We start from the raw sequence: 72,089 nt of genomic DNA, 5'->3' as shown, positions 1-72,089 counted from the left end.
GTAAAGGCACGGATATTTGTCACCACAGCCTGCATGAAGGACACACACTGTGCAAACTTTTATTAATGTGTCCCATTACTTTGGTGTATGTGACTTCTTCCCCCACATCTATTATGTAAAACAGCCTGGCATTTGGCACATTGCTTAACAAGGGTTGCAGTCAACTATGCAAATACTTAATTATTACGGCATGCACCTTCACACGATAGCTTCCTTTATGAATTTTCTCCTGTGTTAAAATTATTTAAACTTAACCCTCTCTCCAAACCACTATGAAGAAAATTGATCTGGTAATATCCAGGAGATACAGCCTATACTGCTAAGAACACAGGGGCCATCCTGCTTAACTGAGGGACCCATCATGGGTTTTCCCAAGTAAGCAAGGAAAAGAGCAGCTGTAAATTATTTATTGAGTACGTTTATCAGTCTAGACAATAAAGCTATTCTCAATCATAAGTGATTTTTTTTTTTTTTTTTTTTTTTTTTTTTTTTAAAGATTTTATTTTTTCCTTTTTCTCCCCAAAGCCCCCCGGTACATAGTTGTGTATTCTTCTAGTTGTGGCATGTGGGACGCCGCCTCAGCGTGGTCCGATGAGCAGTGCCATGTCCGCGCCCAGGATTCGAACCAACGAAACACTGGGCCGCCTGCTGCGGAGTGCGCGAACTTAACCACTCGGCCACGGGGCCAGCCCCAATCATAAGTGATTTTTTAAAACATCTTATAATTTTTGAGAGTGATATTGTTACTTCTTTGAAAGCAGATGAATAATTGATGACAAATGCTCTTTAGCATTGTGGAATTGTAGCGAGAGTGCAGACACATTTTAAATATATATATTTGTGTTAGGAAGAGCATATTGATTATTATATAGAGCCATGGCTAATATGTTATTTTCTTTAAAAAATCTTTAAATTAATATGAAACAATTAAACATAAAAATTTTAAAACTATTACATTAGTTTAATTAGAAAATATTTTAATGTTCATTAATTTACTTAATTTATGTTCACCTGACCATGTCTTAACATATTATTTATAGTGATTCATGAATATTACAAGGTTTGCTTTTTTATTTAAAAAAATGAAATGGAAGAAAGAGGAAAATAAGAATAGAAAAAGTGAGATAAATCTAGGGGTGAGATTAAGGCATAGAATTTCCTGCTAGCAAGTGAATCATAACTTTGAGCTTTTTGGAGGCTAACTCAAAGTGGGAACCCAGTCATTTACATAATTCTAAATGTCCATAAAATAAAAACAAACCATTTGGTCAAGTTAACTTGACTTGGTCACTATTCTTGATTCTAATACTTGAGAGGAAAAAGTCTCCATGTTTCTTTATAGCAACATTGACTTTGGTTAGTGAACAATATGCTCATCACCATACTTAAAGCAAATAAAGTCAACAAAGAGTTGCTTAGTGATGTTTCTGGTGATGTCTCCCAATGTGGCCCTATTACATAACCTCTAAATGAAATTCAGTAAGTGTTTTTCTATGATGCTTTCAAATTATGCAGTCTCTATACACTCTCTCTTAAACATTTAATATTAAGTTTGAAATTATTATTTTCTTTCTGAAATTTACCAGTCGACATCTGTGGTCGATATCTGAACGTTGAAGTCAGACAATAAGCGCCTTTGTTGACTATTCTACAGTTCCGGGGAGATGGGACTCTGAAACCTCCAGATGAAATTTTGTGTCTACTTTAGAAAATAGGTAGTGCATATGTTAATATGGTAGCCAAGTCCCCTGGAATACATTGTATTTACAAGTCCTCATATGTCACTATATAAAGTTTTCACTCTTAGTGGATTTCAGATATCATCAATCACATGTGACTAGGGAGAACATAATGCACAATTCTTTCTACCAAAACCACCTGCTGGAAGTATATTAGGATGCCTAAGTCGTTCCACCAGTAATCTTGCAAGCAGTCTTTTAATTCATATAAATCTATAGCACGTTTTCCCCAATTTGCTTATAATATAAAGTAACTTGATGAGCTTGTTATCAATAAATGTGCCAAAGCTCCGCATGTCCATTCCCAGGACCTTCTGAATTGCTATCTCCAGCAGCCTAATCCCCATACATTTAACCAACCTGGTGACACTTACATGGACCAAAGTCTGAGAATTACTTCTCTAGAATAGATTTTCCATTGAAAATTTCCCATGAAGTTTTAAGCATCAGTCTTATACATGAATTTTTTTAGTGCTTTTTTTTTCCAGAAGACTGCAATGTTTGTTATTTGGGGGGTAACTGTTAAAAGTTATGGGGCTCTTCCCCACATACTTAAGCCAAGTATGTTAATTGGAGCCATGGTTATCTGAATCTTTTTTTTTTTTTTTACAGAATTCTTATGCATACTGATATTAAAGTGCCATTACCATGCAGATAGCACTAACCAAGAGAGTTAAAAGAAGTAAAATGCTGGTATTATGTGAATAAAGCCACAATTACACTTGTCTCTAAGATTTCTTGTGAACTAATTGTGCATTCTGAACTCTGATCATCTGTTAATAAATACACTTTTTTGAAAATAGAAAGGAAAACTATTTTCCCAGTTGCACAGTAATAGTATTGATGAGTAGGTAAAATTATGTATGGACCTATTGATCAAGAATAGCTCTTATCAAACTTTTATATGTTCCCTCCAGTTTGGAAAAAACTATCCTAACAAAGGAGGGTATCAGAGATAGCTAAGAAAAGTTCTCAAATTGTGGTGTCAGACATATGTCCTTTCAATCCTGTTTCTACCACTAACCATTATGCTTTATGATCTTGGACAATTTATTTAACTTCTCTGAAACTCAATGTCCCCACCAATGAAACAATCTTAATAAAGTTGTAATGGGAGGATTAAATGATACCTCATCCACCTTCAATAAATGTTACTTCCTTTCATCCCTACTTCCAGTCTAAAGATGCTCTTAAAAAATGTATTCCACAGAATCCATTTCATCATCTGACTTCCTGTCTCTTCATTCTTCAATAGCTATTTAGGATAGACGACAAACTACCATGTGCTCTTTCATACAGTGTGAAAAGACTGCAGTGTCGTGAAGAGAAGGAGTTCTTTGGAGTTTGATGTGAGTTCAAAGCTTGACTCGTATTTGATCTGCTTGACTTGGGGCCAATCTCAACTTCAGTTTCTAACTTGTAAAATTCTTGGGAATTTTATGGGGAATATATCAGACATAGATAATATATGAGATGGTAAATGCCTGGCACATAGTAGGAACACAATGTTAGCATTCTGCATCTTTGGTGGAGAGACTGTGAATATGCCCATCACCACCTTTAGATAGAAAGTCAACACCTGCCATTAGAGAATTCTGTTGGAACTGTTATTGAAATTATCAGATTTAAAAGTTCATTTTACATAATACTAAAGGAAAATCTTTTTATAAGGCATTGTTGTCCATTGGGTAAAACATCTCTATGAACTTGTGAGCATTATTAGATCTTTTAGGGATAAAAGGAATACTCAAAGTAATTAGCAATTATTATTTCACAACAAATCATAGTTGTCTGCTCACTAAGGTATTGCACTGGGATTCGGGAGACCTGAATTCTATTCCCACTTCTGCTATTCTCTAGTTTTATGACATTGGAAAGTCACTTCACCTTTCTGTGTCAGAGAAAACTTATAATTAACTCTCATTGATGTATAAGCCTTCTTCTGCAGCACCTGGATAACTAGAACTATATTTCCTATCAGAATGTAAAATCTTAAATATTTCCTATTAAGTATTTACTGTGGAGCAGATTTGGGAATTTTTTAGAGACTGTAATTTTATTGATTAAAAATGAACCTATACATATTTTTCAGCAATTTCATATTTGATTTTATATCCAAGCGTGACAATTAAAATAAGATCTCTCTATATAAAAGTGGATATATGGAAACTTTATCTTAGAAATCAACAAGGAGTTGACTAACTCACTCTAGGAGGAAAATGGGCAGAGCAATGGAGTAGCCAATACAAAAAGAACAATAACATAAAAAATATTCAAACTCATTATAAGCAAGAAAACCACATTAAAGCAACAGTGCCTTTCAGTATTTTGCCAACCAGATTTTTAAATAGTTTAAATGATAACCCCTACAATTTTGATGAGACAAATTAGGTAATAAATATCAGAAGTCTTATAAATATTCATACTCTTATACTAAGTATTTCCATTTTTAGAAATTTAAATTTAGACTCAGAGATACATAAAATATTTCTGTGTGAGAATTTCACAGCACCATTATGTACAAAGCTGAAAAAGGTTAAACAAATAAATATCCAACAAAAGAGTAATGGTTAAATAAAACATGGTTTATCTTAGCAATAAAATTATTATGCTGTCATTAGAACTCAGGTTTTCAAAGAATAGTTTTGGAATTGATAAAAATAATGACTGTTAAGGGTTGGATTGTGCCACCCCCTGCCCCCCACCCCCGCAAACATATGTTGGAGCCCTAATCCTCAGTATCTCTGAACGTGACCTTATTTGGAGATAAGTTCTTTGCAGAAATATTCAAGTTATAATGAGTTCATTAAGCCAAAACTTAATCCGCTATCACTGGTGTCCTTATAAAAATGGGAGATTTGGACACAGACATGCACACGGTGAGAACGCCATGTGCATGTGAAGGTAGAGATGGGGGTTATGCATGTAAAAGCTAAGCAAGGCTAATGACTGCCACAAAACCACCAAAAGCCAGCTTTTCTCTGCCCCCGCCCAAAAGGAGAGAACAGACTGTAAGGAAACTAAGACGTAGCAATTGTCATAGGTTGTTTCAACTATTGGGTGACCTGCCTGCAATTAGCATGTGCGTGTACACGTGTCTCTCTCCACTCTATGTATCTCATTGCCTTTTTGTTGGGGGGCCCTCCTGCCTAGCTTGACATTCTGGATGTGGCCCCCTCCTGCAGCTATGCCTGGTCTCTGCCTGTGCTCTCCTTCGTGATGTAGAGCCCCAGACAGATCTTACTCTATCTGCTCATATTCCTTCTCTTCTCAGTCTCTTCATTCATTTGAGAATGTAATTGCTGACCTTGATTTTGTCCTGAGCATTCATCTGCAAACTTCTATCAGTTTTCCTCAAACTCTTTGTGGTGAAGGACTTGTTTTGCCCCCTAATCCATTTCAGACCAATACTTTTGTAATATATATTAAAATAAAATATTGGAAACATAAAATTAGAAAATAAGAGATAAGCTGAATTCATTTTCCGTTGAAGACCAAAACATCTATAACATACATTAAAATAAATTACTAAATAAACGAATTTAAAAGTTAAAGACAAAAATGCAAGTCCTTTTCTTTATTGTTAGCTTTAAGAGACATAGAATTAGTCTGAAAATTGCTATAAATATTTCTAAACGCTTACTTTCGATTTCCATGCTTACTTTTTCCAATGTAACCGAGGGTTGTGGGCCAGCACCTGTCCACGGATCACCTGAGCACTTGCTTCAAACTTCTACTACTCTATACAACCAGTTCTTCTTCTTACTTCAAAATTTTATCCAAAGTTGTAAAGTCAAGTTTTAAAACCAAACAATAACCAGGATTGATTAACCACTTTGCACATCCATTCCTCGTGTGCTTTTTTCTTATTTCACCTATTAAGAGCACAGCTATTATTTGAATGGTTAACTCAATGCTAATATCTAGCTGTTGTAAAATGGATAATAATTTAGAATTTGGGATTCTTACTCTTTAAAGTTAGGTGGACAACTTCTCAACTGTTGTGTCAATTAACAGGACCGAACAGCTATTGATGGTGATTATAAAAGTCGTGGTTATATGCATTACTAGGCTTTTGCTATCCAAGGCTGGCTTCACATCTAAGTTTCCAGTATTTGTCATCTGTTTGAATCTGAGCAGCCTACTCAGCATCACTGAGTCTTGGTTTCTTCATTTATAAAAAGAGGAAAATAACACTTACATCAGAGAATCAAGGATAGGACATGTGTATGTGCTGTAGGGCTCAGAGGCTTTCGAAATAATAAGTCCTAAATTAAAGGATGTCTGTGCAGTACCCACAGTCTCTGCCTGATCTAGAAATCTCTGTTTCATTTGAGATGATAAACAGCTTCTTAAGGCCCATTTTGCGCAGCTTCAGGAAGCCTGTATACTTGCATCACCAACTTCTCCTTCTTGTGTCATGTACCTTAGCAATTTTTCCCCAGTCAGAATCCCTGTCTGTTTTCCTAAGTACCATTTCACTCTCTTCCCAATATTGCTAAGTAGTCCTCTTTCCCTTGACTTAGATTTCGAACTTTAAAATTTACCCTTTGCACAAAATTTATGTTATTAGACTATTAAACATTTTTTGCAATTATTTAGGTTTTCTGACATCCAGGAATAAGATCTCTATAATTCCTGGATTAAATCTCCTGTAAGTAACGAACTTTCTGACAAAAAATGTAGCTTTAAAATGAATACTCATCTTCACAAATTATAGCATTCTATAGTGGGTTTTTTTCATATTGTCTTTAATGTTAAGGAGTTTATTTTTCTCGCTTTCTGTTTTACATTTAATTTCTGTGTTAAATTCTTCTCCTGCTCAGTTGGGAATGAGCATTGTACAGTAGAAAGCCCTGTGGGAAAGCCCCAATTTCTTAAAATGGGAGTAAAGCATCTATCATATAAGAGAACTTTAAAGTTAAAATTAAATCACAGAATAAAGAAACTAATAACTTGTTGGCACATAGAAAGCAAATAATGAAATTTTCAACATCCTACATCTTATATTCATATGAGCTCTTTGAGTATCTGATCTTTTCTACTTAATTCTAAATTCTCTCATGATAAAATTTCCTAATTATTGAGGCACATTGAAAATCGTACACATTATAAGATTTCAGGCTCTGGTTATAAAATATTTAAATTTATAATTACCAGCCATGTTTAATTTTATTCTGAAGATTCCTTCTGTAAATCAATAATTGACATTGATTTATTTTTTTAATAACTATAACATCTGCTTTCCAGGATTATGTGATTTACTGAAAAGGCAGTGATTGGTAAAATGTGAAAATTTGAGGTAATATTTTTATCAATAAATTTCTTTATGCAAACCTTTTTCGCCAATTTGAGTGCCCTCACACAATCCCATGTCTGCCTCACTGATGTATCGTACCAACCACATCACCTCAAGTTCATATGTCCAACTAAAAGCCAACTCCAGCTGTTGGTTGGGGCCCTGATTTCATTTCTGTGACTAAGTGATGATAAAGACTTTAAGAGGTACTGAAATTGGTCACAATCTCATGAGCTAAAAAGCTACTGTCCTTCAAATCAAACCTTACAGATAATACATGTTATACAGATGGACCTTGAAAAAGATGTCCATAATTAGTTAAGTGAAAAAATAGATTTAAACGGTATTTGCAACATATGATCTCATTCCTTCAAAGTAAATATACATTGAAATATTTGCCTAGAAAAAGATCTCCTTAAACTGATAGAGACTTAAAGACTGTCATGTATTTGTCAGATGAACATACTTCCTGAGCAAACCTGACTGAGATAGGCGCATTTATCAATAAAAAGGCACAGGAGTAGAGAGTATAATAGATTTAATACAATTGAGCCTTACACGGAGATACTCATGTTTCACTAATAACGTATACAGTACACTGAAAATACAAAGTGCTAGGTAAATGATAAGAATTTTTATCAGGTGTTGGTCTCTGACAGAAGCAGAATAACATGTTTGATGGATGCAAGACTTGATATAAACTGATCAAGCCTTAATTCCTACTAACTTCTCACCCCCATGTGAGAAGATAGAGAATTAAAACCAGAACCAGAGCACTTCATCGGAGCAGGTCTCCAGTCTTGCCTTCTGCCACCTCACATTCTCCGTGGTCATCACCTTTAGAACACCGGCACAAGTGTGCGCTACTTGGGTTTCTAATTCCATTAATATAGTGTTTTGTTCTGTTTTTTCCAAAGATGATTTCATAGCAACACTAGAATATGCATGATGTTTTCAGTAGAGTGATACCAGAAAACACTTGGACTGAAAGAGCAAAATAAAACCTTTATTCTGACTTTCTCCCCAGTTGCTGGGCTTGATCACACATAAGAATTTGTGCTTTTAAAATAAGGAACTCTGCCATTATTGATACTGACATGAAAATCTTCTCTGTCTTCATTTGGAAAATATTTATTTAATTAATTATATTTAATTATAGAAACCATAGCATATTTCCTCTTATTTGTACTTATTTGTATCATTTTTGGATGTAGGCTGGGAAAAGTCTTAGATCTGTCTTACAACAAAATGTGGACTTACTCAGATTTCCCTATTACACTCCTACAACTTGGAAGCAGTACTGCTCAGCACAGAGGTGACCAAAGGGCCATGCACACTCTCAGTTTATATTCAGATCAGCCATTATTACCACTAGAAATCATTTTAAAATGAGCATGATCCTGAACTGTGCACCCTAAGTCATTCTCCTAAAAACAGAGAGCACATCTTCAAACTGTACAACCCTTCTCTAGAGATTTTCCGGAAATACAGAAAGGGGCAGAAATACTAGCAATTGCTTGATCACCTATGTAGCGTCAGTATTTTTCTTCCCTACGGAGTCCAAAGTTGGTGAAAGAATTATTATTTCAAATAAACCTGTATGATAGGTATTTTATTCCTGTTTGAAGAAATGAGCTTTCGACTGTACCATGCTCATTCCCAACTGAGTACTAAGTACCACTAAGAAAAGAAATGTCAAAAGGGTGAGAAGGTAGATTTCTTTTTTTTTTTAAAGATTGGCCCTGAGCTAACATCTGGTGCCAATCTTTGTTTTTTTTTCCTTTTTCTCCCCAAAGCCCCCTAGTTGTATATTCTAGTTGTAGGTCCTTCTAGTTCTGCCATGCGGGATGCTGCCTCAGCATGGCTTTATGAGTGGTGCGTTCGTCCCCGCCCAGGATCTGAACCAGCGAAACCCTGGCCCGATGAAGCAGAGCTCGAGAACTTGACCACTCGGCCACAAGACGGCCAGTAGATCTGTTGATAAATAAATATTTACTATAAGTAACTAAATGAATACACCAATCTCATATATCAAAATTATATGTGAAAGCTCATCATTCTTTTTTAATTGACTAAGTGCATCTTAGGGCATCTGCTATTAAACTGAGATCCGGGAATTCTGAAAGAATTTAATGAGGTTCATGAATTCCTCGAAATTCAAGGCAGGATTTTGTGTATATGTATGTTCATTTTTTTATCATGAAATTCCTCCCCGTTTACAAGGTTCTTCTATTTGGCAAACATACTCCAAAACTGCTTCTTAACACAAAACAAAACTCCCCCATGTCATATATCCCCTTCCTCTGCTCCCCCTACTTTTCCAGCTTTTCTTCATAATCAAACTCGTGGAACACATTTTATATACACACAGTCTCTGCTTCTTCAACTTTCATTTTCTCATTCTCCTGAGAATATCTCTCTTTCTTCTCCATGACACTGCAAAACTATGCTCTGGGGGGGAAGGCAACGATAGCATTTGTTCTGTTATATCCATTGTCAATTCTGAGGGTTTTTTCCTGAGAATTTTCAGTCATTCAAAATAGAGAACGCATTCTGAGATCCTTTCTCTCCTTGTCTTCCATAATATTAGTTTTCTGCAGCATCTGTCAACTTCTCTGCCTATTTCTTTGCATTCTCCTTTGCTTCACACTTCACTTCCTACTTACTAAACGTGAGAGTTCCTCAGCCTGGGTCAGAACCCTTTCTCTCTCTAGTCTCTTCATAGGGGATTTCATCCGTTACCAAACTTTTACAAACCAGCTTTGTGCTAATAACTCCCAAGTCTATACAGAGCTCAAATGTCTCTTCTGGGTTCCAGACTTACATATCTAACTACTTTCAGTCCACTTGGTAAACAGTAGAGTGAAAGCACCTTCTTTTCATCCCTCTAACATTCTAAGATCTTTTTCCCTGTACATAGATACATAGAACATTCTTAACCTCACTCTTTGTTTGGTTTTCTTTTCCTTGTTATTCAGACATGAACTTAAATATCATGTTCTCAGAGATCTCTTTTTTTTCCTTTCCTGAGGGAGATTTGGGCAGAGCTAACACCTGTTGTCAATCTTCCTCTTTTTGTATGTGAGACACTGCCGTAGCGTGGCCACTGACAGATGAGTGGTGTAGGTCACACCTGGGAATCAAACCTGGGCTGCTGAACTTAACCACTAGGCCGCCAGGGCTGACCTAGAGAACTCTTCTTTTATTTCAACTGAAATTAGATCACAGCCTGTTACTTTTTCCATGGTGATCTGTTCTTTTCCTTGATTATTCTTTACCTTCATATGTTTTAATGTGCCCAACATCTGTCTTCTCACTCACCAACCTTACTTCATGGTGGGGATCATATCTGCTTTATTTCTTATTCCTTCATAACACAGGACCTTGCACACAGGAAGTACTCAGTATAAGTTAATTATAGAAATCCTTGATGCAAACCTACAATGTACCAGCTGCTGTTTTAGATACTGAAAATCTGCAGTGAAAAAAAATAAAGAAGTCCTTGTTCTCAAGGGACTTGGATTCTATTAGGAATGATGACAATAAACCAACGAAAATATAATGTTTTGAGTGAAGATAAGAACTATGAAGAAAGACAAAGTAGGGTAAGAGGAATAAAAACTAAACAGCATCAGATAAGATGGCTGTTGTTTTTTTATAAGGTAGTATGAACACGTCTCTGGCTGTGTGATTCTTCTGTTAACAATTAATGTAAATCTGGGCAAGTCAAACCATCTAACTTTGGGGACTTTTCCATATCTAGGACTAAATGATCAATTTGGGTCATGCCGGTTCTTAAGAATTTTATATTTCTGATGAGAAAAAACAATGTGGTAGCTAACAACTGCAGCATTGGAAAAAATCTGTAGACTCTGGAGGCTTGAATCCTTGGTTTGACTGAAACAAGAATCCAAATCCAGAGAGTTTTAAGGGCATCTGGAAAAGTTTTTAGAAAGACACTCAGTTGCTTCTATATTCAAGCATAGTGGTTCATTGCACAACTCACTTGGGCGTGGAAGTAGAGAGTTTCTGTTCTGATGTATTGTAAAAGAAAGAAGTGGAATAAGTGTGTGTGTGTTTGTAGGAAGTTCATATGTATATAAACCAGGACACTTCTCTAGCTTTGGATTCTAACAAAGGAGTAGTTATTGGCTTTCAACATCACAGCTAGTCAGAAGCCTAGAAACCTACAGGAAATGAGAAGGCTGCCAGAGAAGCTTACCAATGAATTCATTGTTTTTCCCTGGACTATTAGTACTCTTCTTTTCAGAGTTGGCTTTTTCACTGGGCCCATGTATCAAGTCATTAGTTCTTCAAACTCAGACTTGGTGAGTCAGCCAGAGGAAAAGAAAGAACTCGCAAAAGGGAAATCTTGAGGACTTGGAAAACATTTTTTAAGAGTTGCCTGCTTTTTTTTTTTTTTTGGATTGTCTTCAGCTTGGAGTTGTTCTGGAGTCAGGCTTTCGTAGCTTAATTTTGGAGTTTTATTTTTAATTTCTTGAAACAAAAATAATATTTTTATTATTTAATTATTTGAATAAGATATAATATTCTATAATTTAATGTATTATTAAATATATTTTCCAAAATAAAGGTACCCTTTTGATATGTCTATAAAATTAGACAAATTCATGACAGGTCATAAGTTTAATTCTGTTATTTATTAAGAATTTGTAGATGATTCTTATAACGGTATTTTTAAATATATTTACCCGTATATTACATATTGTTTTCTCTATGGGGAGATTCATATGTGAGTAACTGTCTAGTCTTATTAGTACTTTTTCTGAATAATTTATTTTTAGAAATTAAAGGCTTCTGAAACTGATATGTTTCTCTGTTGCTTATTGTTTGTGTGTCCAATCTCTGCCCAAGAGTTTAGAACATAATAATGTTCATCTTATTTTGTGCTTCTCTTTTTCATTTACTTAATTTGAAAATATTTTAATTTTACCTTGCTTTATATACAAATCATTAAGAAGTTTTGGAATAAATTGGGTTAGAAATGAGTGTCAATGTGTAATTGTGTAATTTAAATTTATTTAAGATGTGTCAACAAAATAATGAAATTAAATGAAACACACAATAGTGGGAAATACACAAATAAAAATTCTTTCTGTAATCAGTGAGCTTTGAAATGAATTTTGACACATTTAAGGAACCCACAATGGTAAGAATATGAAAGATGCTTAAAAAAAAAGAAAAGCAATTACAGGAGTAAAGACAAGCGCGAGCAAGTTGTGATCATGAGACAGCTAGCAGTCTGATGGGGCTCAAAGAAGATAGTGTTCAAAACCAGCAGAGAACATCCAAAGCAGAGTAAATAACATGGCACACAAACCAAGAATGACAACTGGGAATTGAAATGCAGAAAGAGTGAATATGAAAATAAAACACGTCCCAAGGGCAAAAGCAAGTTCAGAGTTAACGAGCCAATGAGGAAATAGGATTCTGCCTTTATGTGTGCCAGTGTAAGTCCTAAAGGAGTCAGCTGAGAAAGAAGATTACAGATCCAGGGTTGGAATTGGAGTCTGGAGAAGGGACAGGACTTGAATGCAGAGGCAGTGGCATGTCAGAGTGAACATCTAATAACTGAAATTGGGCATTAAAATTTGAGTGATAAGTGGAATTCCAAACAGCACAACAGCAAAAATGAATGAAACCTCAACATGTGATAGAGACATGCATAAACTCAAGACAGTGTAAATGAAATGGCTTTCTAGACGAAGGACTTGACACACATGATCTGTGCAGGGCCTCTGGGCAGAGTATTCCCGGTGTCATATGCAGGCCCTTATATGGGGCCTAGGAGTTCACTTAGATGGAAAGCTATGACCCCTGGGAGCTCTAGTAAGCAGAGGCCATGCAGAGTCCAAAGGTGGTATCAGATCAGGACGAAGTCAACTTTAGCATTCAGAAACAAGGCCACAATGTAGGAATGGCTTCACATTTTATTAGCAAGCAAAGACAATGGTGACAGTATTTTCTCCCCACTCTCATCTGTTGCAGTCTCCTGTAACTGAGTATATGACTCTGTACAAAACATGCAGTCTCTTCTCTCTCCATCTCTCTTGAATATGTAAGATTAATCTTCCTAAAGTGCTTTTTTAAAATTATTTTTCCCATTTTCAAGAATATACAACAATATTCTATTTTCTACGGGAAAAAAAGTCTTTGAATGTTTTCACCTTTATTCAGAGACTCCCCACTGGCTCTCAAAAGCTCTCCTGTACTTTGCTCCCCAGGAGAGAGATGGCTCTGATGCCTATACTTCCAACACTCTCTGCCCCTTCAAAGTCCTGTGAATTCATTATCTCTGTCACTATTTTTTTTTTTTGAGGAAGGTTAGCCCTGAGCTAACATTTGCTGCCAATCCTCCTCTTTTTTCTGAGGAAGCCTGGCCCTGAGCTAACATCCGTGCCCATCTTCCTCTACTTTAAATGTGGGACACCTACCATGGCATGGCTTGCCAAGCGGTGCGGTGTCTGCACCCGGGATCCAAACTGGTGAACTCCGGTCTGCCGAAGCAGAACGTTCACACTTAACTGCTGCGCCACCAAGCTGGCCCTCTGTCGCTACTTTTCATTTCTAATTATATAAATCTAACTTCTTTTATCTGTGGATGTATTTCCCGGACGTGATTTTAACTATTCAAGGACAAGTTCTCAGTTCAGTACACATTTAGTAGAAGTTCAGTAAATACCTGGTCAACTGGACTTTGAGTTGATGAGAAGGACTTGATTAATTAGCATATGTTTTATTTTCTACTCTACATTTCACATAATTTTTCTTTCACTAGAAATACAACTATTGAATTTTCCTCCCAGCAATTTTTCTAAAATTTTAAAACCTTTCTGTTCTTTTTCTCTCAATTTAGTTTCTTGTCAACCTCTTCAACTCCTACTTGGACAAAATTTTTCACCCTATTTTAAAAAATTAGGGAGTGGGTGAGGTTTTAATCTGAAGTCAGTTTAGAACACTTCAAAATAACAAGGGAGATAGTTATACCATGGACGAGTCCTTCTTAGGGAGCAGAAATGAGCAAACTTTGGTCCCAAGACACACCCAGAGTCTCTTTCCCATTTTGCCCTTCCATCACATGACTGTAGAGTGAAACTTGTGTCTGTGAAATAAAACGTTGCTTCAGTGAATGGTTCCCCGGCTTCTGTTGCACAAGTCTGTCAGCATGCAGGTGTTCCCAGGAAAAGTAAAACCAAGGGACTAAGGAGGAGTGTGTCAAGATCATTTGACAATTCTATCAGTGTTAAAATTATAGTCTCTGCTGATTTTAGCACCAACCTGACCCATCTCTCTCCTCTAAGACTCATGCACTGGCAAACTGTAAATGTCAAACTCTCCAGATGATAAAAGGAGAAGAAAAATACAAGCCAACAGTAGCTAGATGCTGCAGCGTACAAAATGTGCCTGTTCTTTTCATTTTATTTCTAAACCAGAGAGAAATCTCAATAATACACTATTGGGTTTTTTAATCCTCTTGTCTATAACATAAATGACAATACTATGAAAGCTATAACAAGGCTTGGACTCCAATGAACTTACTACACTGAAAAAAGTTGCAGTTTTTTAATATCATTGCACACAATCAAAGGGCCCAGTAGATGTTCAGTGATACGAGACTCCATAGATCATTCTAGCAATGACTACCAAAATACGTAGCCACTTTTATTACCTTAGGTTCCTTCCTAAAATGTCTATACAACATATAGCCTTTCACATAAAGTCAATGCAGTAGAAAACAAAATCAGCAACCACCAGACAGGAGCTCACTTTCCGAAGAAATACAGACACACACACACACACACACACAATATACATTCTTAGTTTTACTTTAAAAGAGATAAAGGCTAATGTGATCTGTTAATCTCCACCACCCCTTGAGATAAATACAAATTCTGGCCACTCATTATATATACAATACTGAGATCATGATAACCTGAAATTTTAGCTATTAAATAATCAGTTTCTTCCCCAAAGGTCAGATGTTCCCCTGTCCTCACAGCCAATCTCTGTCTAGCTCATTCAAATCACTATGCAAACATCAACCCCTACTGTGTTTTATTTTCAATTTTATCACACTCACCATTTCAGGATTTTTATTCTTACTTTTGTTAAAGATTGCTTCAGGGAGATGAGAAGTTTCTATCACACACATTTGCCATTTCCTCTTCGGACACTCCACTCTCCTTGCTCTGCTTCTTCTGTGCAGCCGAGCGTAGCTCCTCCTCTCTTTGGCCCTTCTTCTGAGCTGTGGTTGTCTCCACCAGGTCCTGCTTCTATTCCACTGAAAAGAGCACAGCACTCTTTCTTAAAAAGCCATGAACGTCAGACCAACAACCAGGACAGAGAAGCTCATCTCTACTCCAGAGTGGCCCTAGGAGTGGATATAACTCTCGGGTCATAAATCCAAGTGTGCAAACAAAACATCCCTTTTTTGGGTGCCTTATAAACTGCATTAATTTTACTTTAGTGTCCTATTCTCCCAAGGTGGATTAAACATAAATCTCCATCATTGCAGAGGTGTTTCTTTGCTCTACATTATGCCACATGTCAATGTCTACACTACATTAATGAGGTAGTTCTATATGTCACTGAAATGTCCCTCATCCCTGTCCCAATGCCTGTTTGGGTCTGGTGATGCTCTCTTACAGGTGAGTAAAAGAAATCATGAGAAGGGCACTGTAACCCTGTCTGCCTAGATACACCAGAAAGCAATTCCTTTCTTGTAGTGTCCCACATCCTTGGGGGCTCCCACAGAAAGCCGACTACAGGCCCTGTTACTCAGGGAAACACAGATCTCTCTATACTTTTCCTCCAGTGCAGGAGAACAGATCTCAGTCTGGGAAAGAGGTTAAGTCACCCGCTGACCCTTCTGTTCCTTCATAGACTCAGTCTCTACCCAGGAATCCTCTCCCCCATTTGGGAAAACTTAATTTCCCCCGAGAATTTAAATTTTAGAAAATCAAAGACAGTAAAAGTTGCAGATTATCTTTGTTTTCAGCCCTGACACATAACAGAGGGAGTTAAGTGAAAAATGGCACCTACCTAGGTAGGAAAGAAAGCAAGGAGGAGGAATTAAAATACAAATTAATATCTCAAAATGGGATCTATCCAGGAGAATATTTTTAAAGAAACTTGGTCTCTCTGCAAAATCAAAGAAATTTTAGTACCCTGTACTAAAAGAATATAATTTTCTCTATATCATTATAAGTTCACTAAGATTATCCTCTACCATCTTCCAGCAGCACTATTTAGTCATGACCGCGACATGGCATTTTTTATTTCAGCCATATAGATATAGCCCCTAAACAATGAGCTCCTTGAGAGCAAAACTAATATCATTTAATCTTTAAATTTTAAGTATTAGTTTTGGGTCTGTTATATAATAGACATTTGATAGAAATTTGTCGAATGGATGGATGATGCATGAGTTAAATTTAGAGGCTTAATACACAGATTCAGACAGACATACACATACACACACAATTACTAGAAGTAGGTAAAGTACTTGTCACATAGAAGATTCATTTTTTCCTTCTCTATTCACTACCTTGAACTAAGCATGAAATGTGCCTAACTATTACCAGGTGAATGGTGGCAACTGTTCGAAGTTTAATAGGCCTGGTGGTTAGGCTTATTCAGATACATTTGGTCACAACGTTTGTCCAAAATCTCCTATTTAGTGCAGTGTCATTCTTGGCCTTTGAAAGGTTAAACAGCCAAAGTCATATTAAACATCAAACTTTCACAAGAGTATGATCATGTGATCACATTGATTACTATCTTATGTAACCAATAATCACTAATATGGGCAATCCATGTTTCAGAATTATCATTATCTGATGGTCCACTTCAATTATGGGTGCAACTTAGAGTGAAAAATCTTCTTATGTGCTTTAAATGTTGGGATTATCAGCCAATTGAAGTAAAACTGAAATCAAAATTTAGGAGATGAAAACATAGTCACACAAAAAACTGCACACAAATGATCATAGAAGTGTTACTTGTAACAACCCAAATTGGGAAATGGCCCAGAAGTCCTTCAGCATATGGCTGGTTAAACAAGGTGTGGGGCAGCCTCGCCAGGAAACACCAATCAGCAATAGAAAACAACAGCCTATTGGCACATGCAACAACTTGGATGGATCTTCAGAGCACCTCGTTAAGTGAAAAAAGCCAATCCAGAATGGTGCGATATTGGATGATTTCGTTTGTACAGCATTGGGAAATGACAAAATTTTAGAAATGGAGAACAGATTGGTGGCTGCCAGGAGTTAGGGTTGGTAGGATTTGAGGACAGCAGAGACGTTGTAAAATCGCAACGCTGGGATCTTTGTGGGGGTGGAGCTCTTCAGTATCTTGACTGTAGTGTTAGACACCTGAAGCTACACATGTGATAGAATTGTATAGAACTATATAGCCACACACACACACACACACACAAATGTGTATAAATACAATTGAGTGACTCTGAATAAGATTGGTGGATTGTATCAGTGTCAATATCCTGGTTGTGATATTACAGGATAATTTTATAAAATGTTACCATTGGGAGAAATGAGTTAACGGGTATGTGGGCTCTCTCTATATTATTTCCCATCACTGCATGTGAATCTGTAATTATCTCAATAAAAGTTAAATAGAAATATAATTCTTAAAAGTCAGTCGTTATTGCAAGAGTAAAATGCAGTAAAAACTGATTGCAAAAGCTGTGAATTTTATATACAAAATCATTAGTAACAACTTTAAAATAGTTAAAGAAATATATTGACAATTAATACAACTAAGAGAGTATGTATGCAAAATAATTTAAGGATAATGCCTTTGTGATTCAACAGTTATTTGTACAAAACATTAATAATGAAACAGGAAAAACCAAAGATTAGATAACACAAATCTTTAATAACTGTTTGGTTTACTATTATACCAAAATAATAAGCAAAGCAATCTGTAAGAACTGATTAGATTTAGTTATTTAGTTAAAGTTAGGCCATGAGTTAAGTGAAGGAAGAAGAAAAAATAATTCCAAAATTGTGTATGATGACATCCATGATTAACTTTTTTCAAAACAGACATAATAGGGGGCCGGCCCTGTGGGGCAGCTGTTAAGTGCACACATTCCGCTTCTTTGGCAGCCTGGGGTTCAGATCCTGGGTGCGGACATGGCACCGCTTGGCAAACCATGGTGTGGTAGGTGTCCTACATATAAAGTAGAGGAAGATGGGCGCAGATGTGAGCTTAGGGCCAGTCTTCCTCAGCAAAAAGAGCAGAGTTGGCAGCAGATGTTAGCTCAGGGCTAATAGTCCTCAAAAGAAAAATTAAAAAAAATAAACAGACATAATAAAGAATATGGAAAAAAGAAGACAATAGGGCATACCTCAAATATCATGCTTTGCAATTGACACCAGTGGAAGTGAACCTGTATCTAACAAAAAATAGACATTAAAGTGATTACAAAATAAAGGTATCACTTGAAAGTGCTGAAAAATTCATGTTCCCATTCTAACATCAAATGTAAAATTTGACTACTGAAAGTTTAAAAATAAACCTGTAATGAAAATTTAATGTTTTTTAACTAAAATTACAGATTTATTTTTACAACCCAAAGTTTTTTAGCTGCAGATGTTTGGGAATTTGGAAGGCAAACATTTTAGTTACCTTATGAAGACAATTAGATTTTGCTTACTAATCTTGATTAATTCAGAGATGACTAAAAACCTGCAACAACGATTTTACTAGTGCCTATCATAGGCAAGCTGTGTTATACAGTAATGCTTCTTAATCTATACTGTGCATGCAAATCACATGCAGATTTTGTTAAAATGCAGCTTTTGACTCTGCATGTCTGGAGCAGGCCAGGAATTCTGTATTTCTAACAAGCTTCCTGCAGATGCTAGATGTGCTTTTCTGGGCACACATTTTTGAGCAGCAACATTACAAGAGATAAAACTTCTAAGCAGACATTTTTCCCTTGAGAATTTTGGAGCTGTACTGGGGAGACAAAACATAAAAGCATGAAATAATGTTCTTTTAGGGGTGAAGGTCCCAGTAATTTTACCTATATAGAAAAATATTGGGAGGAGGGAGCAAAGTGAATTGAGTTTCTGGGTCCTACTGCCCCAGATTTCCTTTATGCATGCTGCTTTTTTGTATTGCTTTACTAGGACTTATGCCAATTAAAACCAAAGGAAATAAGCTTAATTTATATGATTATAGATTAATAAATTTTGTGATTTCAAGAAAAGAAGAGGGAACCAGAAACATCAAGAAACTGAATTCTAATTATGCCAACCATTGAGAAGCTTAGGAAAATGTGGGGACAGTTTCCAAGAAAGAAAATTCTGAGAGACAAACTAATTCAGGGGAGCAAGATATTCTTTAAGAGATGGGTGCAAGGAAAGGCTACACCAATAAATAAGAGAAACAGTAAGTATAAGAAGAAACCAACTTGGCTAAATTGAAAGTTGATGGTATTAAAAGACTGAAACTTAGCTAGGTTATTAAGTCAGGCTTCTAGAAATGAATACAAGAAAAGCCTACTACCCTGATGGAAAGGATGAAAAAGAACAAAAATAAGTTTAAATGCAACATGCAAAAATAAAGAGCAAGGGGGGCCAATCCAGTGGCATAATGGTTAAGTTCACATGCTCCTCTTCAGCAGCTGGGGGTTCCCAGGTTCGGTTCCCAGGCACAGACCTAGCACCGCTTGTCAAGCCAGGGTATGGCAGCATCCCAGATAAAGTAGAGGAAAATTGGCATAGATGTTAGCTCAGGGCTGATCTTCTTCACACATGCAAAAATAAATACAATAAATAAAGAGCAAGAGAACAATTAGAGGACAGAAGTCTTATAACAGAACTCAAGAAAAGGAAAAGACAGCAAAAGCCAATTATAGAAAAGAAAAGTGAGTAAGATTGGTCCTGAGCTAACATCCATGCCAATCTTCCTATATTTTATATGTGGGTGGCCACCACAGCATGGCCACTGATGAGTGGCGTAGGTCTGTGCCTGGGAACCAAACCCAGGCCACCAAAGCAGAGCATGCTGAACTTAACCATCAGACCATGGAGCCGGCCCCAGAAGTTATCTTATTATAAGTGAAATCTAAGGTCAAAAAATTTAGAAGATCCAATCTTAGATCTCATTAACATACTTATTGAAAAGTGAAACCTTTGTGTGAAAACATTGTAAATGTGTTAATTTTCTAATAAATTATTTGAGTTTTTAAAGTATCAAATTATTTTAAAATTATACAAAATAATTTGTGGGTTAAAAGGATTCCAGGCCAAAATCTTAAAAAACAAAATGGTTACACTGAAGAATAATTTTGAATTGCATTAAATGAAAACTGTCAGAGTTTGAAACTTCTATCCAAAGTTATATACATAGGGTGGACATAAGTATGGTGATGGATAAAAACTAGACTGCTGGGGGGCCAGCTGGGCAATGTAGTGGTTAAGTTCACACACTCTGCTTTGGCGGCCCAGGGTTTGCAGGTTCAGATTCCGGTTGCGGGCCTGGCACCGCTCATCAAGCCATGCTGTAGTGGCGTCCCACATAAAGGAGAGGAAGACTGACACACATGTTAGTTAGCTCAGGGCCAATCTTCCTCACATAGACACACAGGAAATTAGAGTATTAGTGGTGAACATGATGTAGTCTATGTAGAAACTGAAATATAATAATGTACACCTACATTTACGCAAGGTTGTAAACCAATATGACTCCAATAAAATAACTAGTGAAGAAACGTTATACTTGGGAAGGAGTTTCTAAATCTAGAATGTAGAAAAATAAAAACATATTGCTTGCAAGAAATGTTTGTACGACGTACTCAAGAGATTAGAGAACACATGTGTTAAATAAACCAGTTCCTCACAATCCTGGTAAATAACCCTCACCTGCCAAAGCAGATAGTGCAACTGAATGATGACTGATAGATTACATACTTGCATACATACAGAAAACATAGAAAATTGGAAAATTAATATAAAGACTTAAGAAATTGTTCCCCTAAAAGCCATAATTATAGAGAAACAATGAATCTGACTTATTTGTACAGGTCATGAGGTAGCAAATCCAGAGAGAGTAATTTCAGAAAAAGTAATGTGTATGAACTTAACCATATGACCACAAAATGGCCACATATTTGACAAATTTGCAGAATTCCCTAATGGTGGGAACATATAGAGATGGATAGGTGGTAGATAGACAGACAGCTAGATAACCAGTAGATAGATGAGAGAGAGAGAGAGAGAGAGAGAGAGCTGATAGATAGAGGGAAAGATTATACCATACCAATATATAAGCCCATTTGTATCTCATGACTGTGTCTGAGACACTGTTGAGGCCCCATCCACACTTCCTGGACACTCAATGGTCTAGCACTTGTCAGCGATGTTCAACTGCAAGCATCTGTGACTCTCCCTGTGAGGGCTTTCTCTAGATCCACATATACCGGGTAGGATGGTAGTGCCAGACAGATAACCCTCTTGGGGGCAGCCCTCTGCCATGATAGATGGAGAGGGGAGGAGAGATATCCTAGTCCTGGTCCCTTACATGGGAAAACTTTGAGACAGATGTACACAGTCTTCCAGAGTCCCCCAGCAGGGCTGAGCTTGGGTTTCCAGCAGTGGTAGCCAGACTCTCTTCCCTGTCTCACTTGATGGGTTTTCTTCCCACTGAATATTGGGACCGCCTCCCAGAGTGATGCCTTTGTACTTAAACTCTGTCTCTTGTCTCCTAGAGGAGCACAACTTATGAGTGTCAGTCTATATACAAACCTTCTTCAACAATGGGAGTTACCTCTTTTTTTAATTGTTGACAATTTGGTGAGGAAAACATTACATATCATGGGTATTTTATTGGCCTTTTAAAAATGAGTAGAGATGTTCATGTTTTCTTGCTATTTGTTCATTTCAAATGTGTCTTTTTGGATTGCACCAGCCCATTTTTTTCTTTTTTGATTTGAAAGATCACAGTATATAAAGGAAACAAATCCTTTCATTTTCATATGTTTCAAAGTGTGCTTGAGATATATGCTTGTACATATCGTGCATCTGACGTTCCAGGTTTCGTAGTCAAATCAAACATTTAATTTCTGATTTCTGGGTTTGTCACCTACCAGGAACGATCTTTGTGATCCATGATTTGTATGGGAAAGGGGAAGTAGTAATGCTTTAGTACATGACTCAACTCCAAATGGCACTTACATAATCATAATAATATTAATCGAAATACTGGATTTCAATCTAACCAAAATTACCATAAAATTCTTAGGGAGATTGTGGGATGGAAAGAGTGCAAACATGTGGGACAGGAGTAGAAAAAAGAGCTAAGTCCTTTTTTTCCTACTAGGAATTCAAAAAGTATACTGAAAAAAGCATGATATTCCACAGAGATACGGAGATAAATATTGAATAATCAACTAATGCAAGTCAAGTTGGTTGTCTCTGCTGTTTTGTTTGTTAATAGACCTTGTTTAACTATCGAACTTTGTAAACTACATATACATCTAATTTAGATTAAAATAATCTACAAAAACAGAGAATTTGGGGGTTTTAGGTATTTAATTAATAATCAGCTACCTTACTGCATTCCTTTGATACTTATAGTAATTTTTTAGTTGATTTTCTTTGCAAATAATTAAAATTTTATCTCCTTACTTTGGCTAGTTATTTTTCAATTCATTTTGCCTAAATGCCTTATGTCTAGAAATGATAAAGACTGCCAATCTTATATTTTTTCTGCTTTTAAAGGAAATGTTCCAGTTGTTTCCCCATTAAAACATAGTATTTTCTTTTAGGAAAAAAAATCTATGTAGCCATATTTCACTAATGACTTTCCTCAGGACTGGCTTTGAATACCATCAAATGCCTTTTTAGCATAAAAGGTTTGGTCATGTAGCTTTTCTTATTTAACCTATGAATATGGTGAATTACAGTAATTTATTCCCTAATATTAAGACATCATATAATTCTCAGGGATATCAGGATAGGGATGGGATCAGGTGAAGTTGATTTTGAAATACTGCTGGAATTATCTAACATTTTGCTTATATTTGTATATATGTAAATATTTTATTCTATCTTTTATACTATTTAGATATCAAAGTTACATAGCCTTTCTAAAATAAATAGAATATTTTCTTTGAATTTCTATGCTCTAAAATTTACACAGCAGCAAATTTATTTGTTGAAATATTTAAAATTGTCTGAACTTAGAAAATTTAATTTGTTTCACTGTTTATTTAGGAGCTTATTAATAAGTTGTTTTAAAATATATACAGTTCTTTTTATTATCTTTGTAGAGTTTTGGTCAGTTTTTGAAATCTATATGTATTTAGAAAATGGTTCAATTTATCCAGACTTTCATTTCTGGTAGATATTAGTTGTAAAAATCACTTTAATATAATTGTTTTTAATTCCTCCTCTCTTCGTGATTGTTTACTTTCGCATTCCTAATAATGAGTGTGTGTGTTTTCTCTTTTATTGATTAATCCAAGAAGCAGTTTATTTCTTTCATTGTTTTTAAAGAATTAGTTAAGTTCACGGTTTTTCTGTTTTCTTTTCTTTATTTAAAAAATTTCTAATGTTACGTTACTGACTTCCTTCTCTGTCCTAAACAATACTTATTTTTTTCCCAAATTTGTGAATTTGTTCTGTTAAAAGATAAACTGAGGCATATTAAAATTTTTAGGAGTTTATTTGAGCAAAACGGATTTCCATGAGACGGCACCAAACCAGAAGCGCCTACGAGGGCTGCACCTGCGAAGCTGGGGAAAGACTTTCATAGAGAAAAGGCGGAAGCAAAGCAAGGGAAGTCTTGATTGGCTAGAGCTTCAAGCTTAGCTGGTTGCTTGTGATTGGTGGTTCTTAGATCTCTATTTTGTAACCTTGAGGCATTTACAGACTTAGATTGTGGTTTCCATATGTAGACTGCTGTGACGTTAGAGCCACATCAGTCTAATGGCCTCCTTATTTAACTAATTTAACACTTCTAATTATTTGACCTTTTTGTTATAGTAGCACTGAGGCTGTGAATTTTTCATATAATAATACTTAATGCCTACATTCCTTTCATTTTCTAGGTTCATTCTTAATTCAGACTTTTTCATTTGTGGTTGCTATATTTCTGTTTGTCTTTGGTTAACTGGATCATATCGTCCTACTTTCCCTTTGTTTTGTTTTAAACACAAACTCACAGATTAGGCACAGTTTCACAAGCACCGTCCGTATACACAACAGTGTGAGTGGCATCCACAGAACCGTGGGTGAGAAATCCTGAGCTTTTGCTTTGTAAGGACATCTCGCTGTTGGTTTTGTATGGAACTTGATCATTTACACAGATCTCAGAGCGTTCTCTTCCCTTCCTTCAAAACTATATATATTAAACTCCCTTCTAGCTGCAGTAAGCCTACATTTGGGCTTTTAAACTATTTACTTTGTATTGACTGCTGCATAGGCCTGAAGGCTCACAGAAATTAACATTTTTGTCTTCAAGTTAAGTTTTTACCAGGAAGTGCCTTGGGATTGGTCTTTCCAATATACGAGAGATTTCCTTTCGACTAACGTTTCTTTCATTATATAAGAATGCTGTTTTATGATATTTTGAATTTGTATCCATTTCATTCGTTTGAATTTCTTTTGCAAACCTACAGGTGTCTGTCTATCGGCTCTTGATCACCTGCCCTCCGCCCTCCGCCATGTCTATTCTCTTTTCTCTGTTGACTTTCCTCTTTTTGTAGCTTATCCCTACATCCCGTGGGATTGTCCTTAAGGCTGTGATCTGGTTCACTGATATTGTTGTTGTTGTTTGTTTTTTTGTTTGCACATCCATTCTGCATCTTGCTGCATGGAAATGTTCTTAAGTTGTATCATTATTTCCCTATTTCTTTCCATAACCCTGTGAAATCGGTTTTTCATCTCTTTCTGTTGTTTAATCAATTCCTGTTTCATTTCATCGATGTTTTCTTTAGTTTCCTTCCAAGTGCAATTTATTTGGGGATAGTATTTTCAGCTTCTTTACAGAATCAATCCTCTGAGATGCTCTCTCTTTTGTGTGATGTATTCCATTTCCTATGTTTTGTTCTAAATTTTGTATTCGTGCCATATATGCTGTTGCTGTTCCCTCCTGATTGTTTCTGTTTAAGCATAGAAAGACCTCTCCCTCACTGGCCATGCCTCCAAAAACAACGTGAGTAGAATATGTGTCCTTGAATACCCTTTGGACCTTCCCTTGTCACTTTGTTAGAAGAAACATTATTCTTGCTTTCTCATCTTTCCATGAGCAGACTTCTCAACAGAGGCAATAGAAAAAGTAAAACTCCTGGGCCCTCTCTCCACCTTCTTCAGTCAACCCAACCTTCATTAATCCTAGGGAGACTGACAGTTCTGATCGCCTCATCAGGTGAGATTAATGTGGTAGAAGTTATTGTTTATGTGGCTCCATCTCTGAGACCCACTTCACTGTTAGTAGCAAGTGACCGTTCTCCGTGCTCTCTCCTCTATACTGTCTGCTCACCAGGCCTGCTCTGCCTCTGCATCTCCCCAGCTGCTTCTCCTTAAACTGGGTAAATAAAATTAATTCAGCTATTAATAAGATAAGTAACAAGAAGCTCTTATAGTTTTTAGGCCCAAGCTTGTTTTCTAAACCAGATTTAAAAAATTGCACTAACTAAATTCCCTCCTAGATTCTTGATTTTTCATTGATTCTGAATCTGGAAGGTCATTAAATCAGTTTCCTTTAAATCTTGAAACTCTTGATAGTATAGATTGTCTGTTCACTTTTTTCAACTAAAAGAGATGGAAAGAGAGCTGGGGACACTGGAGGCTAAATTATAGAAGCTTATGGGAATTCTCAATGAATTTTTGTAAACTCTTGAATTCTAGGACATTTATTTTCAATTGAGAATATACCCTTTTCCATGAATAATGGTTTATGGATGTGAAGTGCTAGTCAGAATTCATTTGTTCTCCCACTTTGGGATCAACCATCACTCTAATAATTAAGCTAAGAGACTGTATAGCTAGTGCAGTAATGCTAAGATATCATCAGGGAGATGTAAGTATACGCTTATCAGTAACACATGCAGACATGAGCTATTAGTCTCAAAACACTGAATACAAAGCACTGAGACACTAATAATTTCCTGCTTCCTGTTAGGATAAAGTTATAAGTTATAACTATATAAACTACATATGTTAAGAGGATAATAAATGCAGACTAGCAAAGAATATAGGTGCTAAAAGGAAGTGGCATAAGATGACTGGAGCTGGTAAAATTAATATGGAAAATCTTTTTTGGCACAGACAAGTTTGGCACAGGAATTTTAGAAAAGAGTGGATATAACTGCTGGAGAGGTGGGCTAGAAATTCTGATTCAAAGAAAAGTTCCAGGAAGAGAATAATGCATTCAATTCTTGTTGGGGGAATAATAGAGGTTAAAATAAAAGGGGCTTATATTAAGCTTATACAAATGTTTGTTGAATTGAAGAGCAGTTGTAATCTTCTCTATCTCCAGAGACTAAAGAATCAATTGTTTAAAGTGACTGAGATAAATTTAGAATCGAAATAATTAAATTCTTGAACATACATAATGCTTTACAAGGTGCTAAATAGAGGTCTAAAATTCAACATTCAAAAGATGATAGCTGCCCTCTAAGAAATGTATTTCCCAAAAAGAATGTGTGAATGTCTAGGCAAACATAGCAGAATCAGGCGTCTGGAGAGAGGTTAAGGTGGAGAATTTTGAGTGAGGGAGAAGAGCATGCTTTTACTGCACCACTTCTCTACTCTCAATGTTGGTAAATAAAATTTCCCAAGGAACCATGCAACACTGACGTCATCAACAAGAATAAAGGCAGTTCTGAGAAACCTACTGAGTATCTCAGTATTTCTTCCCCACCGTCTGACCACCTGAAGTTTGGTTCCCACCACTCAGACTTCCCAAGTCCTTGGAAAGAGCTTCTCATTGCCAGGAAGTGGTTCAAGTGCCTTTGCTACTGTTACACCCCACTTACTGTTTGACAAAGCTAGTATTATCTTAGGATGAGAGGAAGTCACCAAAAGTTCTCAGTGGACCTTTAACTCAAGCACCACTCTGGAATTCTGTCAAAACTATACTCTACGCTTTGAGAACTATAGACTTTTGAACAAGTTTAATGTAGATATAAATAAACATTATTTTTTAAATCTTAATACTGCCAAAATCAGAAACTGAAATTTCAAAATGGAACTAAAGATTCTAAATCTCCTAGAAAATAGCTATGTCCCCCACATTGTCCTTGGATCAGTTTCTAAGACGGACATGTCAAGGAATCATTGTGGTTTTTTACTTTTAAACATTTAATTTTCTTCTTTGGATAAATCTAAATAAATACTTCTTGATTAGGAGGGACAGCTGGATATGGGAACAGGTGGTTGCAGAAGATTATGGAATAGCTTCTCAGGAAAACATTCCTAACTAGATACGCAGCCATCTGTTAGATATTGTTTAAAAATTCTTATGTGTAGGAAAAATTATGAAACGAGCTCTTAATGGCCCACATATTGACATTTTCAATAATAAAACCATCGGTCAGGTAAAATGAAGGAAGTGTTAAATAGCCTAAGCGACTTGTTTTAACAAAAAAATTTGTTCTAAATCAGAATTTTCCAGGGAGAGCTTTAAAATTAGGATTCTAATACATGTTATTAAATAAAAGAGAACTTTGACAAATACAGCTGAAAAATTCTTGGTTAAACAAAGTTAAAGAATCTTTATTTTTGATAATTTGTTCATTTGTTTTATGTTAGAAACCCTCAGAGCCTTTGGGATATTAATATATAATGTGACTTTCTAAGCAAGTAGATTCTGGAGAAAATTGACCGTGAAGATAAAGAATTTTGAGTTGGACAGGTAAAAATTTAAGAATTCAGAATAAGAAACATCAGCTTCATACCATTTCCGAAGTCTTTTCATGTGTCAGAGATTGAGGAAGATGGGACATGGACCAGCAAGAGAAGAGGCCTCTGTGATTCTCCACCTCTGAGAGGTAGTTAGTTACTCCTAGGTCTTGGTCCTTCATGCCCCAAGCTATCTCCACATCATTTTAGGCAGAAAAGATTTGAACAGAAATTACCAGAAGAGAAACAATGAGTGTGCGTATTCTTGTCGTTGTAGTCCTCATGTATACAGGACTGTAGACCAAGAGCAGAGAAAGGAGGAATTGTGTGTCTGAGTGTGCATGAAATCATGGTTTGACAAGAACTCTATCAGGGCGCAAACAGACTGGGGGGGGAGGGGGCTGCTGTCTCAGCAGGGCTGAGAGTTTGCTGGGTCCCAGCCCAGTGAAACAGATGAGCTGGATTGGGAGTCATGCCCATTAACCTAAGAATACAACGGTGGAAACTGAATTCACATAAGAGACAGTTAAAAGCAAAACTAGTGTTGAAGAGCATTTGATCAGTTACGTGGAAACAGACTTGTTTTGTGCATTTTGCCACTTTTTTGTATAAAAGTTCTTAAGAGGTAGATTTTTTTGTTAGAGTAAATATAGTCTAACATATCAGTTAAATAGTCCTTTTGTTATTAAAATAAATGACTCTTTTACTTTGAATTATCCTTAATTTTATATTAGTATTGCCATTCACACATTTTGCAACACTTTCCTTCTTTTCAGTTTCTGTGATTCTGTTTTATTATTTTACTTTTGCCTTTGTGTCACAATTTGTTTTAAGTGTATCTTTTGTAAATACAGTATAGCCACAGTTATTTCATATTTGGAGGGAACCATGAAAGTAACAAAATTTGACGGTTTCTGCATTTTAATAGTAGTATTTAACACATTTGTCCACTAAAATAATCACTGATAATTTCCATGTTTTATTACGGCTACCTTTTCTTTGCTTCCTTCTTTTGATCCATGTTGTTAGGTTGTCTCTCTCCCTACTTCCTCCCTGTCTTTTTCTCTGTCTCCCTCTCTTCACTATCTCTGCCTCCACACCCTCCCCAATCCTGGTTCTAGGAGAGGTCCTTGATCTTTTCTCTTTTCTGCCACTTTGTTAAGGCAAACTTTGCATATTTTTTTAAAAACCCAGGAAGGTAAATGATGTGAACACAGGATAATGATTTTAGCATAGGTCATTTTGAAATATGCTTTGTAAGTATTTAGGAAAAGAAAGTGCTCACTGAATATAAGAACCTAAATACAAGAGACTTCTAGCTCATTTTTTTCTTTTTGGTGTTGCTGGATTGGTATATCAGCAGGCTGCTGTAAACATGGTTTCTGGATTTACCCATTTGAATGAACTTTAAAAAGTATCCTATTATTGAGATTTAGATGGTTAAAAGTGAGATAGATGATAATAGGACTCAGGATTCAGTGCATTTCTAATTTATTAAATGGTTCTGTCCAAGACTGATGACTAAGGAAAGGATGTAAACCCTGAGTGAGATGTACAATGGTAGGTTTCTTATATCATTTTGATAGCTCAGATGGTCACATGAGTGGAAGTCTTATCAAATGATTAAATAGCATGATGCTGGAAAGAAGGTCGATAAGAGGAAGCTTCACCTAAAACGTAAATTTAAAGACAAACTGAAATGTTGGACCGAATTCAGTAAGACCAAATTTTACTTTTATCTTTTAAGTATTCTCCTTTGATTTTATTAACCAAATATTCAATCTTGGCTGCTGAATATATAACTTAACAGTACATGTAAAGAAGATTTAAGAGTCATTGTTGAGATTAAGCTAGATTTGAATTAACAGTGAATGTCACAGCTAATATATCCAATGGCACATTAGGCTGCTGTCAAAATGGAAAGTTAAGAATGAGAAGGATATCAGTCTCCTTTTGCTTTCTGCTGGTTAGACCATGGTTCGAGTTTGGCATTCAGTTCAGGGTTCAGTCCATTTCAAGAGGGCCTTTAAGAAACTAAAATGTGAGCACAATAGTGAAGATTCAAAATCATGAAAGGAACTGCAGATTTTTCAGAGACATGTTTACATATGGACTAGACAATCATTTGATGGTGCTATTGTATAGTGAGGTTTTTTTTACTCAACTAACTAACTTTCACTGGGGGCCTAAACTCCACTAGCTACTAGGACAGCATGAAACCAATAGACTATGTATCTTCCAGTCATAGATACACGAATAACAGTGACATAGCATGCAATTCGATATTTCATTCAATATAGTCATATCATGTTTCTTCTACCACAGGAATCTAAATAAATGTATTTCCTTGAATTCTTTGTTCTTGAGTTTATAACAAATGGAAAAAAAATACTACAATGAAAAGTTTTTCAAACTTTTTATACTTCTCAGCCAATGCTTCTCAATCTATTTTTCATTAACAAGGCCCTGAGGAGAAATCTATTTTAATTTAATTTAATATCTACCTAATAAAAGGAACTAAATATTAAGAAAGAAGATCTTGCCAAATATGGCGAGCTTTGAAGGACCACAAGCCATTGTAATAGCTAAGATATTTTGCCTAACTTCTCCCTCCCCCACACCGTAAATCAATTTTGTCCTCTTGGGTGTAACATTGTTCACATTGAAAATGCACCCTTTACAAAATCCATCCTTTATATATGCACTCAACATCTTAACTAATTCCCATCTCCCAAGTTTTATTTATATTGTTCCTTCAGCTCACATTGCTTTTTTTCCTTTTTTAGTTTATAGATAACGTGCCTATACAAGGGACACAATTCCAATTTTCCTTTTCTTGTGAGCATTCATTTATTACAATACAGATTTTAAATGGATTCAGTTTTTTAAAATTTTATTTAAATGTATTTTATGTGTTTATTTAATTAAATGTATTTAATTTTAAATAATTGCTTCATTGTGAAGATCAAATGAGACTATGTATGTAAAGCACATACCAAGTAGACATATAATAGCAAAGCAAAGATTAATGCCGGTTTCGTTTATGTGATCCCTTTATAATTTATGTTACTATACCATACATACAAGCTATAAAACTATTTTCTAGTTAATACTTCAAATTGGGTGTTATGTTAAGATTATGCAATTTCATATTCGTTAATGTATCCGTATTCTATTTATTTCACAAAGTACATCAACAATCCTATAGTCTCTGTCTCCAATCATTTCACTCTGAAACTTCCTTTCTATTGCCTCTTCCTTAGGAACTTGACCCACCAATATCAAATCCTGGCTTTCCAGCAGTAGTTCAGAAGTGCACAAGATGAAAAGGACAGACTATGATCAATTCCAGATGACAATGGTAGCTTTAAAAAAAATCCAAACTCAAAACCAAGCAGAGAGTCCAGTGGTTCTACTGAACACTGCCAGGAGATACGTACTTTGGGAATATAGAAGACGAGAGAAGGGATTTTTCTAAATAAGAAATGGCAACTATTACTGCTCAGATTTAGAACAGGCGCCACAGCTGTGTGATGGCTTGATTGTACCTCTGTGAGCTTTCCCCACTCTGGTATTATGCATCTCTATCAGATAACTGATACTGAAGTCCCTCTAGCTTTCCAAGGTCTAGTTTTAGCTGATTTTTATACAAGCTTATTTCCTTTTGCACCTATCGATATTCTGTTTTTATCCATTACAATTGATTGGTCTGACGAAAGGATTTCCAAAACTTTAATCCAAGATTAAATAAAAGAGAAATCTTGTTATAGCTATTATCCTTGTGATTAATGTATTTGTACTGTACACACAAACTATATATTCAGAAATACTGTGAATGAAAACATTATCTTTAAAGAGTGAAATCAAGAAAACAATATAGCAACTTCTTTCCAAAAGCATATTAAACCTATGAAGTTCATGCTATACTTCACAGGCCTCTTCTACAAACCTTTCGTACTCATCATATTAATTAGCTGAAATTAGAGACATCCTCTTCAGCCACATCATTCAGTTGTATTTGAGCCAAGTACGTAAGTGTGGGTAAATCTGAAGTTATTATCAATCATAACATTAATGTGAAAGAGCCGATACTCATTTTATTCAACAGAATTAAGAACTGTACTTGAACTATGATTTAATAAGCAGTACACAAAAAAATATAACACTTCTACTAAAGGCAAAGTGCAGAAGTGTGATAGATTATAATCAACACATCAAGAAAAGAAGAGAATTAGCAGCTCATGGGTTTCCAGAGGCAGAAAGCAACTATCTGATTGAGACTTAAATTTGAACTCACACGTATTTATATTTTCCTTCCATTATTCAAATATTTTCTTACTCAAGATCCTTTAAAACACAGGAATCCGTGTTCATCACCTAAGAAACATTGAGAAATTTACTCTGTCCTTCACTGTGGGTTAGAATTTAGAGCAAGGGACAAATTGGACAGTCCACTCAATTGTGCAGGCGGGATCAATTGCAATTTCTTTCCCAAAAAAGATTTATTCCAACACACTTTCTCATTTTGAGTCTATCGTCTCGGAAAATATGGAAAGGCAGAGAGAATGGAGACCATTACAGAGCTGTAGCATCTCACAGTAGCTTCCTCGTTGCGTGCCTCTCTCATACATCCTCTCTCCTTTTTTCATCTTTTTCAACACCAGTGTTTGCCACAGTTTTTGTCATCACCAGTGTCTCACTCCTTTCAGTCCTAATTATAAACTCATCCAGTTCACCAGTTTAAGACATACGTCTGTAAATTAAGCTCATTAGAGAACAGAGAGAGTAGCAGTTTTATTTAAATTAGTCAACCGAGAGCTGTAGTTTAAGGCTGATATTTATGAGAACATAATTAGCCAGGACTAGGCAAAGACTGCAAATCTCCAATCCCTTGGTGAACACCCTACACAAGTTTTCACAAGCCAGCTAAAGCTGTATTAACCACTATGTCATGCCTTGCACTGCATTAAATACTCTAGGGCATAAACAGTAAAAGACATGACCCCATTCTCAGATAGTTTACTCTCTGGGTAAGAAACAAGAACATAAAGAGCTTATAATGAACAATCGGGGTGGGGGGGGAATTACACTACATAATAAAAAATTAAGAATACTTATACAAAGTAGGGAGTAGGTGAATGATAAATATATGTATATAGAGAGAGACACTAAAAAATGTGATTTATTTAATTAGATATAATTTGTGAAAAGAAGTATAATTTGCCTTAAAACTTAAAAATATAATAAGTGTTATAATGGCAGAAAGAAGGCAGGAAGGCAACGTATAGGTAAAGAAAGAAAGGAAGGAAAGAAGAAAGGACGGAAAGAAATCAGAGCATGAGTGATTACGGCATCTCCTTCCTCTGCCCACTAGAGAATTCAGTGATTTCTTCTAGACTTTTCTCTTCAATTCTATTTCTTTCTAGGATATTGTGTTAGCCTACCAAGTCTTGGGTTTTATTATATAGCAGATGGAGATATAAAGTTGGTGGAAAAACTGGAAAGGTTTATTTTTGAAAGCAGACTACTTACTGGAGAGAAGAATAAATATTCAAGAAAAGAAAAGTGAGCTCTCTGGAGAGAGGGTTTGTGGGAATTTGGAGTGGGAGCGGAGAGTCTTCAAGACGGTTGGATATCTAATAAAATGTTGAGACATAAGAATAGAAAAATAATTTAAAGATATTTTTATATAATTCTCAGGTAAGTGAACTTTTTTTGGTGTTTTTAATGTAAGTTTTGGTATTTTAAGACTATTTCCATGAGCTTTTCTTCCCAGTTTTCTTAGAGGAGATTGTATATCATACATAAATATATCACATATTTGTGCATATAATCCCATCTTCCATCCTCATGTGCCTTGAGTTACTTTCAAGTCATAATAGAATGCTTTTAGAAATGGATGGGTGAATTATTCAAACAACTGGATCCTAAATTTTGGTATTATTCAAACAATTAGATCCTGGTAAACACTTGATTACTACCATTAATCTTGGAGTGTTCACTCCCATTTACCAGAAACAGTGATTTTGCCCTTGATTACACAGCAATTAGCAGCAAATATAAGTAGAAACCAAATCTCCTACTAGTTCTGTCTTACCTGAGTAATTCTTTGGTTCTTGAGGATTTGTCTTAGAACAAAATGCAGTTTTATGTGAAATGTAGGTTTGTGAGAAACGGAGAGCAGAAAAAAAGCTGACAAGATTCATAAAATGATTACAAAGTGGCATTTTCATCTGGAATTTTCTTTCTTTTACAATTCCAGCTTTCTCGGCCTCTTTGTCTCACGGCATGAAAGATTAAGAATCCGTTATCTCCTCAGCTCATTGCTCATGTCTCCAATCAGATTTGGAAGAGTGTTAAATTTTTCAACAATTTTTACTCCTAGCCTAAGAGAAGGAGAAGACAGAGACAAAGGAGGAAGAAGGTAGAATGGCAGGCAGGTAAAGATAGACGAATGAGTATACAGTCATAGTACCCTCCTCACACACTAGCTTGTCAGAAAAATCTAGCAGCTCCTTTAATTTAATCCTTTGCCTTTACTCAAAATAGAGTACTGCCTTTAGTAACCTGTTGTGGTTTCAAACCTGAAAATGCTAAGGTATGGGGAAAGAGGAGTATACAAGGGGAAATATGTCCTTTAAAAAAGTCCATCTATATAAGGAATTTTCAAAGACAATAAATGCTTGAAAATAATAACGCTGGTCTTTTCATTAATTATGGAAATAGACAGGATTTGTGAAAAGTAAAATCAAAAGCAGATATGTTGTACTGGCCTCTCTACCCCTCCAACATCATCACTGATTTATCCAGCCACAGAATAATGGTATTCAGCTAATGTCACTCATCCCGTGTGAGTTTCTCCACTGTCTGCTTCTGCAGGCTTTCCTCACTGCATCTGGACTTCTTCAACACTGCTTACCTCCCTTTGCCATCGCTAGCACATCAAATGATATTTAGTATATAACTTGGAAAACATTGCTACTAATCTAGTCCTCAGATTAGACCTTTCTCATTACAAGGTTTGCAAATGACTGCCAGCTTCCATAATAAGAACTTTAAAACTTTTGGTAAGCTTTAACCTCAGAATTTTAGATTATTTATTTATATAAACACTCAATGTTAGAAAGTCGTTCACTGAGTTTTCCAGAAATAGAAATGGTCTATTTTCTTCAAGTATTTCATTATTCAATGGGAAAGTGAAAGAAGAAAGACAATTAATGGAATACCCGTTGCTGGCATTAAATTTTACTACTTCTTTATCCCGCTTCTACCTGGTGTTTCCCAAAACAGAGGACCCACAACTGAAAACCTCTGGCTGAGTGAATACCCTTCTTCATCTTAGCATCTCACAGGTGTGATGTAGAGAAACACAGAGGAAGAAAAGAAAGAAAATATAATGAGAGATTTCATTTTGTCACTAAGTGTTCTTTGAAGTTGCTTATTAATCTTTTAGATTGGCATGTTAACGTCCAACTGTAGAATATTAATATTGCTAAGATAAGAAAAAGTGAACTTATTGCCTTTAAAGGTCTCTCTGTAGCCGAGCTCTGTGATAATTCGTCCTAAGTCATACTTTAATTGCCTATGACTCTGAGCTGCACTATTCCAGCCATTTGAGCTACTTTATCTTATACTATCTGTATTTTTCAATAGGAAAAGAGGGAGAAAAATATAATCTTGAAAAGTGTTGAAGTCTTAAACTATCAGGACAATTTTTCAGGAGGAATGACAGATGGGTTTGGATGGATGGATACCTTTCCATGAGACCAAATGCCATTCCTGGGGAGTGTGTGTAAAGTAACAATCACATGCCCACATGAGACATAGGGCCAGTTCCTTGCTCATCTGAAAACAGATATTTTCCTTTGGTGACTAATCTTATATAATAAACACTTTTTGGGGGCAACAGCTATAGCCCCATTTACTTTTTAAATAATGCAAACTGATTGTCATATAAATGAATTTCCAGGATAAGGAATAAAGAAAATTTATCCAGAGTGTCCTCTATTTCTTTTGGTTGCTGTATTTGTTTTCTATCACTGCTGTTATAAACTGCCCAAAGCTTAGTGGCTTAAAACAGGACATATGTATTACCTTAAGGTTTTGGAGGTCAGAAGTCCTAGAATCAAGATGTTGGCTGGGCTACATTCCTTTTGGATCTTTTTTTACCTTTTCCAGCATGGCTTGGTTCATGGCTGCATCACTCCAGCCTCTGCATCCTTTGTCACACGTCATATCACCTCTAACTCTGCCTCTCCTAGCTCTCTCTCATGAGGACCATTGTGATTACATTGAACCCACCCAGATAACCCAGGATAATCTCCCCATCTCAAGGCCCTTAATTTAATCACTATTTGCAAAATCATTTTTGCCATGTAAGGTAGCATATTAATAGGTTCTGGGAAGTAGGGGGCCATTCTGTCTGCACACTTGCCATCAGGCAAACACCAACCTTCTCTTCACCTTTGATCTCTCATCTCAAACATCCCAGACAAAAACAGATGACTTCAGGTTGTAAAAGCACTATTCCCACAGTACACAGGTTGGTTTTAGGGTAGTAGAGGGAGGCAGAAGAATGAATTCCAAAAGATCCTTTCTTACTGCCTGGAGTTCAAAGATTTCCTTTTCATTGAATAATGAGTGATTTCTGGTAAAGGCTAAGAAAACTACAATTAGCATAAAAACTTTAAATCAAATTTTCATCATTATCATCATCATCATCATCACCACTGCAACGTAGAAGAAGATTATCAATTGATGCAGAAACATGAGAGCAAAACAAAACAAACTCCAAGAGAGAGCAGTTGAATAGCTAAAGTCTTTGCTATTCTCCAGTAAGTTGAAAATGTTATCAATATATCAACATACTTTTTTTTAACTTTCTGCATTTCAATCCAAATATAGGTTCAGTCATTTCCCAAGAAGCTATATAAGTGTTTTTAATGGAATCTTAAGCAAACAATTTCCCTACATAGTCAAATGGACCCAACATATAATCACCATCGAATACTGAGTGTGCAAACTAAGTCAGAATATCCCTTACAGAACGGGGCCTTAGCGAGATACATCCATGGCTGACATTTTCACACACTGAAAAATCATTTATTTCAATTCAATGTATGTTTTTCATCTTTAAGCGGATCCAGGATGAGTGTCATCAATAATTTCCACTTTATATAATAGTGGATTAACAATTGGCTCCTTCTAATTTTTTCTCAAAAATATACGTCAACAAAAAAGAGATCTTTTAAGTGGTTGAAAACTAGAGAAACATTTAAATTTAACCCTGTGCCTCCATATTCAAGTGGTTCAATGAAGTGGTATTTCTCTTATTTATTTGGTACAATGTTCTATTACAGATTTTCTCTTTATAAGAGCTCAAAGCTTTTTGTGCTTATTAAAATCATGGAATTTTCAGAAGTAACAACATTAGCCCTGGTGCCTTGGCCAGCCGCTAATTGCTAATATGTATTCTGTCTATTTTAAGATCCCTCCCTCCAGCTCCCACTAACAAGAGAACTCTCTGGCACTTGTGCGACGTTGCTGTACTCTGTTAATCACTTGTCATGTTTCACCCAAGAGATATCTGCATTCCACAAGCAACCAATGTCATTCCTGTAATATGTATATTGTAAATTGGTTGTCAAAGATTTTCAAAATGTCTTGAGACTTCTGTTTGCAAGGTGATTTCTAAATATAGCGTTAGTACGATAAGGTATTTCAGAAGTTACTGCCAGCAGTAGGATATGTTGTACTCGATTGCAGCTATTGACCCACTGCTCACTGAAAGAAATCAGATGCTCAGTGAAGAACACCAGTGCCATTCGTAGAAAATTCGAGATTCTTTCTACTGTCGCTTCCCAGCCATGAAGACATGAGGTCGTACAATGAGGTGCTTTGTCTTTTCTGCAGTGTTCGATGCAGGGCCAGTGTTCCCTGAACTACAATGTGTGTTCCTCATTAAAACTGTCACTTTCTCAGATGTGTTTAAGGAACTGGCTCTCGCCCTTAAAGAGGTTTGTTTCTAAATCTTACTCGCTTTCTGTTTCATGTCATGTACAGTGTTTCTAATTGTTTAGTTCTTGTTGTGTAAGAACACAACAGATTGACACTTAATAATGTGGTATCAAATCTGATGACTGAGTTAAGAGAAAAGAATGAAGTTGAATGCATTTTACAAGACTGAGGAAAAATGGGAACAGACTGAGTTCACTGATGTTATGTCATTGTTTATGTTGCTAAAAACAATAAAATTTTAATAAATCAAAAGGCAGAGCAGTCAGACCAAGAAAAATATTAATTACAGGTAATATTTTAAGTTCTGTTTTACAAGACTCCAGGATTAAGAAAATTATTTCAAAAATTTTAAAAACTGACTGCCACTGGTGTGTGGTTCCTTTAAATGATCATATAGCTCATTTTATATTAATAAATGTATGTTATTTAAAACGAATTCCTCCATTTGACCATAGAAATATCGATAAGCTATAGTGATTAAAAACAGCTAAATATATGTATTATGTGGCATAGCTGCTGGTGTGGCAAGACAATTGTTTGTGTCTCTCTCATATTTCTGCCAGTTGGTGAGTGAGGCACTGACTAGATTTGTTCTGGACGGTCTTTTCAAAGATGCTTGTATAGCCAACTGCCTTGGAAGATAGAGATAGTGCTTCCCTCAGGAGCAAAGGGTGGGCGTGTTTACTCCCTATTAGAGCGGATTCAGGTTCAGTGACTCCCTGATCCTCTCCTGTAAGGCAAACCACTGCAGACACAGCTTCATCCTGCCGTCTTAGTGTTATCTTGTGGGAACCATGGCTCAGACAACAAGCCCCCAAGCACTGTCTACTGCTATTGCTGTGAATCAGACAATTTTCACCTCTGACCCCGGAGTCTTACGTTCTCTCTCTCAGTATCCATGAATTGGTAATGAGCTAACACGTTAGCTTGCAAGTCAGGCAAAATCGCAGACCCATGATATTTTTTTTTCAGGCTGACCATCGGCAAAATGGTTATAGAGACCATTGTGTCTTTAGTGTTCTTCCCGAATTCACCTCTCCACTTACTCTCTCCTCTGGCCCGTGTATTGCTTTTGCTTTTCCGAGCCCCAAATTAAGTTCTAGGGCACACTATCTAAAATGCTTCTCCAATATTACCACCTTTTTGATTTTTCTCCTTAAACTTTAAACGTATGCAACACCCCGACTTCTCACTTTCTTGAATTCTTTCCCTTGCCTGATCACGTCCTCTATATCACCTCCCCCTGTCGCCCTGGGGCGATAACCTGTGCCATATCGGTAAGAATATGTGCTGTGCTTCCATAATTTCAAATTCGTGACTTATTTTTTGACCACCAGGTTCTGTTTGTCTAGTGAACTCATTCTAATATCCCAACTCCACCAATGTCTCAACTCAGTTGGAATCTGCAATACATGGAAATGACAATCTGATAATCCTTTTTTTTTTAAACCCTTACCCACTTCATGGCGTTTCTTCCTTATGGTTTAAGTTTAGGTTGATGGTCCAATACTTACAACAACTCCTCTATACGTACTCTCGACCCTTTTCACCTCTCACCACATATATATACACATATATATATATATTTTTGTTATACTATTAGGGTTGTTAGAGAATGAAATAACATAGACAAGACAAATAGACAGAGGTTGATTTTCTCCCAGTGCTATTGCCAGTCATAGCTAAGAGAGCACAGAACAAGTCTGGATGCGCAGCTTCACCAATAAGAGTTGGGGTGGGAGGATCATAGGCCATTTGTGTTTGCTAATTGGCCTTACTCAAAAGAAAAGTAAACTTTCCCCTAGCTTCATGACTTGGGGTTGTTTTACAACTTGGAGTAAGAAGATCCCTCCCAAATTAGCCTCCTATCCTTCCACAGAGACTGAGAGATGGACTATCTTTCTCAAAGATTACATTTCAAAGAGATAGTTGTCAAGTCTTTGAGAAAAACATTTCTTGGGTGGTAAAACTGGCAAGAGCCTTGGAGAATGTTTACATACATTTCAGAGGGGCAGAGAAAGAATTTTCAAGTTTTCTAAAGCAGATGCTCTAAGAAAGGTAGATCAGGGACCTGGAGTCAGGAAGAAGCCTGTCAAGATTTCAGTCAAACTGGGGAAAACTTTAAGGCTGTCATGGCCAGATCTTCTAAGATTGCCTGACGCATAGTAGGAATTCAATAAATGCTTGTTGAAAAAAGAATGCAACTTAAATATGGCACTTACAACAAAAGGAGATATTAACTCCAGTATTTTGACAACCAATAATTGTTTAGTTCATACTCTGCTATCTTTACCTAATTGTTAGAGAGCTTCCATTGAGTTGAGTAAATGTTGCCATTGTGGGTCTGCACGTTGAGGTGTGACAGCTAATATTGCTGTTCACCCACAGAAGGCTTACCTCTTTTCAGTATCTGTGAAGCAGCTGACCTCTCCATCTGTAGTCTTGCCATCTCCCATCCGTCTACTACATAAACTCCAGAGTAATTGTTTTACAAATATAATCGGATAACTTTCTGTGTCCCTCCCCAATGCCACAGTTGCCACGCACACCTGGCTTAAAAGTTTCATTTTTTTCTGCCAGAGCTTAAAAGATAAAGTTAAACTTCCTTACTGTGGCCCATCAAACCCTTCTTCATGTGATCTTGAACATCGCTCCAGATTGCACTCTTGACACTGTCCTCATCATACACTGTTCCGGCTTTTGACCTGTTAGCAAGAACCCAGGAGTCTTGCGTTATCTTGCCTATGGACCATCATACCTACTGCTTCCCTGATCTTGCACACCTTTCACTACTTTCGAGTGGCTAATGCTCCTTCATCCTTTAGGGCATCATCAAGGAACCTGCCATGATCCCCTTCTACTCCTCCAGTGATGTCTGAGTTAATCGTTCTTATTCTGTGCTCTCCCACCAGGCATTCCTTCTCTCTTAACCACTAGATTACAATGTATTAAACTCTCCTGCTTTAAAATATGTTGGCTTATCTGGATCAGCTACTTTACTACAAGCTTGTAGAAGGCAAGGAATTCATCCTTGTTTAGTCTTTAGCTCCAGAATTTGATAGAAAGGAAAAAAAAATGGAAGAGTATGGGCTTTGGAGACAAAGCAGAACTGGGTTTCAATCACAAACATTGGAATATTGGCAAAATTAATTGACTACTCATTCCTCAGTTTCCACATTCTCAACTGGAAATTATAAAATCTGTCCCAATGGCTCGTAATGATCATAAAATACTGCAACACACTCAAGGCAAATTACACAATGCCTGGTACATAGTGACTGCAATATACACTTCCAATGAATATTGTAGGGAGCAAATTTGCTGAATCCTCCCAAGTGTTTAAGCCAGAGGTAATGTAGAGAACATATATGTGTAATTGATTATTAGTGTTACATTATAAATGAATATTTGCATAGCATGCTTATCTCATTCGGTTTCAAAACTGCAAAGGAAAAAGGATATACTCTATGTGTTATACTTTCACCAAAATAATTTATCATAGAGTATATTAAGAATTCTGTGTTAAAATTATAATTGTTATAAAATATTAACAATTTGGATATTTCCAGTAAAAAATATTTATTGCATGCTGGAGAAAATGTAACAAGATATTTTTAGGTATTTGCATATCTGTTGAAAATGTTCAGTATTATGTAATCTTTCAAACTCAAAAATTGCAGTATCCTGAGGCATCAAATCCTGACTTCTTCATTTTTCTTATTTCAGGGGAAAATAAAACATCACAGATCTCAAAAATCAACTTACTAATTGTTCAATGTCATTTATTTTCAACAATTCATACTGGGTTTCTCAGCTGTTTTTTAAATTTGTGCCTTGCCAGAATAATGATTATTTATAAAGTAAGTCTGTTTTGCATGAAAACTAGCGGAAAGATATTGCTCGATAGGGCATTTATTCAGGAATTTATTAAGTCATTCCTTGATAATTTAATTTAGGGCTCAGACTCTGGGAAAAGAGGGAAAAAATCTGGATGTTCAAATGATCTGAAACTACTTTAAAGTGAAATTTGGCAATGAAAAATGTTCAAAAGGGTGACAGTTAAAAAACTCCATTCCTCATGAGTATTAAAACTCTTACTCATTACCTTGAAGTTGAACCAATAATATAAGTCAAAATGTCCCCTACTGCATGCTTAGTCAAACGAATTTTTTGTTTCTTTATGATTGTGAGAATTAAGCAGAATTTTATTAGTTTCTTAAGAATTTGTCAATATACCCAATGGTTTTATGGCTGTGACAGCGTCCCCACATTCGTCTCATTTAAAATTCACTTTGTGTACCTCTACAAAAAATACTCCATGATTGATCATTACTCTCAGAAAAAATTATGTCTACCCATGAAAGAATACTTTTCAACTAGAAATGAAAAGCCTAAAGCATAAATTTATTTTATTTTGTTTTGTTTTTCAATATGTTCCACTGAGTACAGTAAATAGCTTTTACTCATAAAGGAGGGATTTTTATAACACAATAATGAAAGCAGAGTTTTGGAATGAAATTTTTATCAATCTGATAATGATTATCATTTGCAAAAAATAATTAAGATATCTCAGAGGTATGTGTTGTAAAAAAAATCCAAAAGAACATACTAGGAAGGTACAAGGTATAATATTTCTGAATATGCCCTTCCCTGACTACTTTATTGTTCACTAATGTACATTTATGTATTTCAGTTAATCACATTCTAAGTGTCTCTGAAATTTAGAAAAAGTCTGTATTTCCGCCAATAGTCTCATAGAAAATTTGGCACTATCAATGGTGCTATCAGAGTAATTAGGGAATAGAAATAACTAGGGTTATCATACAAATTAGTTTTGGCTTATTTTTAAGTCTGAAATGCAAATGGCTAATATAGTTCATTATAGACAACTTCAGGGTGTTTATGGTTAAATTTAGCATGAAGCAGACACCCACATAATATATAGTTAGAAATCTCTTGCTCCATAAACACTTTTTTTGAATAATGCAATAAATATGACTTAGTCTTATATCTTTGTCCAAAAGAGTGAATTGAGGTTCTGCTTTCCATGAGCTATCTTGATTTTTTGGTTGTGGTATTTTATTTTAATATTTCACTAGCATGAGAAAGAGATGAGAAAGAAGTAATTAACATGATTGTCTCCTAAAAAATAAAACTATAATGATATCTTTTTTTTTTTTAAAGATTGGCACCTGAGCTAGCAACTGTTGCCAATCTTTTTTTTTTTTCTGCTTTATCTAACCCAACCCTCCCCCCACATAGTTGTATATCTTAGTTCTAGGTCCTTCTAGTAGTGGGATGTGGGATGCCGCTTCAATGTGGCCTGACGAGCAGCGCCATGTCCTTGCCCAGGATCTGAACCCTGGGCTGCCACAGTGGAGCTCGAGACCTTAAACACTTGGCCATGGAGCTGGCCCCCTATAATGATATCTTGAATTTTACAATAACATGTTTATTTTCATTGGCTCGAGAAATTCGTGATTAATTAGAGAAGTAACAGAGACGCTAATGGTGCTTTCTTTTTCTATTTATGACATCTACTAGATTCTTACATTTCACAGCCCTGATATTTTGAGACATCTTTAGAGGCTTAGCAGCTTTTTTGGCTGTATAATTGACATACAATAAACCTCACATATTTAACTTGTACAATTTGTAAAATTTTGCATATGTGTACCATCATCACAATCAAAATATTGAACATATCCGTTACCATAAAGTACCTTCATGCTCTTTTGTAATCTTTCCTACTTGCCTCTTCTCCCATCCTATCCCCAGACAACCACTAAATTGCTTGTGTCACTATATAGTTTGTATTCTCTGATATTTTATCAAAACAGAATCATACATTATGTACCTTTTGTCTGAATTCTTTCACACAGCATATTTCAATATTTGTTTATATGTTTGGAGTGCAGCAGTAGGTCATTGATTTTAATTGCTGATTAATATTTCATCATTTGGATATATCACAAATTAGTTATTCATTTACCCGCTGATGGACATTTAGGTTGTATCCAGTTTGGGGGCACTACCTGCTGATGGACTTTTAGGTTGTATCTAGTTTGGAGAGACTACAAAAAAATTTTTTGGAAAAATTCATGTACAAGTATTTGTATGGACATAAGTTTCCATTTGTCTTGGAAAAATATTGCTTGGGTCAATACACTTGTAAGAATCAAGATCAATATACAAAATCAGTTGTATTTGTAAAATATAGCAATGATAAATCAGAAAGTGAAATTTTTAAAATACTATTTACAATAAAATATTTGGGGTTAAATCTGACAAAAGATGTGCAAGACATGTACACACTTACAAATACAAAACATTGTTGAGGGAATTTAAAGAAGAAAAATAAATGGAGAGATACACTGTATTATGCCTCCAAATATTCAATACGGTTGATATCCCCTAATTGGGCAATAGACTCAACAAAATTCCAATTAAAATGTCAATAGAGTTTTTTGGGGTAGAACTTGACAAACAAAACAACTTTGAAAAAGAACCTTAAGTTTGGAGGACTTGTATTATCTAATTCCAAGACTACTCATAAAGCTACAGTAAGCAAAACAGTACAGAATTGATGTCAATACTGAAAACTTGATGATAGAAGAGAATAAAGAACCCAAAAATTGTGCCACATTTATGGTCATGGATTTTTTATAACAATGAAACAAGAATTCAATGGGAGAGATTTCTAGAAGGAAATATTGGAAAAAATCTTTGTAACCTTAGCGAGGCTGAGAATTTTAGATAGGACACTAAAAGAATGATCCATAAAAAGAGGCAAGTAAAACAGTTGAAAATTTTAAGTTTAGAAAGTTAATCAATTTGATTTAAAATCATCTAGAAGATAGTGAGTGAAAGGTAGGAAAAGAAAATTGAAGAAGGAAGAAAGCAAAGAAAAAATATTTGGGGATTTCTAAGAGACTTAATTTATAAAATAAACTGCAGCTTAGACCCTGATATAAATGGGATAAATATAAATGAGGCAAATTATTTCAGTGAAAAAATTAAATCAGATTAAGAACAAAATCGAAAAGAGATTATGCTGTTTTTTTTTTTTTTAATTTTTTGACCAATCTTTTTCTTTTTTAAAGATTGGCACCTGGGCTGACAACTTTTCCCAATATATTTTTTTTTTTTTCTGCTTTATCTTCCCAAACCTCCCCTGTACACAGTGGTATATCTTAGTTGCAGGTCCTTCTGGTTGTGGAATGTGGGACGCCGCCTCAATGTGGCCTGACGAGCTGTGCCATGTCCATGCCCAGAATCCAAACCCTGGGCTGCCGCAGCGGAGCGCACGAACTTAACCACTCGGCCACGGAGCCGGCCCGGGGATTATGCTGTTTTAATTGCCATAGAAATTTCTTAACTCCAAGTGTCTTTGATGAAATGTATATTTTTCTAAACTTTATTGTGATATAATTGAACTATCATAAATTGCACATATTTAAATTGTATAATTTAATCAGTTTTAGCATAGAAATGCATCTGTCAAATAATCACCACAATCAGTATAAAAAACATTTCCAGCACTTCCAAAAATTTCCTCATACCCCTTGGTAACCCCTCTCCCTCCAATCTATCTATTTTCTGACATTAGTTTCAGTTTGTATTTTTAAAAAATTATATTAGTGAAAATATATAGCATGTACAATTTTTTTGCCTGAATTCCTTCACTCAGCATAATAATATTGAGACTGGACCTGGCCTGGTGGCATAGTGGTTGAGTTTATGTGCTCTGCTTCAGTGGTCCGGGGTTTGCCAGTTTGGATCCTGGACCTGTATACTGCTCATGAAGCTGTGCTGTGGTGGCATCCCACATAGAAGAACCAGAAAGACTTACAACTAGAATATACAACTATGTACCGGGGTTCTGGGGAGAAAAAATAAAAAGAGGAAGATTGACAACAGATGTTAGCTCAGGGCCAATCTTTCTCACCAAAAAGTATGCCTCAAAAATATGATAATAATAACAATGATATTGAGATTTATTCCATGTGATTGTGTGTGTGAGAATTTATTTCTTTTTTATTGCTAAGTAGTGTTCAATTATATAATATATCAATCCTTTTATCCATCATCTCTTGATGGACATTTCAGTTGTTTTCAGGTTTTGAATATTACAAATAAAGCTGTGAACACTTTAAACTCATCTTCGGGTGGAAGTTTTCTTTTCTCTTGGGTGAGCATCTATGAATAGAATGGCAAGGTGGTATGCAATTTTTTTTTTTTACTTTTTAAAATGCTGACAAAAGTGGCTGTACCATTTTACAGTCCTATTAGCACTGTGTGAGTTGCTCCGGGTCCTTGCAACATTTGGTATGGTCAGCCTTCTTAATTTTAGCCAATCCAATGTGTGTGCTTCATTGCATTTCATCGTAGATTTAATGAGATATCTCATCGTTTTAATCTGCATTCCTCTCCATGACAATGGTAGGCATTCTTTTATGTGTTTATTTGCTTTGGATATATTTTCTCTTCTGAAGTGTCCATTTGTTAATTTGGTTGTTAGTCTTATTATTGAGATTTAAGAGTTTTTTATAAATTCATAATACATGTCCATTAATTTTTGCATTGTGAATATTTTCTTTCAGGGTGTCACAGTCTTTTCTCTTTTCTTAATAATGACTTTTGAAAAGCAAAATTTTTTTAATTCTGATGAAGTTCAACTTATCAAGTTTTCTTTCTTTGTTTCATACCTACCAAAATCACAAAATTTACTCTCCTGTATTTTCTTCCAGAAGTTTTACAATTTTAGCTTTTACATTTGGGTCTATTATCCATTTTTACTTAATATCATGTTTTGTGAGGTAAGGACTGATATTCATTTGTTCCTGCGTAGATATCTGGTTGATTCTACATCATTTGCCGTTCCCTATTTAATTTTCTTGTCACATTTTTCAAAAATCAATATATTATATATGCGTAGGTCTATCTATACATCTATCAGATAGGGTAAGACACAACTTTGATCTTCCTTTTAAAAATTGCTTTTTTGATCATTCATAAGTGTTTTGCATTCCTATATAATTTTTAGAGTTGGTTTGAGACTTTCTACAAAACAAGTGCTGCTGCAAATTTAATTGAGATTGCATTATATCAATAGATCCATTTGGTCAGATTTGCCATCTTGACAATTTTGAGTCTTTCAATCCGTATACATGATATATCTCTCCATTTATTTAAGTTTTCTCTAATTTCTCTCAGAGCTATTTTGTAGTCCTTAATGTGTTAGTTTTGGACATATTTTCTTGGATTTATCTCTAAGTGTTTTATGGATTTGGGAACTATTATAAATGTATTTTTTAAATTTTTTTCATTTGCTTGCTGGAAATTGTTTTGTAGATTGTCTAGCTTTTTCCATTTAAGCAGTAACATCTTCTGATGATAGGGGAAGTGTTAGACTTTCCTTTTCGAATTTTATGCCTTTGTTTCTCTGCCTGGTCTTAGTGTAATAGGTAAGCTATCCAGAACCAGCATCCTTTCTTGGTTCCCAACATCAGGGGAAATAATTAAATCTTTCACCATCAAATATACTGTTAGCCCTAGGTTTTACTTACATGACCTTTTCTAATTTGAGGAAATTTCCAACCATTTCAAGCTTACTAAGGGATTTTATTATTAATGGGTGTTGAATATTTCAAATATGTTTGTTGCATCTATTAAAATTATCATGTGTATTTCTCTTTTATTGTATCAATATGGTAAATTTCATTGACTGATTTTCAGACGTTACACCAAATATACATTCTCATGATAAATTACACTTGGTTATAATTTATTATCCTGTTGGATTTAGCTTACTAGTATTTTATTTAGGATTTTTGCATCTATATTCATGATGAATATTGATCTATAATTTCCTTTTTTGTAATTTATTAGTTATGTTTAGTAGTGCGGTTATACTGGCCCCATCACCCCATCTAAGCAAGTTGGACAATGAATCTTCCTCCTCTGTTTTCTGAAAAGTTTGTGTAAAATTAATGTTATTTCTTTCATTAATGTTTGATAGCATTCACCAAAGACAGCACCTCGGCCTGGAGTTTCTTTTGGGAAAAGGTTTTATTAACAAATTAATTATTTGTTAAATATAGGGCTATTTAGATTTTCTGTTTCTTCCTGTGTCATATTTGATAATATTATTTTTCAAGAAATTTGTTCAAACCATCTAAGCTGTCCAACTTTCTGGCATAAACTTGTCCATGCTTTGCTCTCATTATTCTTTTAATAATAGCCATAGAATCTGTGGCTATGACCTCTTTCTCATCCATGATATTAGTGCTTATGCTCTCTTTCTTTTTGTCATGTTCAATATTGCCACTAGTTTGTCAATTATGTTGACCTTTTCCAAAAACCAACTTTAAGCTCTGTTAATTTTCTCTGTATTGGTTTCATTTTCTATTTCATCAATTTCTACCCTTATCTTTATTATTTCTTTCCTCGCATATGTTTTAGATTTCTTTATTCATCTTCTATTTTTTAACAAGAAAACTTAGTTCATTGATTTTACATATTTACTTTTAATACAAGCATTTAAATGTATACTTTTCTCTGTAATAAGTGTAGATTCACCACACAAATTTTTATGTTTTATTTTCATTGACATTTGGTTCAAAATTAATCACTCATTATTTTTGTATTTGATTTAGGAACTATTTAGAAGTGTGTTGTTTCATTTCCATATATTGGGATTTTCATAAATGTCTAATAATTATTGATTTCCTAATTCTGTTAAGATCAGAGAACATACTCTGAAAACTTTAATCACTTTGTGTTTATTGAGAATTTTCTTCTGATTCAATGAGTTCTCTATTTTGGTGAATTTACCATGTACACTTAACAAATATGAATTATTCAATTGTCAGAAGTAATGTTCTATAAATGTCAATTAGATAAAAGTGTTTTATAGTGTTGTTCAACTCTTCTGTTACTTTACTAATGTTTTTTACTAGTTTCTCTGTCAATTTCGGAGAGAAGGATGTTAAATATACTATAATTATGGGCTTATATATTTCTCCCTTTAACTTTATTAATTTTTTATTCATGTATTTTGAGGCTTTATTATTAAACATACACACATCTTCATTTATTGTGTTTTGCTGATGCATTGTTTCTTTTGTTGTTAAGAAATGTGCCTCTTTTTGTCTGGCAAAATCTTTTGCCTTGAAGTCTATTTCATCTGATGTTAAAATATTTATCCAGCCTTCTGATATTTACAGTTTTCATGATATATCCTCTTTAAATCCATTTACATTCAATGTATGTAAACTTTATATTATTTTTATATTTAAACTGAGTGCCTTGCAAGCAATATAGTAGAGTCTTGCAATTTTATCCACTCTGTAAATATCTATCTTTTAATTAGGGTATTTAGGCTATCAATATTTAATGCAATTATTGATGTAGTTAGATTTAGTCAGTATTTATATCTCCTATATATATGCAAAGGCAACTTCAGGGCAACTCCTTTGTCGTCCCTTCAAATCAAATTTTACCACTTCTAAACTCAAGCAATGACTACTTCTTCCCGTAAAAGAAAAAATTTCTCTTTCTCTCCTTTAAGACAATAATTCTTGCTTCTTTCAATATTCCGTTTTGAGGGTTTTGTGTCTCTTCATCATCTTGCTCTCATGTAGGTATATTACAGTTTGTATATATTACCTTTAAAATGATGCCCTCAAAATTGAATTACAGGGATTCCAATTTCTTCACATTCTCACCAACATGTCTTTTTTTGTTTTAGTAATAGCCATTCTGACAGATGTGAGGTGATATCTCACTGTGGTTTTGAATTACACTTCCCTAGTGATTAAAGATGTTGAGCATCTTTTCACATACCTGTTGGCCATTTGTTTTGTCTTATTTGGATAAATGTCTATTCAAGTCTTTAGCTTATCTTTTCAATCAGGTTATTAGGTTTTTTTGCTTTTGAGTTATAGGAGTTCCTCATATATTTGGGAAATCAATCCCTTACTGGGTATCCGGACTGCAAATATTTTCTCTTATTCTGTAGATTGCCTTTTCATTCTGTTGGTTCTTTCTTTTGCTGTGCAGAAGCTTCTTTAGCTTGATGTAGTCCCACTTGTCTATTTTTGCTTTTGTTGCCTATGCTTTTGGTGTCATATCCATGAAATCATTGCCAATGTCATGAAGTTTTTGTATTCTTAACACCCTTATGAAATATTAGTTGACTGTATAAGTGTAGATCATTCTAGTCTCTCTGTTCTGTTCCACTGGTTAATATGTCTGTCTTTGTGCCAGTATCATAGTGTTTTAATTACTGTAGCTTTGTAATATTTTGAAATCAGAAAGCGTGATGTCTCCAGCTTTGTAGAAATTGTAATGCTTGTACACTGTTAGTGAGAATGCAAAAACTGAACAGCTGGTATGGAAAACATATGGTCAGCCAGTGTGGTATAGCTGGTTTGGATGGGTCCTCAAAAAGTTAAAACTGCCATGTAATCCAGCAATCCCACTTCTAGTATTTATCTGAAATAATTGAAATTAGGATCTTGAAGAGATATTAGCACTCCCGTGATCACTGCAGCAATATTCACAATAGCCAAGCTAGGGAAACAAGCTAAATGTCTATCAGTGGATAAATGCATAAAGAAAGTGTGGTATATACATACAATGGAATAATATTGAGCCTTCAAAAGAAGGGCATTCTTCAATATGTGACAACATAGATAAACCTTGAGGACATTACGCTAAGTGAAATAAGTCAGTCATAGAAGGTCAAATACTTTATGTTCCCTTATATGAGGTATCTAAAATAATCAAATTCATAGAATCAAAGAGTGGAATGATGGTTGCCAGTGGCTGGAGGTAGGGGTAATGGAGCATTGTTAATCAATGGGCAGAAAATTTCAGTTCAGGAAGATGAATAAGTCTTGAGATCTGCTGTACGGCATTATACCTTTGGTTAACAATAGTGTATTGCACACTTAAAATTTTGTTAAGAGGGTAGATTTCATGTTAAGTTTTCTTACCACACACACACAAAAATAAAAACAATGTAATTAACTGAAATTTTATTAATGCAATCCAAAGCATGATAACATTTTCTGGGCCTCAATATCATAATTATGTTAGCACATACCAAATTCCCATTAGCTTTTGTGGAGATCACATCATGGTATTTTTCTCAGTTTAGCATCTTGAACATTGAAACCTATCATGGCTAACAAGTAACAAGATACTTGATGTAGGCATTTGAAGGAGGCGCAACACCTCCAAATTCAGATCATAGAGATTTTTTTATCTTTCTACTCTTCATTGTTAGTTTTGGGTTTCACTTTTTCTAGTTTTCTAGTCACAGTTGGCTCCTGTATCTCTGATCATGGTGTCTGCGATCCAAGAGAAAGAAAGCAGATGTATCAAATGTTCTCCTTGCCAGCATATTCCCCAGTGATTTCAACCTTCATCTCATTGAATGTACCTGCAAGCACTTTAAGCAGTAATGTTTTGTATTACAAGCAATGATTTCCCACTGGGCGTTCAGGCTCCTTAAGTGTTGGGTCATAAGTGGAGACAGGAGGGTGAGAGACTTTTCCAATTTGTAGCCGCTCATAATGTAGTGACACGCCCCACCCTGTTTGAACAATGCTCTCCAATCTGTCTAGGTGCTTGCAGAGGCTTCCTCTATGAATCTGCTTTATAATCCATCCTGTGTTCTCTGAGTCCTTATTTCAGAAACAAGAAGAGCATTTTTCCTATTCCAATCTTCCTTAACCTTTCTTGTCTTCACTATTTTTAACTAATTAGGGTATAAAATGATTTGTTATATAGAGATATATATCTATGTTATGAGATATCTTGCTGCTTTGAATCAGCTGTATTTCAGCAGTTTGAGTCGCAAAAAGCAAATATCAACTTTTATTCTCTAGCCTGTTTTCTTCTGGAAGCAAGCAGGAATGAAACTCACATTTATTGTTTGGCTACAAAGATAAGTAATCTGCTAGGCACTTAAAAAAAAAAAGTATTCAGTCAGCAATGTTGATTTGCACCCAAATTTAAAATGAGTTAATACAATGGAAGAAAGAGAAAAATAATTATCAAACTAGAAACTAGTGTTTTATTTATGATTGTCTTTTTCGGTATGCCATTTTATGGTTCATCCATATATATTCATGCATAAAGTGGATTATGGCAGCTTTGTGACTAAATGGTGTTCTCTGTAGTACATTTGAGAAAATAATGTCCAACTTAGTCTAGAATGTTCATATATTCATAGGGATAAATGGGAGATATAAAGAGATGATCCAAAGTCTAACAGAGGAATGACTCTTTCATGATTGTTCTGTACTTGTGGCAACACAGTAGTTACGTTAACGAAACTATAGGATGAATCACAAAGTTGTAGCATGATGACCAGCTTGAGGAGGTCACAAAACTGCAAAGGATTCCTATCAGCACGGACTCCAGAATAATGTTATTTCTGCTAAAATTTGAAAACAGCTAGTAAACATTGGTTTTGATCAGAAGTCTAGGAGATTGAAATCAAGTAAAGACATTCTGTATAAAATGGTTATGGGTATATTATTGTCTGATGATCTTTATTATGACTGCAAACTGCAAGATATTGACTAAATATTTCCTATTACTTTATGATACTTGAGATAAAATTCACTTTTCTTCTTTCTTGATAGGAAGAATGATTCAGTTTCTGAGACCCACAAGGAAAAGAAAATCTCTCCTTAACAAAAAGAGATGATAAACAGATAAAACTAGCCCCTCTGGTAATATTACTCAGATGCCTCTTTTCTGGAATTTATCTAGGGGAACACAATGATATTTATTCAAATTCTTTAAACTCTTGATAAGCAAGTACTATGTAAATGCACATATTGCTATGGTTGTCATTTCTCTCAGAACTCTAGGCACAGTCTCCTTAGAAACATAATTAAAATTTGCATACTCTTATTAAATGAAACTATTTGAGGGCAGTCATTTGGTTGCTCTCAGAATAGAACTTTGTTTTCAGAAACGCTTTGTGAATGTTATTTAAAGCACCCCCGAGGCTTCAAAAGGAAAATATTAAGGGACCTCCTGCACTGTCTAAAATTCCCATGTCTCAGCTTTGTTTTGCAAAGCATGTTTTAAAATGGAGGAATGTTTCATAATTGGAAATCAATGACCTTAGGCCAATACAAGAGGACTCCAGAGGATTTGAATTGTATAAACTCTGTGTACGCGCGCGCGCGCGCGCGCGTGTGTGTGTGTGTGTGTGTGTGTGTATAAAATATATATTGGCCAAGCTGGCTACTTATGAGCTGAAGACAACGAAAGAAAGATCAGTGACCTTAAATTGGCACCTTTTCACGCACTTGGGGCCAAGAGCAATGTTGTGCAGTGTGATACCTGTTAAAAATTAAGACTTGACTTGGGAGTCAAATAAATAAAACAAAGGGGTAAGTGAGCACAATGATAGGTAAACATACTTTCAAGGTGGTTTCCAATTGTGAATCTTTATCTGGGAAAAATTGCTCGCTGTCGTAAACTGGAGGGTCATAATGGGTAACCTGGCCAGCAGGAAAGGTGCCCTGATGTAAAAGGAGATAAATATGGTGTCCTTCTAGATTGAAAAAGAATGAAAAGGAACTATTTTATCTGTAGCTAAGAGAAAATATAGCCTAGCAAAAAGGTTTTCCCCAATGTATTCCCTTATTGCAAAGTGGAAAAGTAGCATTACACATACAAAGAGAGAGGAAGCTTTGTTATTGCTTCAAAAACCTTCAGCAAAAGTGAAAAGAGAGGAAATAGAACTGAGGTTCGGTACAGCACCCTCGGAGACTTCCTGTGTTTCACAAAGCAAGCAGATGTGTACGTGTAACTCCCTTGACAATTTAGGCAAACATGTACCATCACTACACCTACAAAATGCTCACTGTGATAGCCCGTAATCTTCACATGGGTGCAGTTTAACTGAGTCCTAAAAGCAAAACACAGGGAGGAATTTTAATGAGGTAAAGAGCAGGTAAAATGGGAGAGGAAAACCTGCAATTTAGAAAACAGACATAAAGGAATTAAGTAATAAGGTGTACAAAGATTTAAAATATGAAAACTGATCCACGAGAGAATCAGGTAGCTTAATGAAAATGATCTTAAGCAATTATGGTAATTCCACATTTAAATAAACATAGGGTTTTCCCCACCTAGTAATGTATCATATTGTTCAGTTTGTAAAGTGTTTTTGTGTGCTGTACTTTGAAAAAGTCCAATGAATGATTATTCAGTACAGAGCTAGATTTATGTGATGACTCTTTCTGCTTAGTGAATATTTAAAAGGAGTGAGATAGTAAAGGAATCTGCATAATCCTGTCTGATTTTCCAATCAAATATTATAAAAGACGGAAAAAATTCTTTCATCAGCAATGCCAGAACAATCAAAATTCCTTTAGCTTACGTAAGGTAGTGCATTAAATATAAATATAATGTGAGCAACATGTATAATTTAAAACTTTTCTGGTAGCCACAGTGAAAAAGTAGAGAGAAACATGAAATTAATTTAAATAATATATTTTATTAAACCAAATATATTCAAAATATTATCATCTTTTCTTAGAATAATTGATTTTTCTGTGAAGCAAAAGCATATCGGTTTCAAAGCTATGTCTGTCCAAGTGATTTCACCAACTCTTATGTCAACTCAACTGTATTAACATTAAATTCAAAGAGCATTGAGTAAGTGGAAAGGCAATTCTAAATGTATTGATATCAAAAACTATTCTTCAAAGTTTTCCTATAGTTTTTGCAGTCAATTTACATAACCCTTGATTATAATTTAAATCTGCACACAGATTCACGCTAGAAAATGCAAAATCTTTCTTAGTAATTTGTATTACGAAAAATTTAAATTTCAACATCAATGATCATACCTATCTATCTAGGTGACAAGTAAACTTTTCCTTTCCTTGGAGCTTTGGAATCATATTGCTGATACATAGTGCGACACCACTGACAGGATATGTCATGCTGCCGTTTCTGTCTATGATTATCGAATATTTGGAAATCATTCCTTTTGCTGTAAAAAAAAAATCTTGAAATTCAAATAACAGCACAGGAATTCATTGTAAAACTTTTCCATAGTTCAATCAATAAGCATTGGCAAAGAAGAAAATCATTAACGTCATCGTCTTCTATTTCTTTCAGCAGTTTCATAAACAGGTGAAAATTCTCAGCCTTCGTATGTACCGAGCAATTTTTAACTGTAACCATCATACTTTGCTTAGGATTTGCCTCAGAAAACTGAGCACAAATATTTTAATGTATATCACGTAGTGGAACGAAGCAATAAAAGAAACATCACGCATTATAAAATTTCAATAAATTTGGATTTATTTATTTTTTTGGGCTTAACATAGCTGGGACACTGTCCATCAAAATAGAACTAGCTTTTTCATATCTAGGTAAAATTCTTCATTGTTATGTTGAAGATTCAGAATATTTACTCCACAAATTTGACTTTTTAGGTTGCATTTTTATGTCACTATACATTTGTAAGACGTCTAAGACAAAAAGAAACCAAAATATTAACTGAGCAGTATCTTTTATATTGCATGACTCATCAGGTATTTGTAATTTTTAAATTGTTTGGATCAATTGATCTTTTATATGGTTAGAAGGAGTTTATATTCCACAAGCAAATGTTTGTGACTTAATGGAAGATCTTTCACTTTTTTAAAAAATCGATTTCAATCTTTTCCTTATACTTGTGTTATAAAACTTTTATAACTGAAGTAATAATTTGCCATCTTTTGATCTAAAAATGTGTGCATGTATCTGTACATATGCAAGAATCTAAGCAATTTTACAACCGACCAAAGTTGAAAGATCAGATCCTGTTAATAATGACTTAAAATGTTTTAGAAATTTAATTTTTATTTCAGATGAATAATTTCATTGATTCTTTTTTGACTGTTGAGGGAAAACATCATATGAAATTCACTATTTGATGGAACTAATTCTTATTGCCCACTTCGTTATTATTCAATTTTCAAGACAAACATCTTTTTTATTTTATTCTTCTGCTGTAAATAACACCATTCCTCTTTAGATTTGCGACATACCTTCTACCAGTCTCTTTTTCATTTATTTTTTCCAGTTGTACCTACTAGTTTCTGCATCTCCACTTGATTCTGCATCAGTAGTGTATAATTATTCTAAATTAATTTTGTAATTATTTTAAAAAATCAATTATATCATAATTAAAATAATAAATATTTCAAAATTTTTACTAATTATGATTTACTTAGATATCACTATGATTGTCTGCATAAAGTATCCAATTAAACATATTACAGTGTTCCATCATTGTATAGAAATAATCATTCAAACAGAATCAATCTGTTGACAGCAACTAGATCAGCTGTTTATGTGTAACACTGAAAATGATGCATGTGCCCAAAATACACCATGACAATAATATCTTACGTGACGCAAGGGTTAAAGTGACGTATAGTTTTACCAAAACAGTAAAGTCGTTTTTAAAGGAAAAGTATTTTTCAATGCTTCCGTTTTCACATTTCAATTTATTAAAACTACATAAAATGAGAACTTATGTTCCTCAGTCTAATTAGACATATTTCAAATGTTCAATAGCCATATGTGGGCAGCACAGATAGCAGTGTATATAAAATGTAAATACAAATTCCAGAGCTACAGATAACGTAAAAAGTGCATACCGAGTAATTTAAAATATTAAAGTGAGGTGAACTAAAAATCAAATTTTGTTTTAGGTAATATTCACTCTCTTTTGGGGCAAGATATTTGGGAGATTGTTTGATTTTGGATAACTAATTCGAAAAAGTTTTGTGATATTATTGTAATGGATACGAATTAACATTTTACTGAATGTGCTTAATTGTACAATTCTCGTATTGTGCATGTGTGTATATAGATCTAGTATCTATAATACTATCTTTAATTGAATTTTCATCACCATAATCATATTATTCTGTTCTCCAAGAGTGGTGCTGATACATACGTATTCCTGTTAATTTATCATGCACTTCTTTGAGAAGGCTAGGAGTTTTACCATTTTAATAACATATTACCATCACCATACTCTATCTACTCTACCTGGAATAGCCTTCCTTTCCTTCTTACCTCTATGTGTCTATTTAATTGTCCCCTATTTCTTTGTTGATAACTAACTCAAATTTTACTTCCTCAGAAATAGATTAAAATGGTAAAGTACATAGGCTCTGGTGTCAGGCAATATTGGTACAAAGCCTATTGCTTCAATCTGCCTGTGTAATCCTAGAAAAACTGATTTATCTCCTTAAGCTATGGTTTCTCATTTCTCAAATCAGGATAATAGGAAAACACAGTTCATTGGTGTGGTTGTAAAGATTAATTAAGCTAATACACATAAAGCACATAACATGGTAATCTGAACGTACATGCTCAATAATGCTTGTATTCTCCTTGTCTCATCCCACTGCCAACACCCCTGTTTCTTCCCTTTGTATGGAAGAGTCATCCATTCAATTCACCAGAGTCAGGGTAAAAGTACTGCAAATTGGTTGAGATCACAGGAGAATGAGATGATTGGGTTCATATCCATTTCCATTTCTACAAGCCACATGATAAGAACAAGTTACACAATCTTAGCAAGGCTCAACTCTCCTATACAAAGCATGGTAATAATTGTGTCTACTTAATAGAACATTAAATGAGAAAATATATAAAAGTAGAATTTCTTACACAGATAATTAAAAATAAAGGAACTGGTATTATTTTAAAAATTTTCAATGCTAAAATTTTCTGCTAAGTTCACATAAAGGCCACTGAAATTCAGGTAGTGGGTTATTTAACTTTATTCTGTGGATGGCATATATTTCAAACCAACCAATACATGTCATTTTTGTCTTGAGTAAATAAGCGTTTTATGGATGAGTTATTTATGTTAATGGACTAAAATGTTTTATTCACATAAGTCATGTGTGTCTAAAATATTAGCATCAAAATAAAGTTATAATACACTACGTGAAAATCATTTTCTAGTTTTTGCGGGTGTAAAATTAAGCATTAAATATTCTTTGCCCTTCAGAGTTCTGCCCTTTAGGATACTGGACACGTGTTAATAAAGGTTAGAAATGATACCGGCCAAAATTAAATCTATAGTGTAGTGTACAACCTTGAGAAGTTGTCCCCAAACTTGGGGAAAAGGAGAATGAGATCTAAAGTAAAAAAGATATCAGGCCTCTAGATGACCAAACGTCCTCTGGAAAGGGTAAAACATTTTCAATTCCTCTAGTAGCATAGGAACAAAAACTTCAATGACCCGCTAACACTATGAAATGTCTTCATTATGGAGTGTTTCCTTTTAATGAGAAACATTAAGTCATTTATACTATTTTACCATTGTTCTTTTTCTATCTCCTTGCTTGATTGTTTATATTACCTTGTTCTTTAGTGTGTTTTATGTCTATTGTCCTGTGTTCTATTATTTTCTTGTCTTTCTCATATTAAATTGAAGGATAGGTTGATATCTTTATTCTTCTAGTATTTGCCTATTTTTTTCTGTCAATATACCATATTGTCTAATTAAAACCATATAGGACAAAAGAAATAAACCTATTTAATTTATTATTTGTCTTAAATTACCATACGATTTTGTAAGAAAATATCGGGATAAATGCGTTTATATATTTATCCATAAAATCTTTAGGGAAATAAAATAAACTGCTCATAGTAATCATCTGTAGATGCTTGGTTTACTAGCCAGGACTCTTTCAGTTGTAAGTGACAAGAACAATCTCAAACTTGCTTAAGCAAGAAACAAGCAAAAAGTTAAGTGGGTGAGGGAGAGTGGGCTTTATTAGCCAATATAACTGAAAATGTCAGTTATATCATCAGTGCACCATTCTCTTTCTTCCTCTCTTTATTCTCAAACTTTATGTGTTGTCCCCACACAACAACAAGATCATGCCCTAATAGTTAACAGATACCATCAAAAAGAAAACACCTGTTTCCAAATATTTCCAACAAAAGTCCTGAGGTTGACCCCTCTCTATTCCAGTTGAGTCACTAGCTTATTATTGAACCAATCAGTGTGGCTGTGGGAAAGGAATGAACTTGACTGGCTTAGCTTAGGTCAAATGATTGCCCCTCCACCATAGGAAATGAGAAGTGGGGTGTGACGATTTCCTTAGGAAAATCATGGAGCTGTTACCAGACAAAAGAGGAATGGCTGCTGGGAAGAAAACTAATAAAACAAGAAACAGTGTGTGCCCTACAGTGAGATTATAGATATATTTTAAATAATTATTTTCCTTTATTATTACTCTAAATATTTAAAATGTGCACAAATTGAAATCAGAAAAATGTATAAATGAAAAAATATTACTGGTAAATATATTTCATGTTATTTTACACTTGTTGAAGAAAGAAGGCCCTAGATCTTTGTGGGTGCACTAGGTAAAGATCATTGTTTCCCAGGTTCTCTCACTATTTGATATAAATCCACCTGACTGGATCTGATATAAATTATTGAACCATGTCTGTGATTTTTTAGTATATTGTTAAAGGCAATGTTATAAATTAGATTAAGCAGAAAACTGGTCATTAATCCAAGTATCTTAGTTTTTTTACAAATGTAGAAAATCTCCATGGGCCATATATACTCTCCTATTTTGCCTGAATGTGCCTTAGCCTTTCTGTCCAGACGTCTGGCATTATAGGTGAAAGAGATTCATTTCTAAATTGATCAACTCTTTTCCAGCTTCATAGTCAAGACACACCTAAAGAAAGCAAACTTGATAATGATTATTCCTAAGGAAGTTACATTAGTTAAAAAAATTCAGTGCAAGAATTATTTATTGACTATCTATTTTGTGCCTATTACGCTGCTAAAATCTCTGGGAGAATCAAAATATTTCCCAAAAGTTGATAACCTTGGAGAAATACGAAAAATAGAATAATAAAAATAAAGAATTAAATTAATCTCAAGACTGTAAGCATACACATATATTCTATGAGAACATTTTTAAAAATTGATCTATAACTCAAATTAGCCAACATTTAAGCATTTCAAGTGTATCGTTTCTATTTATAAAACTTTAATAGTCCAATAATATGACATTCCAGAAATATTCTTTTTTTTTTTATTTTTTTTATTTTTTCCTTTTTCTCCCCAAAGCCCTCCGGTACATAGTTGTATATTCTTCGTTGTGGGTCCTTCTAGTTGTGGCATGTGGGACGCTGCCTCAGCGTGGTTTGATGAGCAGTGCCATGTCCGCGCCCAGGATTCGAACCAACGAAACACTGGGCCGCCTGCAGCGGAGCGCGCGAACTTAACCACTCGGCCACGGGGCCAGCCCCCATTCCAGAAATATTTTAACTACTCATGGACATTTCTCCAAAAACTTTTCCTAGAAACTCCATTGTTTCCATTAAAATGACTTTAAATTCAGATAATAATATAATAGTTAATAAAAGATATGCTGCAGATGTGTATATATAAACATGCATAATCCATCCCTACAATATTTTTTCATTTCTTGCTAGGTGATCTGATTTCAGCATTTATTTATCGGCCTTATTTTTCCATGCAAAGTTCTTGGTTTCTGGGTAGAAACTATTGAATTAAGATATATGGTATGAAAATCATTCCTAAAGGATGTAAGGAGTAGACCAGAGTTTTCTTTGCTTTGGGGACTATTTAAGTATTTTGACAGACAAAACGAAAACCTGATCACCTCACCAGTTAAGAGCAAAGGTCTGCCTTGGTAAATACTGTGAGGGAGCACAGCCATGTGCATTTGTTTGCGCATTGTCTATGCAGGGTTGAGTAGTTGTGACAGAGATCATGTGGTGAACAAAACCCATGCTATTTTGTCTCTGACGCTTTACAGAATTCTGATCCAGGGTTCCCTCACTCTCACGCTACCAATGGAATGGACAGCATTGATATTTCCTAAGTCAAACCCTGAATATTCTATTCTAAGATAATTAGTGAATTATGTGGATTTATTTATCTTATCCTATATAGCTTCAATTAAACAAAAACAAAATCGGGTAAGTAGTAAGGAAAAAGCGGGTGACCGGAATCTGGTAGTTTTAGTGAACGTAAGTTTGCTTTATACAAATAGTATTTAACCAGTGATCAGTGGACATATTTCCTGTATTTATTCTTGGCTTCCTTCTATATTAGGCATATGAAATTTGTTGAGTATATTATCTCTGAAACATTTATTCATCTACAAAATGGGAATAACAATACCAATGTTCTTTTATTTAGCAGGTACTGTCAGAATCAAATTAAATAAATTTCAATTTCCATACAAGGATGTAGCAACTGCTGTCTATTTCTAATTGTAAGTGAATGCATTGTGAACATTTATATCTTGTGTGCAGAAACTTTCCCATTGTCAGATAGATTAAACCTATTTAAGAAGGATCAGTGGACTTTTCCAGATTCACAGTGTAACGTAAGGCCATTCAGGACGTTTGTTAGGCTTATTAAACCTTATTGAACAAAATGAGATTTGCTATATTTCCATAAGTTGAAATAGTATGGTCATCCCATCTTTGTACACTGAAGTCTTTAAGTACACTTCATCTAGAGACTGCCTCACTCAGTATGGGTATACACCTGCCCAGTCAGTTACTATTAATCAGAAGTAAGTGACTCCTAAATAATAAAAATAATCCAACTTTGGTTATATTTTTAATAAAATGCTCTACCTATATTGAACATAAGATTTTATCCTTAATCTTGACTTTGCCATCTTCTATGCTCTCATGTCAGTATGAAAGTTCTGTTTACGTCCAGACTCTGCTTCTGTGCTCCTACTGATTGAAGGAAGCAAAGCCGCTTGCTGATTTCAACCACCAGTCCTGTATCCTCATGTCTGATTAGACATCCCCCACCTTGGATTGGATCTATATATACATAATATTCAGGAACCTCTCATCCTATCCTATTGTTCTTCGTGGCAATGACTTTAGATATGGACACAGACATTGCTATATAGGTACAGACATAGATGTAGATACAGATTATCGCTCTGCCCCATCAGTTGGTCCCGGCTTCGCGTTCTGGTCCATCTTACTCTTCCTTCACTTTTTGCTTTTGATATTAAACGTCACCTTCCACATGATAATACTGAATTGAAACTTTTATGACCTGATGACTTATAAGTACCTTAAAACAAGTTGTTTGATTCAATTTTGGCCTACTGCAAGTGAGAACTGTAAAGTCTGTTTTTGGGGGGTGGGCATGGTGGCATAGCGGTTAAGTGGTTAAGTTTGCACACTCTGCTTCGGGGGCCTGGGGTTCACAGTTTCGGATCCTGGGTGTGGACTTAGCACCACTTGTCAAGTCACACTGTGGTGGCATTCTACATAAAACAGAGGAAGATTGGCACAGATGTTAGCCCAGGGCCAATCTTCCTCACAAAAAAATATACATAAATATAAAGCTATTTTTTTCTATAAGTCAATTTTTAAATGTTTGAATTTGGTTCAATATCCCCATCCATAAATAGGTCTATTTGTATAATGGTACATAGCCTAAGACCTACAATTCATCAAAGATAGGAAAGTGAATAGACTTTAGATGATATCATATTCCTATTCTCCTGCAGTAACCCTTGTCCACAAAGCCCTCCACTGTATCAAGGTGGCATGACTGAAGACAATAGGTAACGTTAGAAATTGAAAAATAAGAAGTAGAGTTAACGCTCTGGAAGGAGCCACGCTAAAAACCTCTAAATTAAGCTGCCTGCTAAAGAAAGCATCAGATTAAAACTGAATACCCACTTCCTAAAAAGTGTCCTTTATATATGTTTAAGCTAAAGAAATCATGTTGACGTTTCTAAACAGGAAGCAAACATCTAGTAGGAAGGCAATGAGGATCCTGACTGTAATTCTAAGGTGAAAGATAATTGTCTATAGCCCAGATAAAGCAAGACCTTGTTTGGGAGGTGAAACTGTCAGTGAAATTCAAGCACGCTGGGGAAGATCGAAGCCCTAGAGGGTTAGCATGTCCGGCTTGCCTCCTTCTACGAGATGCGTGTGCACCCATTGTGAAACACCTCTTAAAAGGATTTCCTTCCCCACCAATAAAATGGAGAATATTTTTTACTTTAGAGGGAAGCTCAAATATAATATCTCTGCTGAACTTAGTGAAAAAAAAAGTGTATAAATACGACCTTAACTAATTAATTCAGTAATAAGTAGTACAGATCTATAAAGTGAGAATTATTGTATTATATTAACTTTCTTAAGATGATTAAAAAAGAAGCTGTCAATACTTTCTCCCAAATGATATAACTTAAAACACTTCTCATAAGATTCTATTCAGGGGCTGGCCCTGTGGCCCAGTGGTTAAAACTCTGCATGCTTAGTTTGGTGGCCCAGGTTCGTGGGTTCTTATCCTGGGCGTGGACCTACTCCACTCATCAGCCATGCTGTGGAGGCATCCCACATATGAAATAGAGGAAGATGGGTGCAGATGTTAGCTCAGGGCCACTCTTGCTCAAGCAAAGGGAAAAAAAGAGGAAGATTGGCAACAGGTGTTAGCTGAAGGAAAATCTTCCTCACCCCCCCCCCCACACACACACAAAAAACGATTCTATTCCGGATATTTTATTTCTAAATAAATTTATTTAGTTATTATGGTAATACTTTTTAGTAAATATATTTATATTTTCTGTTAATGAAATACAATAGAAGTGATACATACACTAAGAATATGCCTGGGAAATAAAAGTACGTAGCACTGAAACTGAGAACACTCGCAACTTTCTGATTCATATAAAAGGTGACAAATGACACTGCATGTGGCTCGGTATTTTCGAGACCTGTAAAAGGACTTCACAAAGGTGCATATTACCTCATAAAGAATGTGGTTCCAATCTCATTTATCTAACACATAAATAATTAAAATTCCTATTCTCCAAATTGTATTACTTTGATACAAATGCTTACTGTTTCCATTACTGCTCATATTACCTAAATATTACACTCAATCAAAATGTGTTAGATGTCTTAAATGGTTTGTATAAACAATACCATGCACTTGTGCTGGCGTGGCATTGTTAAAGGAAACCAATATTTCTGTGCTGTGGGGAAGCTTCTCTTACTTTCGATCACAGCTAGTAAAGATTTCTCAGAACGATCTTAGTAAGTGCTCCATACTTCCCAACTCAGGATTGTCTAAATGCTGCCTTCACTCTCTTCTACTTAATTCTGGGGCAAATTACTTGTGTAGGGGATATAGAGATGTAAAGGGAGCACAGAGAAAGTGATGACTAGATATCCATGCATATATGAGGTATGACAAAATAAATTATGTAATTTCAGTGATTCTGCATATGAGTTAAAGGCCTTTATGTTTGTGTTTAAAACAGACATCGCACAAAATGAAGATGAACAGTAAAATGCATGTTAGTATTTAAATGTTTAATTTTTCTCTACTTATAGTGACAAGGAGCAAATAAAAAATTTTTTAAAGACAGACAAGTTGAGAGATATCATGGCAAAAAGGTAAAACTTTTATAGTTTAGTGAAACTTTAATGAAACTTTTTTCTGGTTTTTGAACAAGGGGCGCATATTTTCATTTTGTACTGGGTGCCACACAGATGTAGCTAGTCCTGCTGTTGAGATCGACACCTGTGGGAGAAAGGGCAGAAAGCAGGGTGGATCAAGGGAGAAGTCTGTGATCCAGCTACAGCAAAAGCCTCAGCCAACTCCACAGGAAGCCCTCCAACTGGCTCAGCCCTCAGAGGTGTTCCCCGGTGGGGTGAGAGGATGACCTTTTACACCCTGCGTCTGCCGCTCATCAAAGATGGGCTGCCCTGGGGTCTCTCTCCTAAGCCAAGGCAGTTCCCAGGGAGGAATTCAGCTGCAAGCTGAGCTGACATCCTTCCTGCTGCTGAGGAATGAGCGCCTCAGTGCTGGAGGCGAGGTCTGGGCAGAGCAGCACAGCATCCAGATCCATAAATGCAGAGTTTGGACCGAATGTCAGATGCTGCAATGCTGTACCTCTCTAACTAGTTTCAAGCGGTTGTTATTTTAATTTTGTTTTATTTTTATGAGAGTCCTCTGACAAAGATTCCTTGCAATTCAGCTTCTGTATTGCAAGAGAATAGCCCATCAAATAGAAATTGGGAGGTATCTGACAACTGGCAGCCTGATATCCCAAAGAGTAGGCCTCCTAAATCAAAGCTTATAGAAAGTGGCATCCTCGAAGTAGACCCAGGAGAAAGAGGCTGAAAAATGAACCCTTGACTAGGAAAGGAACTGTTTTGTGTTATCTGTCTCCTTTTGCCATCCCGAGTTAAGGTGGAGACACATAATCAGAGCTCTCACGTCATCCCATGCTCTCTGCTTCCTGAGGGCTACAGCATTGACATTGCTGAGCTGTCATCCCAATGCAATATGCAAGATTTACAGCTATGCCTGCATTAAAAACCTAAATAAGTAAGAAAAAAATAAACCATGAAACAGCAGCCTACTGGACATTCATGTTCAAGTGACTCTTTCTACTAGGGGATGAATGCCTCCCAGAGTCAATTTGCCCAGTGTTAAATAAATTTTTAAAAATATTTTATCAATTTTTTAATGAAGTAGAGAACACTTCAAGAATATATATCAGTACAAACAGCTGTTCAAATATTTCCATTTCTCCTAGTTTAACATGTTAAAGCTGATTTACCTTTTCATCATTTTCCGTCAAAACAGGGCTGCGGTGATACGATCCCTGCAAACCATTCCAACCTGCTAGTTCCTGGCTGAGAAGCCCGGAGGTACTGGTGGCAGAAGTGGGAAAGGAGGAATCCGTCGATTCTGAGAAGGACTTGGCAGCATCCTGCCTCCCTTCCCTTCCTGCCAGGCCCCAGCAGTAGAATCCTGTACACATGTGTCTGCCTGGGCCTCTTCCTGTCCCATCTTCGGGGCTGTCTTCATGGGTGTGCAAACTGGGCAGTCCCTACACCTGGAAGAGACCCAGGTTTGAAGAGTCTCAGGTTTAGTTTAATGCTCTGCTGTCACTGCCTTGAAATCCTAATAAATTTTCAACAAAGGGCCCTGCATTTTCAATTTGCAGTGGCCCCCAAATTGTGGGGCTCCTTCTGTGCATCTTCCAAAGTCTCTGATGGGGCATAGTTGAGAGACCAATCTCAGAGATGTTTTGACATCTGGAAGCAAAATAGCAGCCTCCTACAAAAGACAAAATGCTCTTTCTACATAAAAACCATAGAACTGAGGCCGGGCCCGTGGCGCAGCGGTCAACTTCGCACGTTCTGCTTCTTGGCAGCCCGGGGTTCACTGGTTCGGATCCCAGGTGTGGACATGGCACTGCTTGCCAAAAAGGCATGCTGTGGTAGGCGTCCCACGTATAAAGGAGAGGAAGATGGGCGTGGATGTTAGCTCAGGGCCAATCTTCCTCAGCAAAAAGAGGAGGATTGGCAGTAGTTAGCTCAGGGCTAATCTACCTTAAAAACAAACAAACAAAAACAAAAAACCGATAGAACTGAAGCTGCTCTGGCAGAGGAGAGACAGAATCCTATGTATTTCGTCTTTACTGCCGTGAGCCCCTAAGTTAAGTCTGCAGAATCTTCAGAATCTGTGAACCACAGGTTGGAACCCACGGCCTTAGGGTTTATCCTAAAGACAACAGGAAAATAAATCTCCATGAAGTAGTCACTCCACTAATCTAGGAACTAGAATTTGCACATATTTCATTAAATAAGCCATTTGTTGTTTAGAGTTCATTTTGTTTTCTAAAATGTGTTTTTTTGTTCGTCTCCTTCAAAATACGGCAAACAAAAGATACTAAAAGTGTTTAGACGACTTCTGATAGAAACTGATTAGTGAGTACTTTCTCTGCCCTCCATTGTGCGCACTCTTTTTCTAATTATATCATTGAATCTTCACAATGCCGAAGCTAGGAGAAGTGGCCAGTGTGATACAACTAATAGTTTACACAGTAAAAGATGATGAAGATGGGGTTTTAATCCAGGATGGCCTAACTCCAACATACTTGAACTAAGCATCAATAAAATACTGAAATTTGTCATCTGTTTGAACAGGCTTAAAACCTCTATTTGTTAGTGAGAATCTGTAGTAAACAAGCATGATTAGAAAGAGCTCACTGCACTGAGTGAGTAGAAATGGGAGTTTAAAATATGTAGGGATCTGAGAGAAGTTATTAGAAAAGAAAAGTGAATGTCTTGAACGTAATGCCAAGATCTAACTCATATACTTGGGCTTTTGAAAGTAATTCTTATTCATTTGTAAGAGGGAAAAAACATTAAGTAAATATCTTTAGAAATTTGATCTGGGTCCAATGTTGGTTTGCATGAGCTGAGTAGAACAGAAAAAGAGATTAGAAAGAAATAAAAGGATATTGAAATGTCAGTGATGGAAAAATATGAGGCAATTCCACAACTGGACTCTTTATATAACGTAAGAGAGTAAATTTGCATGTGAAAACCGACTTTTCAGAGACATATAAATATTTTCTTCTGAAAACTCCATCACCAAAAATAACTCTTCCTATTGAAATCATTGTGCTTCTGGGAATTGGACAAGCCACATCACTTAGAATTCCTTTCCCTGGGTTCTTTCACAAGAAAGTAATCAATTCAGTTCAAGAAAACAAACCATTTTATGGTTGGCACCATCTGCATGATCAAATGAGTCACTGAAGAATAGTGGTCCTGCCTCCTTTTAAAAATACTAGGAAGAAAGTATGCAGTGGGATGAAATGGGCAAATTATATAAACACACACTTTACAGACGAGGACAAAACAAATAGTGAATTATCCTTCATTTTATTAATGCAAATGAAAATAATATAATACAAATTTTTGCCTAAAAAATTGGCAGTTTTTGTTTGCCTTTTATTTGTCTGTTTTTGAAAATAGTCAAGGATAAGAGGATTCAGTCAAAGCCTATTTTCATATAGAATTTGTAGAAGTAAAATGTTGTTCAATCTCATAAAAAAATTTTTCAATGAGTATTAAAATACCACAAAAACACTTACTCCCTTTGAATCAATATTTCTATTTCTGGGAATCTATCCTTAGGAAATAATAAGAAATAAAGCATTAAAGAAAAATTTAAATATGAAGAAATTCATAATGTTACTCTTATTAGGGAAAAACTGGAGGAAAAATCAAATTCTGCCGTTAGGGAATGGCTTATGAAAATTATGATACATATATAAAACTCATATATCATTAAAATTATTCTCAAAAGCAGTTTTTAGTTAACATACAAATTTATCTTAAAACATAGGTGGTAGAAAAGCCACATCAATTATAGATATACTTTGATCTCAATTGTGAAAATATGTATAGGTCTAAATCCATAGTCAGTCTACAGAAGAACGTGTATATAAGTTGTAGTATATTACATACTAGTGAAAATGAATGACATATAACCATAGACATCACATTGATAAAACTTATGAACATAAAATTGAGAGAAAAAAGAAGTCCAGAAAAACACAGTATGGTTTCATTTATATTAAGTTCAAAATCATGCAAAACCAAATGATCTTTGCCTAAGATATATGTTCACATGTGTAAATCGGGGGCAGTGGAGTGGTCTGTGAAGACACAATACAATGACAACTTAATATTCCGAATAGTATTATTTATTTGGGAACAGAGGAGGATTGGCTCGGGGAGGGCCGAGGGAATTTCAAAGTTATTGGCAATTGTCTCTTTCTTAAAATGAATGGTGAGTACTCACATGCTTGTATTTTTTCATATGCACACATTTTTCACACACCTACATGCACATGCACAGGTATCTTCAAAATTGAATGGAAGGTTTTCTGTGAGTGAAAGGAAATATGACAAACTGCTTATCATAAATGTCCTTGAGTATTTTGATTACGAATGGTTTATTTTCTTCTCTAAAATTCATCTATAATTCACCTTTGTCATTATATTCATGGTCGGGAAAACATGCTTGTTAAGTCCAAAAGCAATTACCAAAAACTTTAACCTTCAGCAATGACCTGGTGCTATTGTTCTCTCAAGGAGGAAATTTAGTGTAAGTATTTCTAGCAACCTTCAAGTATGTGAATGAAACAAGATACGCTGTAGCCTTTTTTTTTTTTTTTTGGTAAATCATGATAATATGTACCACAAAAGATCACTGAAAAGATAAAGTGAAATATAGCATATAAACCCATTTTGCAAGGGCCCCAGAGTACTAAACAAATATTAATTATTATCAGTATTCTTTTTTTTTTTTTTCTGCTGAAGAAGGAATTAGGAAGACTAAACTTAAAATTGTATAGAAAAAAATTTAGTAAACTTTCCCTAAGTATTGAGAGAGCATGGGTCCGGCCCAGTGGCTGAGTGGTTAAAGTTCTGCATGCTCCACTTCCGTGGCCTGGGTTCTCCAGTTCGGAACCCAGCGCCAAGCTACTCCACTCACCAGCCGTATTGTGGAGGTGTCCCACATATAAAAAGAAAATAGAGGAAGATTGGCACAGATGTTATCCCAGACCTAATCTTCCTCAAGCAAAAAAAGAGGAGGATTGGCAACCAGTGTTAGCTCAGGGAGGATATTCCTCAGCAAAAAAGGAAAAAAAATATTGAGAAACCATGAAACATGTAACAATAGATACGTAATCTCTCTATAATCTCTTTCCCTAGGGAATGGCCTAAATTCTCATACAGTCATTTCAAATCTTACAATTCTATACAACGTGATAACACAGAATATATATATATATATCAGGGCAACATGAGAGAACCAAGCACTACAGGAAAACTTTTGAGTGTTTATAGATAACACAATTCTAATACTTTTAAGACAAAGGTATTTTGAACATCCCCTAGTTGACTATTAGTTCAATCCTTTTATTTTATAAATGTAGAAATTGAACATTAGCAAATAATTTATCAAGGTCACAAAGAGATATAGAATCAAATGTCTTCAATTTATTATGGAAAGACAAAGAAGGCCAGAATGGCACAGACTTTGACCAATTAATTTGCTTTAAATACTATCAACCAAAATTATAGTTTTAATTTCATGGTGTGAAAATGCTTCTTGCCTCCCTTCTTGCATCCTCTTGGGCCTTATATCTCAGGAAAATGTCAATCAGTTATACATTGTCCACTTAGCAATTGTGTGCTTAATATAAGAAGTGGACTTAATTTAACTTAATCCACAATTATAGATTGCCTACAGTGAATAAGGTGCCAGGCCAAAATCTGAAAGATAGAAAGAAAGGTACAACTGATCTCTTTCCCCCAAAGAGATTGCAATGTGAGACGGTCTCTGTCCCATTTCTTCTGTAGAGATAATAAAAAGGATAAGGAAGTGATATGCATAGGTCTATTAGCATGTTGTCACCTAATCACAATAGTCCTAATAAAGTTGATCTATTCTCCTACATTTTTATAATAAGATATAGAAACTCATGAAAACAGGAAAGTAACTGTCCAAGAACACACAGTTAGCATGTAGCAAAATGGGGCTGGAACCAGGAACCAAGCCTGAATTCCTCCACTCAACTTTGGACTCCCACCTTTCTCTACCGCCCAAGACAGGATCTTGAGAGGCCCATTAGCAGAAACACATTGTCTTAATTTCTAACTCCACACAAACTATTACAGTCTAGGACTCTATCTATAAGGAAAATCTTGTAAAACATTTCTTCTCCAACTTGTCTAAAGTACATGAGTGCCTCAAGTAAACGAGGCAAGAAAAATAGGAAATGTCCATTGACTCCAGTTCTTGCCCTGTATCCCCTTACTTAAGAAACATCATTTTTTTCTTGTTTCCCGGAAAGAAAAGTAGACAAGATACTTCCAGACACTTATAGATTTCTTTTAGGATCTCAACTAAGTTTTAGAAGAATTTTTTTAGTGCTAGATAACACTCCGAATTCTTTTTCATTTGCAATCTTTCTCCCCACTTAATGAACATCAACTCGTTAGTGAATCTAAAAGCAACTCTGCATTTTGTCAGTCTATTAAATGCCAAAGCTACCAATTTAAGAATGAAAAAGATTAAACAAATTCTGTGACATTATGTAGAGTCATCAGCCTACAAGTAAAGGTTCTTATTAAATTCAAATACTTTTCAATAAACGAATTGAGTCATCTTGGGTTATATATAAGAACTTAGTAGTATTATATACATTTTATAAATGACAATTACTGAAAAATTGTAAAACTTTCCACACTGGGATAAGAATCAACACAGAATCTGGAAAAAAAAAAAATAAACACAGCAACATATTTTAGGGGTTGGATTAGCAGTTAAAGATGCTTCTGGATTGCAATACAGAAACCAAAATTTGGTAGTCCCACACGTTCCTAACAGCTGTGCATATCTGGAGAACGGGTGTTAGAGCTTGTACTTCTCAAGATCCAGACAGTACAAAAATTTGGAAAGATAATTGCCATTTTTAAATACATATTTAGTAGCCCTTACTCTTTCTCTTTCTAATTTCTCATTCTAGAACCCGGGTTTCAGAGACCTGGTCACTACATCCTAGCTGCTCTCTGCAAGGAACGTCAGTACCTTCCAACCTTGGCAGTACCCTAGACGTGATTGGAGTACAGCTATGTTAGAGGTTAAATATTTCATTTCCAGAATATAAATTCTTGCCAAAAGAGCTGTAGTTAATGTCACACTTCTTAATATAGTAAAAGACTTTCTCTGACATTTGAATTTTCACCAATGTAATAGTCTTCATCAAATATAAAAGCAAACTGAATTACTTTGAGTACACAGCCTATGTGCTTGGAGGATGAGGAGGAGGCAACTCTGCCTGTGATAAACCAGTGAACTATAATGTGCGTTAATGCCTGAAGGTTGCTATTATAATCTTATTCTTGTGATCTGTTGTTTTGTACGTTTTTTAAAGACTTTGAAAACTTGAGCCATGACTAACTCTACATTAGAGAAAAACAGGTGTGCATCGCAGGAAATCATGGCAGGATCCCAGTCTTTATTAACTCATCGTTATTTTTGCTGTCATTTCCTTATAATAGGCACATTGTGATAATTTGTTCTAATATGCAAAAAGTTGGCCAACAATGTTACCAGTAATTTTTCCTCCTTCTGACTTTTTCTTTGAATTCTCGTTTGGGGGAATTATATTTTTCCAGACACAAGTTGTAAGTCTG

Source organism: Equus caballus, chromosome 18 (assembly GCF_041296265.1).
Source record: "Equus caballus isolate H_3958 breed thoroughbred chromosome 18, TB-T2T, whole genome shotgun sequence".
In the NCBI taxonomy this organism is placed as follows: Eukaryota; Metazoa; Chordata; class Mammalia; order Perissodactyla; family Equidae; genus Equus; species Equus caballus.
Note: the sequence above shows the minus strand (reverse complement) of the source record.